This window comes from Phascolarctos cinereus, unplaced genomic scaffold, assembly GCF_003287225.1.
Source record: "Phascolarctos cinereus isolate Bilbo 61053 unplaced genomic scaffold, phaCin_HiC Scaffold_1;HRSCAF=81, whole genome shotgun sequence".
In the NCBI taxonomy this organism is placed as follows: Eukaryota; Metazoa; Chordata; class Mammalia; order Diprotodontia; family Phascolarctidae; genus Phascolarctos; species Phascolarctos cinereus.
Window position 1 is genome coordinate 251,530,280 of NW_027555514.1, and position 72,089 is coordinate 251,602,368.

A 72,089-nucleotide genomic window follows, 5' to 3' on the forward strand; every position below is an offset into this window, starting at 1 on the left:
AAAGAAGATCTGAGGAAGATTTCTTGTTTTCTGCTTATTTTTCTTCAGGTAATATAAGCATTTGAAATATTGTCAAATCATGGTTTTACAAATAGAGAGTCAGGCTTAGTGTCCTGGGTACTGTTGACATTCATTTTCAAAGAAAACCAATGACATCCTGGGTGATATCTTGACTTGTGTGTGAATTGGATTAAAGTGAGGCAGAGTTACACAAAGTCATCAGCCTCACTCTCTCTTTCTGACTCATCAAAGTCCAGTAGGACAAAAGATAAGAAAATGTCAACGAGCCTGGTTGCACTGGATGACCTTAGTGATTTCAATGCCTGACCAAGTTCTAAGCACTCCACAGAACCCACTTCAGCTGCCTTCATGGCCATTGGAATACATTGTTTTCATCCATCCATTCTGCTGAGGAAAGTCTTCACATTCTGGGAGTAGACATCCCCCTAACTTACCGACAGGTGTGAGGTTGTTCTCAACCTGGCTTAGCCTATCTGTTGAGAAGATTTACTGGGGTGTGGTTGCTGCACATACTGCAGATTCTTGGAGCTGCAGGTTAGAGTTAGGTGAATCAAGTGGTCACCAAAGATGGATCACCAGCCCTGAAAAGGTCTCAGAAAGCCTTCCTAACAGAAGTGCTAGTATTCCTGAACACCTCATACACTCATGTGTTGGGTATACCATGTAGATAGTTTCCCAGATTGATGGAATATGGACATAAGAGCCAATAAGAATGAGATGAACAGGTAAAGCCTATCTCTCATCTCCCCTAAATATACCTAGAAACTTTGTGCTATGAACATAACTGATGAAAGAGTTAAATGAAGAAAAAATGAAGTTTGTTTTTCCTCTCAAGGAATTTTCTATTTATCCCAGGGTTGAACCACTGATCCTTTGAAAAAGTCAAAAGTATAATACTATTTAGAGTATGATAAAGTAAATAGAAAGGTCAAACTGAAATATGACTTTGAAGGAGGGGAATCATTTTAGTTGTAGGAAAGGCTTCATGTCAATCAACAAACAATTGTTAAGAACCAGCTATGTGTGAGGTACTGTGCTAAGCAGTGAGGATACAAAGAATGTCTTTAAAAAAACAGTCCCCGATCTAAGGATCTTGTAATACAATGGGTGATGGAACATGCAAACAACCATGGACACGTAAATGATATACTTACAGTTCTATGGGCAGACATCTATAGATTTTTATATAGCTCTATGTAAACATCTATCCACCATCTCTGTCTCTTTCTACAGATATGCATACAGCTATACATCAATCTTTATGTATGTATATTGTACACAAGTGTACACACACTCAGATTGTGAAAGGTGCATGCATTGTATATATATGCAAATATACACATTTCTATGTACATATTCATGTATATGTATGTATGTGTGCATATGTGTGCATATGTGTAATATATATGTGTGTATATATATGTGCGTGTGTGTGTGTGTATATGTGAAAAATGGAGATAACAATGGGGATATACTAGTATTAAGGTGAACTGGGAAAAGATTCCTGTAGAAAGTACGATTTTGGTTGGAACAAAAAGCAATCCAGGGACTACAGATGAAGATAATAAAGGAGAGAATTCTATGTATGGGGGCAGGGAACACCAAGTGGAAATGAAAAGATTTGGGAAATAAATAGAATTCTGTTCCTTGTACAAAGAACATTAGAGTCTGGAAGGAGTGGAGGGGAGTGTGCAATGTAAGAAGACTGAAAAGGAAGGAGAGGGCCATGTGATGAAGATCCTCGAAAGCCAACATTCTTTTTTTTTAATATTTGGAGATTAGGCTGGAAACAGGAGGCAGAAGTTGCCTTGTGCTGGCACAGACAGAAGTTACTTCCCCAGTCTCTTAACAGTCTTCTCTTAAGGCACAGGTATAGCAGGACACGGGGGTCAGAGAAAGGTCTCCCTCTTATTTTTACCTAAGGCTTCAGATCAGGTAGTCAACGTAGACTTTTTTTAAATGGCGTACATTTTTGTTTGTTTGTTTTATTATTTGAAAAATGCAACTGGATTGAAATATCATTTACAAGGTATTTTCCCGAAATACCCCTCATGTTCTTTGCAGATGCAAGCACACTATTTTAAGCCAATACTAAAGGGTGGGGATGTTTGATTTGGAGGAAAAAAGCACCACATAATAGGGCAGGAAAATTTGTCTTTGAATGTTCAGTCCCGATCTGTTTCCATTAAACTAGTAAGCAGAACTTCTAAACCAGATCCTCAAATGCAAATTGCAGGAAGTCTTGGCAGCCTAGAGGGCCTATTTCAGGGGCACGAGCTACCCCTGTACACACACGCTACTGAGGAAATCCTGGTCCTTCTTTTGTGAAAGTACAATGAGCTAGTAATACTCGGCATCTCTTTGGAAATTTTCAACAAGAAGTCAACACAATATTTACAGCAGTGGGTGAGCTCTTGATTGGCACATGAAGGCAGAAGGAAAGGGCTTACTTAGTCTATGAAAGGCTGGAGCAGAGAGAATATGAAAATAAATCCCATTATTGATGTCATCTTTTTTGGTCTGATTTGTAGAAAATGAAATACACCCACCTTTAGAAGCAGATTATTTACAAAATGTTACTGAAGACTATGTAAACAAGACAGCTAGACTAGGCTGTTGTTGATGCCAATAGATTGGACCTTTTTAAGTGCTGTGATTTATTAAAATCGAGTTTTACTTATAAATTCTGAAATAAGCAATCTAATAGAGAAGAATCGCTTTGGAAAATGTTTGAACTTCTGTCTCAGGATTGTTCTGTTAAAACAAACAAACATACAAACAAAAACCAAAGAAACCCATAAAACATGCTCTGTCTTCAAAAAGATGGGCAAGTTTAAGCATCTCTGTCAAATGCTTATGCACACACACATTTGTGTGCATGCGCATGAGTGTGCACTTGCTGGTGCCTGAGTGTAGGCTGGTTTGCTTGCCCTCCTGCAGGATTACCAAAGGGAAAGATGATTCAGGTGTTCGAAGTTCTACCAGTGGCTCCTTGTGAGAGGAAAAATGTTTATAGGATGAGAGATTTTTGAAAAAAACATAACAATCACATACAAACTGTCAAAACATTTCCAATAACAGTATGCTTAAAAAAAAGAAAGAAATGTCAAGGCTTGAGAAGAGTAGTATAGACACAATAGATGCCCTGTGTAATTTTTTTTAAATATCTGAAAGTTTTCATTCAAAAAAGCCAACTAACCATCTCACCAAGGGAGAAAAATGGCCACACTTAAGATTGGAGCCAGACTGTCTAGCAGAAGGTGCTGTTCTATTACAATCCACACTTGTTACAATAGATTCCATAAGAGGAGCTACAACGCTAATGTAATTTCTATGTGACAACCACAAAAATAACCAAAACAAAACAATCCAAAACAAGACTTAGATAACACCTCCCCTCCCCCCACCCTCCTCCAGGATCTTAGTTAGTAAAAAGGAAGAAGATTAAGTCATCCTGAGACCATCAAAGCCACAGAATTTCTATATTTTCTCCAGTCTAGCTCCAACTCCCATCAGCTCCTACTTAAATGTGCATTGCAGGTGGCTCATGAGAGTTTCCACTTTGCTTGTGTAAATCTTGGGAGCAAGCCCTTGTGAATAACAGCAAACATATTCAATATTTGCTCCAAATGGCTGCACATGAAGAAATGTGGATATTATTACCACTAAGAGTCTCTCTCTCTCTCTCTCTCTCTCTCTCTCTCTCTCTCTCTCTCTCTCTCTTTCTCTCTCTCTTCTCTCTCTCTCTCTCTTTCTCTCTCTCTCTCTCTCTCGCTCTCTCTTATTTGACACGGGTGCCAGTTAAAGTCCTTTCCAGTGGGTCATTCTCTTGGTTGGACATGTAGATCCTGTAAACTCTACACTCGTTTGCTTCATGATGAAGCTCTTCCCCTGTCCTCTTCATATGTCATTTCTTGTTTCTGTAGATTGGCTCCCTATAAAATTCTGGATCATTTTTTAAAAGTGTACATTGGGATGGCTAGTGACATGGTCAGATTGCTCCTTGGGAAGATCAATTTAAAGATGAGAGACAAATGGACTAGATAAGGTTGAGACTTCAGACAGGAGACCAAGAGGCTATTACAAGATTCAAGTTATCAGGCAGTGTGGCCCTACACCAGGCCCTAAATCATCCCAAGTGAGAAGGGCAGGGTGGGTTAGAAATGTTATGAAGGAAGAGTTGAGAAGACAAGGAACAAATTGGATGTGGAGAGTGAAAGAAAGTTATTTTTGCCCAGGGCTTGGCGAGAGAGATGGAGAAAGTAGGAGCACCCCAGGCTCCCCTGTCATTCTCTGCCTTGAGAAGACACAAGAGAATAGGGTACTAGGGGTGATTCCACCACTTTTCCAACCTCAGGGACAATCCTTTCTCCAATGTCGCTCCTGGTCATATCTTGGGCACGGGCCCAGAGGTATCTGTCTCAGGGGCTCCCTTTGGGGAGGTGCCCTGGAAGGGTATCCCTTAGACCAGTGGGCCTCCTTGTGGCCCTCACTGCCCGAGTTGATGGGCTTCCTCCAAGGGGGCACTCTGGAAGACCACTCCTTGGACCAGTGACCCTTCTGGTGGTGTTGAAAGCAGGTTTCCCCACTGCAGGAGTTGCTAGGAGCACCCTTGGGTCTTTTCCTGGCCACAACAGCAGCCAAGAATTGAGCATGTTCTCTGCTTCTAGTCCTTTGCCTTCTTTTTCTTTCCTCTGCTGCTATTAAGTGTCTGTTGTTAAAAACTCCAAAGGCTGTCTCCATTAATTGGGCCTGAGGTGTTTGGAGTCCCACTGCCAATTTTTGCGGTTTCCTCTTAGTATCTGGAGCAGACTGATTCATGAAATACATGCTAAGTATTGTTGCCCCTTCTATTAAATTCATACACTTTTTAATAGCTTCTATTAGCCTGTCTTGGAACAGGGCAGTGTTTTCCTTTTCTCACTGAGTCATTTCCTTATTTTTTTGAAAAAAAAATTACTTGCTTTTGAAATGCAGTGCTTAGTAGCTCTTTTTGTGGTGGCAAAGAATTGGAAATTAAAAGGATGCCCATCAATTGGGGAATGGCTGAACAAGTTGTGATATGTGAAAGTAATGGAATACTATTGTGCTATAAGAACTGATGATCAGGCTGACTTCAGAAAAACCTGGACAGACTTGTATGGTCTGATGCTGAGTGAAATGAGCAGAACCAAGAGAGCATAGTACACAATAACAGCCACGTTGTGTGATGACTAATATTGATAAACTTAACACTTCCCAGCAATATAAGGATCTAAGACATCTCCAAAGGCCTTGTAATGGAAAATGCTATCCACATGTAAAGAAAGAATATGGAGTTTGAATGCAGATCGAAGCATAGTATTTGCTATTTTTTTTCTTCTATTGAGTTTTGTTTCCACTTTTTGGTGGTTCCTCCTATTGGTTCTAATTCTTACTTGCAACATCACTAATGTGAAAATATATTTAATAGGAATGTATACGTATAGCCTATATCAGATTGTGCACCATCTTGGGGAGGGTGGTGTGGAGGAAGGGGGAGAAAAATTTTAAACTCAAAAGCATATAGAAGTGATTGCTGATAAATCAAAATAAATTAATGAAAAAAAAAAGAATAAATGCAGTGCCTAAGCCTTCTAACAGGGAAATTGCCATATAGTCTCTCTTTTCCCTATTCCTCACTCTTCTGATAATCTCATCCTGGGTCAGTAGTGGGAACAGCACCTGTTCCCGGGGATATTTTGTGAGGTCATTGCTAGCCAAATGGTCCTCAAAGTTTTGGGCTTGTTCTCAGATTCTCCTCTTCTTCTCAGTGGTATAACAGGCGGAGAAGAGGATATACAAATAACCCCAAGAGGTGGTGTTAATGAAGGATGGGAAGAAAGGGGTGCTTTTGCACTGGGGGCCATAAGAGGGTCATCCAAAAAGCCTAATTCATCCGCATTCTCCATTTGTGGGGCAGCTCAAGTTATGAACATCCTACAATCATTTCTGAGAATGGAGTCACAAGAAAGTTTGACAAAGGTCATTATGTAGAGAATCTCTACACATTTTCCTTCTCTGGGACAATATTATTCTAACTCTGAGATAGTGTGTTGCTGTAATGTCCCAAAAACCAGACCATGCCTCATAATTTTCCAGGTGATACTGAGACCAAAGAGTGTTGCAAAAGAACATCAGCCTTTTCTTTTTAAGTTCTTTACAGACACTAATTTTTCCCCGATTTTGTAAAAGACAGCTCAAAAGTGAATCTTTGGGAAATGAAGAAGATTGACCTTTTGCATGCATGGGAGCTGGAAGTCCCTCCCTCCTTAAACAAGGATTTGGAAATAAGCCTCTGGAAATTAAAAAAAAAAAACCAGTACCTGAAGTTTTCCCAATTCCCTAGTGCTGAGAGAAGTGAGAGGATTAAGCTTACATAGAAGGCAATGGGAGAGAAAAGATTGAGTAACTGAAAGTAAAAGAAATACTTTGGCCAAGGACAATGAAAAATGAGGGAAAGCTACTGGATTTAACAATTAGAAAAGCATCTGTTGATTTTTGTTAAAAAAAAAAAAAACCTCGAGTGGGCCCAAAAGCCATATTTTGGAAATCTGAGGAATGAGAATGGTGAAAGTAAATTATGTCACCTATTCTTTCACTAAGGGAAATAGACAACATTTTCTGGTATAGCAAGGTCAAGGGATAGGTTGATTTTATTTAAAATTGTGAGGATTTTATCAACCTTATAGAAAGAGATTGATAGCTAGAACAATAGAGATAGGGATGAATGGGATGTTGGGGATAGATAGAATACCACTCCATTCTCTTGGACTAGAGAGAATAGGAAAGACTTAGAAAGTCAGAAGTTTCTTAAGTGTGGAGTAGCAGCTTCAACAATATCATTAAAGTAGGAGGTGAGGTCATCTACCATGTAAGAAAGAGGATGAGTGAAGAGTTGTAGCCTTGAGGACAATGAAGATTTGTAACTGCTGTTCTGCAGTACATTACAAGGAGTTAATCAGAGAGGAATTGACATATTTTCTGTGCATTGTAATTAATCCAATCAGTACAATTTCTTTATTTGTTCCAGAATTACAAATGGCTTTAACTAGTGATAGAAAGAGGAGATAAGGTGAAGTAGTAATCCAGGGTTGGGGTTTGCTAGTATCAGCTGGATGTCAAGGGGATGAGTGAGATATTCAAAATTAGAAGAGAGTGTATTGTGGAATGGGTGATCATAGGATCGAGTCTCTGAAGAGACTAGAAAAAACATGACTGACTGGGAAAAGAAAATGAAATCTGAATGAAGAAAAATAAATTCAAAGAGGCGAATAATTAAAAAAAAAATGGCAGGAGAGTTGTTCTGCACCAGACCTGATTCAGACCAATTTGGTAGCTTAAGTTAGCAACTGGAATAGAATGGTTACTTGTGGACCTTTTAACATTTACAGAGTGGTGGTTTTCTTCAAATTAGTCTGGAAAATATGTTCAGCAAGGAAATAGCTTTGACTCAAATAGACAAAGTTGTCTTGCCTCTACATTTGCTATAGTGTTCAATAGCCAGAAGCTTATGTCAAATCTGTGGAGCTTCCAACTCCTGCTGGACTGACATGGGCTTAGGCAATCATCACGCTATGTCAATAATTTGAGCCTTGGCATCCAGAACCAGGAAAGTCTCAAAAATGGTGTCTTTGTCATTTAAGGAAAAACCGGACAAAATGATGTGATAAGGACCTTACCAAAAGTTGCTCTTACATCAATGGGGATTACAGTCAAAGAAATAAAGCCAAGAAGGAGGAGTGATTCAAATAATCATCAATTATTATCTATAACAGTAAAGCAAGCAATTCAAAATGTTTTTATTCAGTGTACGATCTTTTTGCCTACTGCCAAAACTTGCTTTTAAACCTGTGATTTAGGTTTCCTACAATGGGGGTAACTTGTTTTCAAGAGGTATCCAGTAGTGCATTCCTTCTGGGTTACTTCCTTAATTTAAATTCTTAGACTAGATCTTAGGGGATAGAGGTGAGTGTTATTATCTCAGCTGGTAGAGTGTAGTATACGGGTCTATACTCTTATTTCTCTAGTTCACAATCTCCTAGTGATGTATTTCCCATTAACACAGCCATTGTAAACAATTAGCTCAAAACAATGACATTTATTGAGATGACATAGTAAAATAAGCACCTAGAAAACATCCCTCCCCCACCAAAAATAAAGATTATTGGGTGTGCTTTCTAAAACTATATACACGACATTAGTTGGAAGAAATCAAATAAATTTAGAGGATGATTTTAGTTAAATACACATATAAGTAACACATATGTCCCAGTAAAATCATGTTCCTCGTTACTGCAGGTCCTGTCCATAGGTCAAATAATGATTGGTATGGCTAGATGTTCCTGGAATCCATGCTTAACTACCCTCTGTGCTTCTTTGTAACTGCTTCCTTCCCTCTAGTTACTGCCACTCTGTGTCTCTGCGTGACTGAAGATCATGCGTCTGTTCTCTCAATTTCATCTTGTACTTTCTCAGTCTGAAGAATTGCTGAACTCCTAAAATCTTGAATGGGGTGTCTTCTATTAAGTGGGCAAGGAACTCTCATTCAAAGTGGCTATAGCTTATTCATCAAGGACTTGTGTTCTATTGACAAACCAGCTGTCTCTATATAGTGAAAAATTACCAGAAATAAAAAATTTATTCATTTCTTCAGTTGATAGGACTTTCATGTGGTAATGGATTGACCTTAGTAAATTATGAAACCTACCCAGTTTAGTATAAGACAATCTTTAAATGTCAACAAAACATGAATTCCCTTTGATATGCATCTAAAGTTAGGTATTATAAAGTAGAAAAATAGATCTACCTCACTATGAAAAAAAAGAACCTCTCTCAAATAACATATCAAAATTGAGTTTATCTTTAAGATAAACCAGAAAATTAAAGTTCTGGAAAGATTAAGTTAAGAAAATATGCTCAAATCATATTTGGCAAATTAAAGAGGTGGCTATAGAAGAAAGAGAGGGCATTTTTCAACCAGTATTATACGTGCCAAAGATTTTGTGCCTAAATTTCTTTCCTATCATATGATATCTATTCATTTCAAAAATTAAAGTGGATTTTGTTTGGCTAATGATGTATCCATTTGCTATATCATTAGAGAAAATTGAACCCACATTTTCTGTCTTATAATATTGGAGTTTAGGATGAGTGTTCTAGGTACTTGGTGAGATAGAGTATTTTCACCGACTCCTGTGGGAAATATTATTTTAAAAAATTAAAACAAAGAATAATACACTCCACAGACTTTACTAGAGGTTAACTAAAGGAGATGTGTGTGGGGGGAGGGGGGATTGGTAGACCAGTTATTTGATTTCAAATGGGCTGTTTGTGAACCACGTAAAACTCTTAGAATGTGAACTATTTTGTTTCTCTATTTCTTGTCTCTTTAGGAAGAGAAGCAATAAATTAGGAGAGGAGGAACCAAAATTATTTCCTCTACCTTCTATGCTTTTCTCAATATTTGTATATTCCAGTAATTCTATAAAGAAATCTATTAAATCTAATCACTGAGTGATTTTATCTAAAAAGATCTTAGTACAGATGACCTCAAATTAAAAAAAAAACCTGAAAATAAGGAATTACAAAGAAAAGTATACCCCCTTCTGAAACAAAAATTGCTTCAATTCACAGAATCACAAATATCTAGATATGAAATGGATGTCAAAGTTTTACAATATCCCTTATCTGAAGAAAATAATTTCTCTGAAATAAATCTGAGACATGGTCATCAAACCCTCATCTCGAGATCTACTGTCTCCCCAAACTGTCTATTCCATTTTGGTGTTATCATACCTCTGTATTATCTAATGGTTAGACCATATATGGGGTCCTGTGGCCAATTTTTGATGCTGCATTTTAGAATGGATTGCAATAAGTTTGAGAGCATTAACAAGAATTATGAGGGATCTTTTCCAGGACTTCATAAACTTTTTTCCACTCTAAGCACCTTCAATACTCTTAATCCATATGGGGTTAAGACCCACAGTTTAAAAAGTTAGACTATATCATATGAGTATCAGCTAAAGGAACTGGGGATATTTTAGGTGGAGGAAGAGGAGGCAGAAGGAAGGATAAGAAATGCACTAACTTCAAATACTTGAAGAATTCGATATGAATTCTACTCTTCATGCCAGATTCTAAAATTAGAAGCAAACTTGGAAGGAGCAAATAGAAAAAAAAAATAGAATTGAAGTCAGGAAACCTTCTGATAATTGGGTTATCCAGAATTGGAATGGGCTACTTTAGAAAATGGTGGGTTCTCCCATCTTAGAAAGTCTTCATATAAGTTTTCATGATTGCTTGACGCATTATGATTGATAATCTTCAGTTTTTCCAGTCATATCAGTTTTTTTGTGACCCCATTTGGGATTTTCATTTCAAAGATACTGGAGTGGTTTACCTTTCCTTCTCCAGCTCATTTTGGAGATGAAGAAACTAAGGGAAACAGGGTTAACTGACTTCCCAAGGGTCACACAGCTAGTGTCTAAGGCTGAATTTGAACTCAGGTCTTCCTTACTTTTGGTCTGACCCTCTATCCACTTTACCCTCTAGCTGCCCCTTCCCACAGACTACTTGGCTAGCTTGCTTAAATGGGATTCTTATTTAAATATTGATAGAACTAGATGATGGCTGAGATCCCTAGCAACTCAGAATATCACTAATTATCTAAATTTCCTTCTATTATTACTAGGATATTTAAGATGAAAAATGGCCATCGGGAGATGACTTAAATAGATATTTTCTTCAAACACTCAGACATTTTTGATTTCAAACATTCAGATACTTTGTGCATATAGAGTCATCATTAAATAGCTATATTGGAAAACATGCTAGAGAGATGATTTCTCATAGGAAATAAATACACTTTATGTAATTATAATATCATCTAGGATTTTAGAATGAGTATCTTCCATAAAGATGGTTAGGTCAGCTATTTTCTCCCAAAATTTATTGTTTAATAATTTTTAGTATTCATTAAAATAATAGGATGCAAAATTCTCTCCCTACCTCTTATCCTCTCCTATTTGCATTTCTCTAATAAATAGTGATTTAGAGCATTTTTTCATATGACTATAGATCTGCTTGTCATTTCTTATAGCACAATAGTGTTCCACCACAATCATATACCACAACTTGTTAAGCCATTACCATTTGACTGGCATTTCCTCAGTTTCCAATTTGTTGCCATTACAAAAAAAAAGCTGCTTCAAATGTCTTTGTTCAAATTGATCCTCCCCCCCCCACACTTCTTGATCTCTTTAGGATCCAGACCAAGTCATAGCATTGCTTAGTTAAAGGTTTGTGCAATTTTGTAACCCCTTGGATATAGTTCCAAATCGTTCTCTTGAATGGTTGGATCAGTTCACAACTTCACCAACAATGCATTAGTGACCCAAGTTCTCTATATCCCCTCCAGCATTTACTTTTGTTGTTTTCTGTCATGTAAGTCAACCTGATAGATATGAAGTGGCACCTCAGAGTTGTTTTAATTTGTATTTCTGTAATTAGTACTGATTTGGAACTTTTTTTTCATATACCCATTGATAGCTCTGATTTCTTCTTTTGAAAAAATACCTGTTCATATCCTTTGCTCATTTAGCAATTGAGGAATGACTCTTGTTTGTTTTTATTTTTAATAAATTTGGCTGCCTATCTAGTTAAGAAGTGAGGACATTATTGGAGAAACTTTCCATAAAATTTACCCCCAATTTCCTACTTTCCTACTAATTTTGTCTTCATTGGTTATGTTAATGAGAAAAAAAGCTTAATTTCATGCTATCAAAACTATCTATTTTACCTCCCATGATGCTCTTTATCTCTTGTTTGGTCATAAAGTCTTCCCTTGTCCATAGATTTGACAGGTAAATGTTTGTATGCTCTCTAATTTGCTTATTATATCAAGCTTTATGTACATACCATGTACCAATTTTAATTTTTATCTTGGTATATGGTGTAAGAGGTTGGGGATTTCCAGCAGTTTTTTTTCCCCAGATACTGAATTTTGCCCATGAAGCTTGGATTTTGAGGTTTATCAAACACTGTATTATTATCGTCATTTATGGACAAAGATTTTGATCTTAGTCCCTCCTCTAAAGTTTGGATAGATCAGTTATGCTGCACCAACAGGGTCTAACATACAAAATGACCTTTAAGAGTTTTGGCTCCATTGTCTTAATTGGATGTTTATCAACAAATAAACATTAGTAATATGATATTAAGAATATTACCTCAAACTTGTGTGCTTCTTCAGAACCCATTTGGAACAGACTTGTATCTCCCAATTCAATTGAATTCAATATAATTCAAAAAGTAATTTTTAAGTCCATGCTACATTTTATACACAGTCCTCTTTGCTGGGCTTAACAAATATAAAAATTCAATATTACCTTCACTCGGAGAACTTATATTTTAACCTCAAAACTTTGTCACATATATACTAGTGCTAAAGATTAATCCTTATTGAAAAAATGTCAAAATATCAGATTCTCCTAGCCAGTAATTACCAATAAACTTTTTAAAAATTATACTATTTATTTTAGAATTCTTTTCATTTAAAATTTTGAGTTCCAAATTCTTTCCTTTCCTCCCTTTCTTACCACACCCACTGAGAAGGTAAGCAATATGATAGCAATATATATGTGAAATCATGTAAAATATATTTCCATATTAGCCATATTGCAAAATACAAAGTGAGAAAATTATACTTCAATTTTTATTGAATTAATCAGTTCTCGTTCTGGAAGTAGACAGCATTTCTCTCATCATAAGTCCTTTGGCATTTTCTTAGATCACAGTAGCCAAGTCTTTCAACAGTTGATTGTCATTACAATATAGCTGTTACCGTGCACAATGATTTCCTGGTTCTTCTCATTTCACTTTGCATCAGTTCATATGGATGTTGCTATTTTTTCCCCCTGAAACTGCTCTCCTTGTTATTTCTTATAACATAGTTGTACTCCATCACAATCATATACCACAACATGCACAGACATTCTGCAACTGATGAACATTCCTTTAATTTCCAATTCTTTCCTTTCCCTTCTATTTTCCTATTGAGCAAGATAGATTTCTATAACAAAATGAGTATGTACATATTCCAGTGAGAGTGAAATTCAAGAATTACCCAAATATATTCTCCTTCACTATAGTCTTCCTTGCATGTCTTTTTTATGGGAGAAAAAATTTCCCCTTCTACCTCTTCTTTCCTTCTTATCCCAGTGAATCCCTTTTTTCACCTCTTCAGTTTTTTTAAATTTTTTTTGAAGATCATCCCAACATAATTGACTCACACTCATGCCCTTTTTCTATGTATACTCCTTCTAACTTTATGATGATAAAATTCTTGGGAATTATGTTATCATCTTCCCTTAAAGGAATGTAAATGGTGTAAGTTTATTGAGTCCCTTTTGATTACTCTTTCATGATTACATTATGTTTCTCTTGAGTATTGTGTTTGAAATTAAAATTTCCTATTCAGTTCTGGTATTTTCATCAAGAATACATGGCAGTCCTCTATTTCATTAAACATCCATTTTCCAATGAAAGATTATACTCAGTTTTGCTGGTGATTCTTGGTTGTAATCTAGCTCCTTTGCCTTCTAGCATGTCATATTCTAAATGATCTATACTTTTATGTGGAAGCTGCTAAAACTTGTCTGATCCTGACTGTGGCTCCATGATATTAGAATTGTCTCTTTACAGCTGCTAAAAATATTTTCCCCTTCATCTGGGAGCCCTGGAATTTGGCTGTAATATTCCTGGGAAGTTTTATTTGGGGATCTCCTCCAGGAAGATCCTCTCCTGATCATTGGGTCCTTTCAGTTTCTATTTTATCTTTTTATCTAAGATATTGAAGCAATTTTCCTTTATAATTTCTTGAAATATAATGTATAGACTCATTTCTTTTTATCATGGTTTTGGGTAGTCCAATAATTTTAAATTATCTCTCCTCAATTTATTTTCTAGGTTACTTGTTTTCATGTTTTCTTTTCTTTTCTTTTCTTTTCTTTTCTTTTCTTTTCTTTTCTTTTCTTTTCTTTTCTTTTCTTTTCTTTTCTTTTCTTTTCTTTTCTTTTCTTTTCTTTTCTTTTCTTTTCTTTTCTTTTCTATCATAAAGGAAAACTGCCTGGAAGTCCTAGACCCAGAAGGTCAAATAACTATAGAAAGAATACACTGCTCACCACCTGAAAGAGACCCCAAATTGACAATGCCAAGGAATATAATAGCAAAATTCCAAAATTACCAGATTAAAGAGAAGATGCTGCAAGCAGACAGAAAGAAACAATTTAAATATCATGGAACCACAGTCAGGATTACACAGGACCTTGCAGCTTCTACATGAAAAGACTGCAGGGTGGGAACATGATATTCCTTAAGGCAAGGGAGCTTCGATTGCAGCCAAGGATCAAGTACCATGCAAAAATGACTGCGATTTTTCAAGGGAGGAGATGGATACTCAATGAAATAGAGGACTTCCAAAGCTTTCTCATAAAAAGACCGGAGTTCAACAAAAAAATTTGATCTTCAAGTACAAGATTTAAGAACGACATAAAAAGGTAAATGGGACAGAAAGATACAAAATGTTGTTAATAAGGGCAGACTGTTTACATCCCTACAAGGGAAGATGACACTTGCAACTCTTGAGAACTGTATTGTTATTACACCATGTTAAAGGGGGTGGATATTAGTTGACTTTGATGTATTCATAAAAAAAAATCTAATCAAGTGGGTTAAATGGATCCAAGTAATGGATTAGTCTGATCTTAGAAAATGTACTGAGAAAGGAGGAGGCAGAAGGGTAAATTACATTACAGGAAAAGACAGAAAATCCTATTGCAGCAGAGGGAAAGAAGGGAGGGGGTGAGCATTGTTTGAACCTTACTCTCATCAGATTTGGCTCAAGAAGGGAATAACAGCTAGGTATAGAAATCTAACTTGCCCTAGTGGGAGGGAAGGGGGGAAGGAAAAGGGAACAAGGATAGAAGAGAAGGAAAAAGCAGTAAAGGCAAAGGGGAAGAAAAGGGAAAAGGATAATAGAAGGGTGGAGAGACTGAAGGAGGTGGTGGTCAAGAGAAAAACACTAGTGAGGAGGGAAAAGGAGAAAGGAGAAAGAAAAGCATAAACAGGGGGAGAAAAGGATGGAGAAAAAGACACAGATAGTAATCATAACTGTGGAAGTTGAATCGTATCTTTTTTTTCTCTTCTGTTGAGTTTTGTTTCCTCTTTCTGATGGCTCCTCCTATTGGTTTTAATTTTTTCTTACAACTTCATTAATGTGAAAATATGTTTAATAGGAATGTAAATGTATAGCCTATATCAGATTGTGCGCCATCTTGGGGAGGGTGGTGGGGAGGAAGGGGGAGAAAAATTTTAAACTCAAAAGCATATGGAAGTGATTGTTGATAAACCAAAATAAATTAATAAAAAGAAAAAAGAAAACAATGGACACACAAAACTATTATTATAAATTTAATTTTAAAGGTATCTAGTTAACTATTCATTCTTTACACTTTCACTATTGGCTGTAGAATGTGACATGGCATTGGGCAAACTGCAATACCCCACTGAAAAAAGCTTCAACTGGAATTGGACAAAATCTAATAAATAAATACTAAATAAGTATTTAGCATTATAATGGTCTTTATGCTATAACTTGAACTAAAATGAGCACAGCATACCATTTCAAATTTATTTAAGTCTAGCACATGACCCAAGACAATTATTTACAGAAAGACATCACTTCAATCTCTATTTTTCTCCTTTGTCCTCTTTAGTTTGTTTTTAGTAAGCACTCAATTATTAGACCATTCTGAAAATATGTTTCAAGGTATAAGCTGAAAACAAGCCCATTTCTTTGAGATTCCAATAACATTGTCAACAAATCCTAAATATATGATTACCACAGTAGCCAAAGGAAACAGATAGCAAAACAAAATTGTTATTAAGAGTTGTTTTTGAAATAATAAAACTCTTATTTTGGTTTAAATCATAGTTAATTTTTCCATATACATTAACCCCAAGAAACATTTAATATGCCGTTTTACATAAGACATTTAATTGAAAATTGATAACTTATATTGCAAATTCATCAGGTTATAAATAAATATGTAGGTGCTTCATGTATGTATATATACACATATGTATATGTATGTATATATACATGTACACATTGTGTTTCTATACATATATAAAATGTATATGTGTATATCATACACATATATGTATATATGTATTTGTGCATACACACATATATATTCTTTTTTGCATATGTGTCATCTAGAATCTTAGGCTATTATTTCCCTGAGGGCAATCAATCCTCTTTATATTTGTATCTCCACAACGCTTTCCACTCAGTAATCATTTAATGAATATTTGTTAAATAAATGTATTTGATCTCTTTTTTAGGATTTTTAAGTGGTGAATATTTTTTATCCTTAGGCAAGTCATACCTTTAGTCAGGAACAGAAGGTAGCTGTTTTATTTATGCTATGTATATAAGAAGAAATTTGATATAGTTATAATGTAGCTCATAAACTGTTTAAATAATATTTTCACTTATTTATGACTTTAAAATTAATAAGTGCCACTTTATTCTTGCATTTCCTTCCACAAATTTTATCTAGTTATTGGTACTCTGATAAAAGGTAGGGAGAATAAGAAAAACTTTTTACAAATGCCCTCATCCATGCATTCAGGAGCTAATTTTGTTTACCTCTTTTACCTATCTTTGGAATTATAACAGAATTTAAGTGAAATGTAATAAAGCTTCTACTTTTTAAAATATATTAATTACTTGCAACTCTTGAGAACTGTATTGTTATTACACCATGTTAAAGGGGGTGGATATTAGTTGACTTTGATGTATTCATAAAAAAAAATCGAATCAAGTGGGTTAAATGGATCCAAGTAAATGGATTAGTCTGATCTTAGAAAATGTACTGATAAAGGAGGAGGCAGAGGAGGGTAAATTGCATTACAGGAAAAGACAGAAAATCCTGTTGCAGCAGAGGGAAAGAAGGGAATGGGGTGAGCCCTGTTTGAACCTTACTCTCATCAGATTTGGCTCAAGAAGGGAATAACATAGTCAGCTGGGTATAGAAATCTAACTTGCCCTAGTGGGAGGGAAGGGGGAAGGAAAAGGGAACAAGGATAGAAGAGAAGGAAAAAGCAGTAATTACTTAGTAATTGCTTAAGAGTCAGTCAGGAAATAAACACTACTAGCCAAAGAATAAAAATTTTAGGGAGAATATTAGTTGATTTCATACATATGCATTGATATAATTTTACTCAATTTGGTTAAGAAAGCAATTATTGATTTTACTCTGATGTGTATATATATACATACATATGCATATACATATAAATATACAAATATACACACACAGATATACATAAATATCTTTTGACCATTAGGTTTATGTTAAATTCATTACATAGATGTTTAATATCAATACTATTTTACAAACAGTTCCTTTTGTAAATACTTTAAAAAATGAATAGAGAAATGGACTTAGAATCAAGAAGATTGAGTTTCTTCATCTGTCAAATGACTGATTTTGACTTCCAAGTTGACTTTCTAGGTACCATTCAGCTAAAAACAAAACAAAACAAAACAAAACAAAAAAATACCAAAACCAAAACAAACAAACAAAAAAAACCTATGATCCTCAAGTAAGTCTCCCAGTTGGAAAGGCATTCAATATCATCCGAGTGAAAGACTGGACATTGGTTATCAAAGAAGTATCCTTTACCCTTATCAAGCTTGGTGATTCTTATCACCACTTGAACAGAAATGATTAGCATTTTAGGAACAGAAATTCTTAAAGATAATCTACTATCTTGTACAATGATTACAATTTGTGCTTATTGATAGAGCATTGAGAGCAATACAAATATAAAATCTGTAAGTACTCAGTATATATAATAAACTTTCTGTTAGAGCATTCATTCAGTGTCATCCTCTTGATCATAGTCTAGCAGAAGACTGCAAATGTATTTTGAATGTTTTTTAAAATGTACATATACTGAAGAAATCAAATGAGGTTGATTGTCTCAAACACCAGCATAATCATATTTTATATTTAGTAAACATGCATAATATAGCCAATAACTCAGAAAAAAATAAAGACAAGCTTTGTATGCAAAGTTTTATTTCTTACACCTGTGTGCTTTTCTTTGTGGTTTTCAATACTGCAGACAATAGGGAATAACGGTAATTAAAGTCAAAGATGCACTTCAGCTATGGATGTTACCCACAGCCATAACTAGGGTGAGGTGAGAAATCCTTTGTCCCAAGGGCATTGAAATTTAGTAGATGCAAAGTATAGTTGCTATAGTAACTAATTCCAATCCACTCAACTGAGTCTGGTTAATTGCTTCTTTTAGTATGTTCATATCATGAATTATGATGTTGAGTTGAGGATACCTTATTACTATTTGCCTCAGGCATCCAAAATTACTAGTTATAGCTCTGCTATTATCCAGTACATTAAAACTACATAAGCCGTCTGATCCAGATAATTTAAGAATTCCAGTCGAAGAAGTTGGAGTAACTCCTTTTAATTCATTTCCTCCTTAAGAAACAACAACAAAATGGAGTTGATAGTGTTGTTTTATAATACAGCCTAGATACAAATAGTGACATCAATATGCTGATAAAAAAAAATGCACTTTTTCTAAGGGAAGGATTTCTTCTACCTCAGAAGAAAATAGGACAATAGAGACTTTGTTTGCATGTAGCATTCTGAGAACCCCATGAATTCTCTGGCTACTTTTGTTTGGTTTGGCATTAAACCTAAGAGTTCAGATGTTATCTGAACCTTGTCTGAACTAAGTTATGTAAAATCTTATGGCTACAATTCACACAGATCCTGTTCAACTGTGCTTTTGGATTTGGTCTGCACCCCATGCGAATTTCTTAAAATTTTGGGTTTGTCCTAAACCTGAGATTCAAAAGGAACCTCACGAAGCTTGACAGCTTCATGCAAAGTTGGTGACTTTGGAGACAGCAAAAACAAGCACATGAGGAAAGCATTTCTAAATTACAGGAGGTATAAACAACGCAAGGACTGCATACATGTAACCTGGTACAGGAGAAAAAAAATCTAATTTTGAAAAGGTAGAGTGGCATTTTGCAATAATATTTAAAGATAAAATATTTTGATGCTCAAGTAAAAATGCATTTTAAAGTTTTATTTTTAAATAATTAAATTAGTGACTCAAAAACATAATTTTATGCTGCATTTGCTCAAGGTGTTTTGAATTGATATATCTTTGGAGCTTTGGTAAAACTGTAGCATCATTCAACAAATAATTATTGATTTCTTTTTTGGGGGGTGCAATTATTTGGCACAGTGGATAGAGCACTGGCCCTGGATTCAGGAGGACCTGAGTTCAAATCCAGTCTCAGACACTTAACACTTACTAGCTGTGTTACCCTGGGCATGTCGCTTAACCCTGAATGCCTCAGCCCTCCCCCAAAAAAATAATTATTGATTTTTTGGTAACTTCAAGTCCAGGGTAAGAAAAAAAATAGTATTGAAATAATTCCCAAGAGATTAAGTGATAAAATGTGACTTTTCCAAATATTAAAGGCTTGTCCTCATGAGGTTTTACAACAGGGATTCTCTCCCATGCTGCTTGGAACCTTTAGCTTTGAACTCTGTCCAATGTGTCTTTATAATTTGATTGGCTGGAAAAACTGTGTGATTTGACTACTGGTTGTGCTAGGAGAAAATACACAAACATATGCAAATGTACATATGTATACATGTATGTATGTACGTCCTCCTAGTCTTCCTTCTTCAGTACTAGTATCTTTTTTCTCTTTCCTTTCATCCCTCTCTTTTTTATTCTTCCTTGCTTTCTCCCTCTCTTCTGTCCTTTCCAATCTGTCTTTCCTTCTTTCTGGACTGGACCTGTGACTTCACTGGCAATGAGAATTCCCACTGAGGAAATTCTCTCTAATTATGTGCATCTGTATAACCTTTTCAACTTATAGTTGGGGATTTTCCTTTGAGTAATGGGAGTTTAAGGGACTTGTCTGGGATAACATAGCCATTATGTCTCATAGGTGGGAATTTAAAAGCACTAGACAATAGCAAAACCAAAGCCAACAATTTTGGAAGCCCGACGCAAGCAACAATAAGGTGCCAAATAATATAAGAAGCAATTAATACCAACTCAGTTGAATAGAAGAGGGATTAGTTACTATAGTAACCATACTTTGCACCCTCTAAATTTCAATGCATTGGAGAAAAGCCCTGCTCACTCCATCCTAGGCAGACATTAGGCACTCGACAATATTTATGACTTTGGCATATATTTGGCTTTAGTTATCATTATTAGCCAATGGAAACTTTTCTTCATACAAGGAAAAATGCATGCCCTTGTTAACCTGTTTCTGCCTTAACTAAAAAGAGACTGATTTTGTCTACCTCTTAGAAAAGATGATTTACATGGGAATCAGAACTGCAGCCTGAAGCAACCTACTTGTGTGCCAGATAGCTTAGGGGACAGAGTGCTGGGACTCAGAATACCTGCAGAATAGAGCGGGATAAAAGCAAAGGAAAAGAAAAGAAAGGAAAGGAAAAGAAAAAGAAAGGAAGGAAGGAAGGAAGAAAGAAAGGAAGGAAGGAAGGAAGAAAGGAAGGAAGGAAGGAAGGGTCGTCTATTTTCATTGATGATTAGACTTAGTTTAGCTTTGGATGGGTATCCTGACTAGACCTTTTGTCATTTTTATTTTCTCTAAAATAGGGACAACCCTAGGAAAGCAAAGCACATCTTTCTGCTACCTCCCCACACATATGTATGTATGTATATGTATATATATGTGTGTATACACACAGATACATATATCTCATATGTACACACATTTTGTATATATGTATATATACATACATTTTATCAGTATCTTTTCTTTTCATATTACCATACTTCTCTACATATATTTATTCTGCCCTACACAGTGACTTATCTCTTCATAGACATGATGTCTTTACACATACCCCAATATGAAAATTTTAGTGCATATTCAATTAAATTTAATTTAAAAAATGCTGAGTGACAATTATGTGCCAGGTACTGTGCTAAGTGCTGGGAATATCAAAAAGAAGCAAAAGAGAGACCCTGCCCTAAAGGAGTTCACAATCTAAGGTGGGAGGAACCATGTATACAAATATTTACAATACAAGCTATATAAAAGATAAATAATGAATAATAACAAGAGGGGGGCAGCTAGGTGATGCAGTGGATAGAGCACCAGCCCTACAGTCAGGAGGACCTGAGTTCAAATCCAGCCTGAGATACATAATACTTCCTAGCTGTGTGACTGTGGGCAAGTCACTTAATCCAAATTGCCTCACTAAATAATAATCATAATAATAATAGGAAAATACTGTAATTAAGAGGGGTTGTTGAAAGCCTCCTATAGAAGGTAGGATTTTACTTGGTACTTAAAGGAAGTCAGGGAGGCCAGCATTCAAAGGAAGAGCATTCCAGGCTTGGGAACAGCCAGAGAAAATACCTGGAGCTGACAGATGGAGTGTTTTGTTCCTGGAATAGCCAAGGCCATTGTTACTGAATTGAAGGGTACCTGCTGGGGAGAAAGGTGTAAGAAGATTGTAAAGGCTGGGGGTTGGGGGGGGGCTACTTGTGAAGAGCTTTGAATGACAAACAATGTTGTGTTTTCTCTTGGAGGCAATAGAAATCCACTGTAGTTTACTGAGTAGGGAGGCTGGTGGTATGATTAGACCTGGTATTTTAGGAAAATCACTTTAGTGGCTGAATGGAGGATAGATTGGAGTGGGGAGAGACTTAAGGCAGGCAGACTTGCCAGCACCTTAGTACAGTAATCAATATGTGAGACGATGAGGGCCTGGACCAGAGTGGTGGTAGTGTCACACGATAGAAGGGGCCAAATGTGATAAATGTTGTAATGGCAAAATAAACAGGTCTTAGCAACAGCTTGGATTTTTTTTTTTAACAGGTTGAGAGATAGTGAGAAATCCAGGATAATTCCCTAAGTTGTGAGCCTGAATCACTGGGAGGATGGTGTGGCACTCTGCAGCAATAGGGAAGGTAGGAGGGGGGCCAGGATTTAAGGCAAAAGTGAGTTCTGTTTTGGCTGTATTGAGTTTAAGCTATCTACTGGACACGCTGTCTGAGATTTCTGAAAAGGAGTGGGAATGATACTGGAGGTCATCAGAGAGACTGAAGCAGGAAAGATAGATTTGAGAACCATCTATTCAGGGTCACATTCATTTGTTGCTTATATTGCTATATAGTATAAGTTTTCAGTGAAACCTAATTCTGCCAAACTGTTTTTCCAACATGTTTATCAAATAAGGAGTTCTTTTCCTATTAATATATGTTCTCAGATTTACCAAACCTTGAGTTAATTAATTCAATTTTCTCTGGAAATTACATATTTGAGACATATTTATGGAATACAGCATGTTGGAGGAAAACATTTGAAACTTTTTACTTTATTGAATGAAATGCTTTTTAACTGTCATCTATTTCATATGAATTGAAAAACAGTGGAACCCCATATTCTCTTTGTCTTTCAACCAATTATGTTCAGGAACTCACTAATCATGTATTACAAATCTACTCTGTGCCAAGCAATGAGCTAAGAACAAGGAATACAAAGTAAAAAAAAAAAAAAGTAAAACAATCCCTAGCCTCGATGACTTTGTATTTTATTGTTTCACATGCTTTAAAATAAATAGCCTACTGTGGAACCTTACTGTTATAAGATGGGGAGATATATTGGCATACCTCTGGTGTCAAGAGAAAGGAAAGGGAGTCTCTATCATGTTTAGTGGACCCTCTTTGGTGAACAAATGGGAAGACGTACATTACAACCATTTAGGATGAGATCACCTATACATTTGAGTATGTTGATTGTTTGAATGTGTTTCCCAGTTATATGCAAGAAAGGTATAGGATTTGCACATGCATAATGATAGCAAATGCCAACATCACTTTATTATACTCTGTAGTACTTGGTTTCATTTAAAAAATGATTAGTGTAAAATAAATATTATTTGATAATGAACTGTTTTAACAGTGATATAGCTAAGATTTTTATATTCTATAATTTCTAATCTGACAACTTTTGTACTAGAAATCAATATGTAGGAGGAACACAATAAATCACTTCTCTCCACGACATGAAATTACATTTTTTTTAATATAACTTCACTAAATAAACTATAAATAAAGATAATGAGAAACAGGATAAAAAAAGCTAGGGAAGACAAGATTAGGAAAGGAGTCACTGGCCAAATCCCTGAAGTTTCAAATATATTTGTCTCTCTGTCAATTAGTTAAAAGGCACCTGCAAATGTAATCCCCCAGTGACACACCCTGGGTGGTACTTGACTTCCTTAGCTGGTTAAGTATTTAACTTAAAGATTTGTGATAATAGTTTGACTTGACCCAAAGTGAACCACCATTAAAAGATTTCCTGGAGGGATAATTAAAAGGAAACAATTTGTTCTTCTGGTCTTAACCTAGAGTTTGCATTAGGTCTTAGAAGTGAGCTGAATAAAAGCAAAATTGTAGAAATCCTTTGCTAAAAACAATGTAAAGATTTTTCATCGGACATATTTGAAGTTTCTATATATACATATATAAAGATACATACATATATTCATTAACTGTGCAAAAGGTGTCAATATGTTATAATAGAAAAAAAACAGTACAAGGGTGTCAATAAAACTGAGTTTGAACATGGCTTTTATCATTTTACTCCCTGTGTGACCTGAGATAAGTCATTTAACTTCTCTTAATCATAAGTCCTTCATTTTACAAATGAGGGGGTTGAACTACATAGTGTCTTAGGTTTTTTTTTTCTCTAATTTTAAAATATATTATGATTTCTAAGTGCTAAGGGTGAACTTGCTCAAATCTCATCAGGAAACTGAGCAAGGCACAGAATGCAATTTCAAACTCTTATCACCTTTCTATTCCTTCGTTTGCCCCCTAAACTCAACAGGGGGATAATAATCATATATGAATATACTTCAACTATAAATCTGATAAACTGCCCTTTGACATTTACTTTAGTTACATAGTTTTCTGCAGTTGACTCAAATAATTTGAGGTAGGCCATAAAGAACAGTGGAAATCATTATCTACCTTCTTCCCATTTCATGCTATGTAGTGATTCTAATTACTGAAGAGGGAGGCTTTTAAGTAGACTTATTTTGTTACATTTATTACTGAATTATGCTGAGCTGAAGAGTAAAATTCATTCAGAATTTACTTTTTCCGTCTCTTTGCCAAGGAATTACATGAAATATTGACTTTAGACTAGTTACCTGATGAATGCTGTGTGAATCAGATAGTTTCATATCTTAAGGGACATTTAATTAAATTTAAACCAACCTAACCAGCATGTTTTAGATACCAACTATGAACAAAAAGAGTGGATATGTTGTATTGAATAGGTAAAGGTTGGATTTGGTATCAGGAAAACCCTCTGCCACAGCATATGTGGGTGACAACAGTCAAGTACAAGAACTTAATTTCCAGAACAACTGCTGATCTGTATCATTTTTCCAAAAGAAGTGTTTTGTTTTGGTTTGTTTTGGTTTGTTTTTACATTGATGAAATTAGAGAGTTGAGCAACAAATAAATGAATGAATGAATGATGAAATAAATGAAATAAGTAAAATATATAATAAAACTCAAAACAATAAAACTACATGTAAGACATTATCATCTATAGACTTCTGCCTTCATATAGGCATTGAACTTTTCTCCCAGTGCTTTTTTGATATGAACTTCATAAAGTTAATATTAATAGCCAATCAATCAGCAAACATTTAAGTGCCTGCTATATGCCAGATACAGCATATAAAAAAAGATGAAAACAATACTATCCCTTCCCTTGAGGAGCTTGCATTCTATAAGAAAGAAATGCATCATAAAAAATAAATAAAATCATATTCCAAGTGCTTTGAGGAGTGAACTCTACTTCTTATATGAGTTGGTAATTGAGTAAGGAATTTTTAGATGTCTAAGTGAAGAGTAAGTGCATTGCACTCAAGGGGAATAGTTTGTGCAAAATCAAAAACACATGAGATGGGATATTGTGTGATAAGGACAAAAAGTAGGACTGTTTTGTTGTTATGTAAAGTACATGGAGATGATAAATATGTAATAGGCCTAAATATTTAGACTGAAGCCAGGATGTGAATGGCTTTGAATGCAAAATAGGGCTTTTCCTTGGTTTTTGGTGGTATGGGGTTTTATTTTAATCCTAAAAGCAAGAGAAAGTCAACAGAGAATATTGAGCAGGTGAATGCCATTGTTAGAGCTTTCTTTTGAAAGTATAGATCATGGAATGGGACAACTAATTAGTATAGTGGATAGAGTGTTGGGGCTGGAATCAGGGAGACTTATTTTCTTGAGTTCAAATTTGGCCTTAGACACATACTAGCTGTGTGACCTTGGGCAAGTTACTTGAACCTATTTCCCTCAGCTTTTTTATCTGTAAAATGTTCTGGAGAAGAAAATGACAATCTACTCTATCTACTACTCCACCTAGCTGCACTGGTAATGTATCTTCATTGTGGACATTTGCACTTATGACATGATATTGATGCATTTGACAGTGCTAAGGATTTTGATGGCAAGAAATTGTTAAACATTTTTGGTAAAGGAGTTTCCTCTTTTAAGAGTGGACTATAATAATTACATCATCATTTTTTCTCTTTATGTATATATCCATATTAGTCAAAGGCATATTCATATGTGCATATGTATTCATTTGCAAGCATATCTATGTACATATACCTGGCACAAATATAGAGGGACATATGTGCATAAATACACACAGTTACATTATGTGTGTGTGTGTGTGTGTGTATGTGTGTGTGTGTATGTTGGTAAAAATCAATCTCACCACTTGAGTGATCTGTGATTTTTTTCTCCCTTCAACAACCCCTCTCAGCTTAGGTATGTGTGGCAGTCATGATTTGAAATGATGGAAAAAGTCATCATTCCATTACCAACTTGTTGATGATCCTGTTTGAACTCAGGCCAAATTTTTCTCAAACAAGCATTCAGTCCATCATTGTGATCACACTTAACAATTCTCTAGCTTGTTTTCTAGAGCTTCTGCTACATTGGAATGTTTCAAGAGCTTAATGTTGTCTCCATACTGTGGTAAAGCATAGGGGGACACTTTGGGAGAAGATAGATATGTATATAAGACTAAAATACAAAGATAAACTCATAGATGAGCATCTAATGCTTAATGCCACAATGCACTTTTTCTCCTGTTGCCTTTTTTCTTCCTTTCTGAACAGTAGCTTTGAGTAAGGAGGGGGTGAGGGGAGGAAAGATGGTAGCCCAACTGAATCAGAGTCACATCTGCTCATCATGAAAATATAGCTTCCGATTTTATCATCATGCTCCATTTTGGATCAGCAGCCACAATGTGATTGGTTTTCACGGGGGGAAATAAAATGCACGTGTCATATGGGCTGTTATACACAGAACTCTGAGCATCTATCCCCAACAACATTAGTGATAAGTTCATGTGGTATCTCAATGTATTTTATGTATGAAATAACTATAAGCAACAAAGTCACTTGATACAGTAAAGGACCAATATATATTATATAAAAGTGCATGTAGTATTTGTATTTCCGAACATATGAGATCGCCTTCTTTCAGTCTATGAATGCTGACTTCATTCTATACTCCAGGGAGAAACTGTAGAAGCCATATCCTTGTTCAGGAAGCAGGAATTGGCTTTTGATAAAAGGTTTCCTTTTCTTCTCCACAATACATCTGGGGCTTTCACAGTTGATTACTGTAATATTCATATAATATAATCCTGACGTACAATTGAGAACTCTAAACATTTAATTCTTAAAAAAAAAAAAAGTTGGCTAGCAATGAAAATTTTAATAGACTGGAACATAGTTTATTTTGGTTCATCTAAAATTAAAAAATAGAAAAAGATTGCCAGGTTGGTCATGATACTCTGTTAAGTTTTTACAAAAAGTGGATTTAGGGGTTCTTTTTTTTTTTGGAAATCAGTCTAAAAACCGTCATCATTACACAGTAAAGCTGACATGAAAGGTTCAGTGCTAAAAGAGCTGTTAGCTAAGACATCAGATTGATGGTCTTACTGTCATGAATATGAATTAAATTTCAGTCTAAATTTTTGGAGGGATTACTAATTTTCTTTGTGTGGGATTTGGTAGATTTAAACAGGAGAGTCACATTTAAAGGGCCTCTTTCTGTTCATCTCAATATATCAATTTATTTGATAGATGCCTTTTTCTTCTGCAAAATTATGAAGGTTGGTTTGCAGATAAGACCTCAGAAAATCATTAAATTCAGAATTTGGTGTTGTCCAATCCTTTCAGTCACTCTTTTTGACCCCCTTTGGAGTTTTCTTGACAAAGATACAAAGTTTGTTTACCATTGTCTTCTCCAGTCCATTTTAGAGGTGAAACTCAAGGCAAACAAAGTTAAGTGACTTGCCCAGGATCGTGTGATCAGACGCTCACAGTTAGTGAGTGTCTGAGGCCAGATTTGAATTCAGGAATGAGTCTTCCTGACTTCAGTCCCAGCACTATATCTACAACACCACCTACCTTCCCCTCCACCATAGCTGCTCTCTCCAAAATTACTAATAATCTCTTAGTTACCAAAATGAATGGTCTTTTCTCAATCCTGATTTTCCTTGATCTTTCTTTGACAGTGTTTGTTGACTCCTCCTCTGTACTCTTCTCTGTAAGTTTTCAGGACACCACTGTCTGCCAGGTTTCTTCCTACCTACCTGGCCATTCCTTCCCCATCTCCTTTGCTAGATCTTCCTCCAGATCATATCATCTAAATGTAGGCATCCATACCCTTTGATCTAGCAGTAGCACTAATAGGTCTGTATCTTAAAGAGATCATAAAAAAAAGGGAAAAGGACTCACATGTACAAAAATATTTACAGCAACTCTTTTTTGTTGTGGCAAAAAATTGGAAATTGAGGGTATGCCCATCAATTAGGGAAAGGTTGAACAAATTGTGGCATATGAATGTAATGAAATTCTACTGTTCTATGGGAAATGATGAGCAGGCAGATTTCAGAAAATTCTGGAAAGACTTACATGGAATGATGCTGAGTAAAGTGAGCAGAACCAGAACACTGAACACAGTAGCAACAACATTGTGTGATGACCAACTTTGATAGACTTAACTCCCCTCATCAATACAGTGATCTAAGACAATTCCAAAGGACTCATAATAGAAAATACTATCCACATCCAGAGAAAGAACAATGGAATCTGAATGCAGATCACATAGTATTTGCTCTTTTTTTCCTTTCTCATGATTTTCCCCTTTTGTTCTGATTCTTCTTTCACAATATGACTAATATGAAATACATTTATTTTAATTGTACATGTATAGCCTATATCAGATTGCATCCTGTCTTGGGGAGGAGTAAGGAAGGGAGGAGAAAAAATTGGAACTCAAAATCATATAAAAGTTGAAAACCAAAAATAAATAAATATTTTTGTAAAAAGAAAAAGAAATGTATGTGTCCCTCAGCATTCTGTCCTAGACCCTCTTCTTTCTCCCTCTAAACTGCTTCACTTGGTTTCATCAGCTTCCAAGAATTCAATCATCTTTGTGCCAGTAATTCTCAAATCTACCTTTCCTGCCCCAATCTCTCTGCTGACCTAAAGTTTCACATCTCCAGCTTTCAGATATCTCACACTGAATGGTCAGTAGATAGATTTTTTTTCCACATTAATTACATTCAATTTTATTAATGTTGTCTGTTACATTTGAAATACACACCTATGCATGAAGACCCAAAATTATCAGGAATATGAAGTGCAAACTTAAGGGGAAAAAATTCTGCATCTGAGACTTGGGCATTTACATTTCATTCAAATTTACATTAAAGTATGGGGTGGGGGAGGTAAACACATATAAACTAAGCAGAAATAAGGTATTTGCCATTCAAATTACAACGCTTTCCATTGTAGAGAAGAAATTTGCCTAACATATAATACTGAGAATAAAATTACCAAGTAAAACAAAAATTCTAAACTAGTTCCTCTAATTAGCAAAAAATTCATGTTCACAGAAAATTATCATAACATTCATAAAGATATTGTTAGATGTAATATATGATATATTCTAATATTTTTAAAATATTTAAAGATAAATATATTAGGAGTTATAACTCTGGATCATTTCAAAAAAAGTAAGTTATATAATTTCAATCATTTGGCAAAAATCAATACAGTTAAGACTAAAAACAATTAAATATTTTCTAATCCTCATAGAAAATCTAGGATATTTTAAAAATAAGTTGAAGAATTTTTTCATTCCTTTTCTAAGTACAGTTAAAAAATTCCCTGGTGATTTATGAAATATCCCCTGAGAAATAAAATCCTATTCAGGTACCTCTTCACTGTATGCAGGTGAACATGGGTTCTCAAATGCTATGAAAGTCTAGTATAAACCCTGGTAGAGCTTTTCAAGATTAGAAGGCTTTTAGTATGGATGTGATGGACTGAATGTCAAAAAAAGGACAATTAAATTCAGAGAGGCTTAGCAGCAGTAGCACCAGCAGCAGGTTGGCTACTACATAATGATTTTTTTTTAAAAATCACAATAATTCTTGAAGAATGTCCACTTAGATTTGGAGTCTTCAATTTTTTTGGGGGGAGTCTTCAATTTTCATCAGAGAAAGGTATACCTATATGAAGTCATGAATCTTTGAGATATTAGACTAGTAGGAATGTAAAGTTCTTGACTGAAGAGACTGTTCTTCATTTTTTGTTATGCCTTGAACATAATAATAGATACTTAAAAATGCTTATTGAGTTGTTTTCCACAAAACCCTAAATTATATTTTTGGTACTTTCAAACCAAAGTATGATCTAATTTAGAATTAAAGGTGAACATCATTTTATTCCTTGAAAGTGTTTATGTTATCAGAATGTGAAATAGACATCTATTGGTAGTACTGGGACAGAGAAAAAATAGATCAAAGCTTACAAAAAATGGATAGTCATAACTTTATTCTCAATTGCTTTCCATTTCTAGAAAAAAGTACACACACAATGCATGTATAAACATATATTTACATGGCCCAACACATTAACTTAGTTTTCAAACTATGCAACATAGTCATGCTATAGCATTAATCAAAACAGTATGGACAAAAAATATGTAACAACATCTCATTGAGGGAAAAAAACAAAGGCACTTCCTATAACTAATGGCAGGGCCAAAATAAACATTTAAAGAAGTTTCCCAAAGATGATCCATAGTATTCTAAGACTTCTGAAATAGTTAAATGTTGAAGGCACTACGTAATCTTTTTTTTCCTAACTCCTCTCTAATGAAGTCAACAACCAAACTTGGCCCAAAGGAGTTTTAATTATTGTAAAGTGCATCACTTGGCTAAATGAAAAAAAAAAAAACAACAACTATATTGCACTGAAACATCTCAGCTACACTAAAATAAAAATGCACTGCAATCAGTAACAACCTAGTTATTAACATGGCAGAAAGTATGGCTTTCTCTTTTGATTATAAATCAGTTATCTTTAAGATAATCTAGAATACATTTTCAAAAGAGCATACCTTAATTAGCAAGAAGAGGTAGAATTTGGGGAAAAGGGCAAACTCATATCTACAGTTCAAGAATAAGAGCTAAAGTGTTGAGTGAAAAATAAACATGTAATAAAAGAATTATAATAATAAGGGGTATAAATAATACAATATCTGGATATCAATGAATTAGTTATTTTATCAAATACTATTTCACTACTTCCCTTCTAAGAATCCTAAAGGTAAAGTCAATCATAACTATTTCAGGTATTTTTCATTTGGTATTGAAAAGATTTTCTTTTTTGATACACTAATATGAATTTTTTTTTAAAAATTAAGGTACTTAAAAATCAATGTTTTAATTTAAATTGTTTTTTATATTTTTACAATAAATTCCATAAACTTATTTTAACCAGTTAAAAAGTATGTATAAGACAGAAATAAGTATGCTTCACACATGTAATAAATTTCCATTTGACTAATATTACTGGTGATTTTATATACGTGTAATGTTATACATATATGAATATATATATATATATATATTTATACATACATGTATGTATATATATAGCTTAAAGCATATTGGCAAAATATCATAATCATTTATGTACAATATTTAAGAATATGGGTCTAGGTTAATATAATCCTAACTAGACCTTTTAAATATATTAAATATAAAAGCTAGCTAAAAACAAATCAAAAGCAGCACTGAATATATTTTCTATACCAATAAGTTATGGTTTTGTCTATGTAAACTTTTCACATGTACATCTTTTTTTAATAAATGCTTTACAGCTACTGTTCTATTAAAAAAAAAACCCAACAGCTTTTGCTAAAACATAATCTAGTCCAAATTGCTAAATCTCCAAAGATTATCTGATCTCCTACTCTTCTTCAGCAGCATAGGCCACTTCAGCTACCTCCATTTCAGTAATTGAATTTTCAGGTTCACAATCGCTCCAGCCAACCTTGGGAATCTTATCTGACCTGTTCTTTTTTTTTTTTTATCTGCTTCAATTGCAGAGGACTATCTTTCTGATATATTCATCTTCTCCTGAAATTATAAGTGTTTCTTCAGGTTCTAAAGACAATAACCTAATTGTGCTCTGTATAGTGTCTATGTGAAGTTGTTTCTCATTCAACAATTTCTTCAGTGATTCCACCTCTTTTTGTCGTTCAAGTAGTTCTTTTTATAATCGGTAGTTTGTTTATTCTAGAGTTTCACAGAAAGCCCTGCTTTCTTCTAGGCTATCAAATGGACTTGGTGAATCACCCAGACAAAGAAATTCTCTCATTGCAAGGCAGTTAGCAATATCTTTGTGAGCTACAAAATTCGGTAGGAATGCCTCAAGTCCCAACTGTCTATCTTCTAAGAAATCGGCATTGTAATTATTCTTGAACCAGTGTATTGTTGGAAGAGCCCGTCGAAAGCCTGGAAACATTTCTTTTAATTTATCATTCAGCCTAGAGAAATCGGTATACCTTCTGAAGATTACCCAGCTTTCTTCTGGGCTTTTTTCTTATTAGCACGTTATACACCTGTAAATTTAGTCCTAATAAGGGGGCTGCTACAGATAAATGAATTGCTGTCCATTTGATCCATTGCATTGTTGTCTTTTTGTAACTATCCACATTAGAGTCTTCTGGTAGGACTTTGGAAGAATTTGAACTTGTTGAAATACTCCCAAAAGAAGAACTTCTTTGGCTTCTGTTTGTGGTAGAATTTGAAGAAGAATTTCCTACAGGCATAGGCACGGGGACATAAGGAGTTGCTATTCTCTTCAGCAATACTGCAGCAAATCTATCAGCTTTTGCATCCAGTTAAAAGAAAGTAATACAGATGCCATTGCTTTCTTCTCAAGAATTCAATGTCTCAAAGGGCCCAGGACCATTAAATGGCCTCCTGGGTGACTGCGGCTCCAGAGCTCCGGCCTCAAGTGACCCTCAGCCGGGCCCCTGCGCCCCTCTTGGTCTCCTGCTCTCTCCTCCCGCAGGCTGGGCTAAGATGCCAGAGAGAGCCCCCAGGAGGTAGGGGCCTTCACTCATTGCAGTCTGTTCAGTAGACATATTAAACAATATTTCCAAAATAGTATTTATTATCTTTTCTCCTAAACCTTCCCACCTTCCTACCTTCCCTATTGATGTAGGGCAAAACCATTCTCCCAGTCTCAGAGACCTGTAACCTATGACTCATCCCCTATTCCTCAATATCTCTCACAAACCATACAAATCTGTTGTGAGTGTTGGCTGATTTTACCTTTGCAATCTCCCCTGAATGTATTGGCTTCTTGCCACTGAAACTACAACCACTCTGGAGCAGGTGCTCATCATCTCACATCTTGATTACTGCAGTAACACGCTGATGGTTCTGCATGCTTCAAGTCTCTTTCCACTCCATTCATCCACTAAAATGATTTCCCTAATCATGTTACACACACACCCTACTCAATAAATTCCAGTGGCTTCTTATTGTCTCCAAGAGCAAATACAAAATGCTCTCTCTGACATTCAAAGCTCTTCATAACCTAACCCCCTCCTAACTTTCACGTCTTTGCACACTTTACTCCCCAACTTCTTCTATCCAGGACTCTTCTATCCAGTTACTCTGGCCTCCTCACTATTCTACGGACTCAGCTCTAGGCATTTGCTCTGGTTGTCCCTCATGCCTGGAATGTTCTCTGTTTTCCACTCCAACTAGTGACCTCCCTGGCTTCCTTTAAGTCTCAACTAAAATCCCACCTCTTACAAGAAGCCATTGTCAACTGCTATTAAATCCACTACCTTGACTCTTTATTTCCTAATTATTTAATCTTTATACTGTGTAGAGCTTGCTTTGTATATATTTTTAACATGTCTCCCCAGTTAGATTGTAAGCTCCATGAGGTCAGAGACTACTTTTTGCCTCTTTTTGTATCCCTAGCACTTAGCACAGTGCCTAACACATGCTCAATATTTATTTAATACATATATATGCACATATGTAATTAAATAAATAAAAATAATTTGAGAACATTTACAATAATTGTTTTATTTATGCAAATAAGAGGCAAAAGTGTCATACTGAAAGACTATAAATATCTTTAATAAACTATCTTTCTTATGATAACATAACTACGTTTATGATGTTAACATTGCTCAAAAAATGTTAACTATCTTATTAAGAGGGGGAAGTTAGTTTAGGAAGCAAGTACACTAATACTTCAGGAGATCAGGAAAGGCATTCTATAGGTGTTCTCTGACTATAGTAAAAAAAATTAGGGATGCTTTAAGATAGAGGTGAAGAAGTTCATGCAAGCATTGGATTACAGACTCTCCATTTTCTCCCTCCCTTGTTAATTCTTCTTGCCATCAAAAAGAGTTGGTAATTTCTCCTAAAGGGTAACCTTACCTACATACTGTTATCACTTTGATTTATAACCCTCCTCTCCTTCTCTTCACCTTTTTAATTTCTCTAAAAGGATTTAGTCTCTATTCACCAATCTTTAACCGTCTGCTCTCCTCACTTTGCTAAAATTAGCCTCTCAAAGGCCACCAATGAACCCAAGAGATGAACAGGATGTAAAGATATCAAAGCACACAGAGAGAACCTTGAAGCAAGAAAGGCAGTGTTGAAGCATTTAAGTGGTGGTTTTTCTTCATAGGTCAAACGAGATTTTGTATTAATTCTGATAATCTCTACATTCAGGTAGCTAGATGGTATGGTAGATATAGCGACTGGAATGTGGCAGACCTGGTTTTAATCCTGTCTTACACATTTAGTCATGTGACCTTGGACAAGTATCTTAACCTTTTTCAGTTTTGTTCCTTTCTAAAATGAGAATAATAATAGCATCTGAACTTCAGAATTACTGGGACAATCAAATAAGGTAAGTATAAAAACTGCTTTGTAAACCTTAAAGTAGTATATAAATTCTATCATTGTTGTTTTATTTCTGCAAATAGAAGGGAATACTAATATTGAAATGCTATAAAAATCTTTAAGACATTATCTTCCTTATGGGAACAGAACCCCAGATTTACTACTGTTAACATTGTTTGAAAATGTTAACTATCTTAACCCCTATTGAGGAAAAAAAATAATAACCATTGTCAATTACCCAACATACAGAACTCTATTAGTACTGTGTGTTTGGTACTAGGTGTCTTGTGTGGGGGCAGCTGGTTGGTGCAGTGGATAAATCATTGGGCTTAGAATCAGGAAGACTCGTGTTGTTTCAAGACTTTCAGAGCAGAGGCAGGACCAGGGGCTGGCAAAGTAGGCAAATCTAGCCTTAGACACTATGACCCTGGGCAAGTCACTTAACTCTGTTTGCTTTAGTTCTTCATCTGTAAAAACACAAATGAAGGAAATGGCAAATACCTCCAGTGTCTTTGCCAAAAACAAACAAAAAACAAATTATGTCAGAGAGAGTTGGATACAACTGAAACAATTGAACAAACAACAAGCTATGGTGGAATGATATGTGTAGATAGATGTGTATCTATATAGATATATATGTCTACATGTATACATGCATGTATATATATGTATGTGTGCATGCATGCATGTATATATGTATTTCCCAATATAATATGAGCTCTTTCAGGGAAAGGACTTTTTTTTCTTTTTATCTTGGGTACCTTGGGTACCGGCAGCTTAACAAGTATCTTTTATTGATGGATGAATACTATATGGAGTGAAGTCAAGGAAAATGAATCAAGTGATAGAATCAACACTATATTTAGAGGATTTACTCATGGAAAAGAAGAGAGCTTTCTTTTAAGAGATAAGCAAAGAAGGTTAGGTTGAGTAAAGATACAAAGCAAATTTGATGTAGGAAATAACAAAGGAGAGTAAGTCCTTTAATGTAAATCCCATCTCTCTTCAATAATATAGAGAATTGGATGATTTGTTAAGACCAAGGAATTTGTTGAGGTCTCAAGAATATATATATATATATATATATATATATGGATATATATAGATAGATAGATAGATAGATAGATAGATAGATAGATAAACATATATATAGATAAACATATACATGTTTATATATACATAAACATATATATGTTTTTATATATATACATATATATGTAGATAGATACTTATAAAAGTTTGCATATTTAATAGAGATTTCACAAAGAATCAAATAAAGTTGAATACAATTATTGCCAGACAGTATCATAGATTGATATTGACAAGTCCTGATAAATTAGAGTGACATTACAATAAGGACAGGAAGAGTGGTGAATTGAACGAGGAAACTTATTCATGTCTCATAGGTCATCGATAAAGTAGAAGACCATGTTAGGACCCAAGTTAAAAGCATCTAACAGAAGAGAGACAATTTTTCTAGCATATGGGAAAAAAAGGGGAAATCCTTTGAGAAGGAGTCCATTAACTGGGGAAGAAAAACTCTTTTCCCTGGCCTTGTCCCTTCCCCTCCTCCTTCTCTACCCTACCACCATTGACAGGAGAAGAAATCTGTGAACCTCAGAAGTCCAATGGACTTTCAATTTTCCCATCAGCATCCTAGCAGCATCCCTGTAACACTTAGTGGCCTTCTCTAAATCAGAAGCAAATGACAGATGAGATAAGGATTTACCACTCTAAAAATAGCTGAGAAAAGAATCTAGCACATGACAAAGGAGAACTTTTTGAGTGCCCCTATGATGTGGGGAAAGTAACTTCCAGGAAACAGGATCTGTGATAATGCTGTGCCACCTGGAATTAACAAACTTGAGCCTATATTCCACTGGATTCTGTGTGAACTTGTATACAAGTGTAACACAGACTTTTGGGGATAGCTTTGTACCAATTATTTTTACAATACCAACATAGTAAATATCCCTTTCTCAAAGGTACTTAATTATGGCTGACCAGATGTTTTTCAACTGATAATTGTGCCGAGAGATAAGCCATTAATGTCTTGTAAGTTATCATAAGATAATTTTTTATTATTAGAAAAAAATAATTCTGAACCCCTTAGGGCTGCCTCTGGAGGACAGATTGCATGTATTCCCTTTGCAGTGGACAGCTAAATATGCAGTGAAATTGGAAGTTGAGATAAGGACTCAAAGACTCTGCATTTGCTACAAGTTCAATAGAAGATAATGCTTCCTAAAAGTTATTGCTGTCCAAAACTGTAATAGGCCAATCTGAGAGGTCATATGTTCTCCATTCCATCAATTCTGAGATTAGAGACTGATTTTTTTTAATAGCCCCAGTTATTTAGCACAGGGTCTGTTACACAGCAAGCACTTAGTCAATGTGTGTTCAGCTGATTGGAGGTACTTAAGAAGACGCTGGATGACCACAGATCACTTTTCACAGATATTGCAAAGGTACTTCCTGTTCAGGTATAAGTTGAAGGAAATAATTTCTGAGCAGAGCAGTTAGGTGGTACACTGGATAGAATTTTGGGCCTGCAATCAGGAAAAGGTGAATTCAAATCAAGCCTCAGATGCTTACTAGTTGTGTGGCCATGGACAAATCACTTAATCCTTCAGAACTGAGTAAACTGAACCAGACAGAAATTATCCTGACTTTCACAGTTGTTGTGGGGAGCAAATGAGATACTTGTAAAGAACCAAGCACAGTGCCTGTCATGTTGTAAGTGCTATATAATTGCTAACTAAGGTAAGTGTTGTAAACGCTACATATATATATACATATATACACATATATATATATATATATATATATATATATATGTATATATATATATGTATATATATATGTATATATATAGATGCAAGTTAAGGTAAAGATGATAATAGTGATGATGATGATGATGATGATGATCACAATGATGAAGTCTCATAATTTTAAGATCGTGTGTTTTTATGATATATTTTGGTAGGAAAGGAACAATGGTTGTGCAAGATGGATGAGTTGGTGTGGATGAGTTATAATTAAAATTGTGACAATATACTAATCCAGAGAGCCCCTTATTATATTATATTATATTCAGAAAGAAAGAAGTTACTATGCGGAGAGGTAAATTTAGACTTCAATATCAAAAAGCGAGTAACTTGCAGAACTGAGATTCAAGAGAGCCAGTTAAGTCTTGAGTTATATTACTTCATCTTGGCATGCACTGAAATGTTTCCAGAAACGAATTTATTCTCAAAGTGGGGACTAACTTTATTCCTATGTGGGCATGAATTATGAAATGGAATCTCTATAATAATATATTTTTCTTAGCTTATTTCCACATAATTTTTAGGATATTTACAGTCCCACATTGAGCATATATGATACAGAAAGGTGTCATGAAAGTGAGTTGTTCTTAGACTTCTAGGTATTTTAATCATCTTAGAAACAGAATTGTTTCTCAAGACTTGTTCTTGGCTACCAAAGTAATGTAAGTTTTCCTTTTGGATTGATGAAGTATTATTGCTTTGCTGAGTGGTGAGAGATTCTTTGGAAAGTTTCAAGTAGCATTTTAAGTTCAAATTCTTTCCTCATTCCTGGTTTCTACTTCTTTCCCACCCCTCTCTCTGGGATCCTTCTGTTAGTAAGTCAGACTATACATAATATCAGTGTTCATATCACATTACTCATGCTATTCTGGAGCAATCTCTTATGGGGTCCAGAGAATAATTTAAGTTTCTTCTTTATCCAAACTTTTATTTTTGCTAACATTCAATAATAATACAATATCAAAATGGTAATAAGGACAAGGAACAGGATATTTAATTTCACTGGTAAGATGTGGACATTCTTTCTACTAGCACAAATCAACACTTTCTTTGCAACTTGTCATCTCAGAGAGTTGGCTAGAAAAATTAGACATTAAGTGACTTATCCAGGATGACATTCCTAGAATGTGACTGACAGAGGACTAACTTGAACCTAAGTCTTAATGGCTCTGAAGCCTTCTCTCTCTCCATTATGTCCCAGGGCCTGTCTTACAAAATTAAAATAAATAAGGTAGATTAAATTCAATAGCTTCCCCTCCCCTCCTTCAGACAAGAGAAAGAATCATATAATGAAAATCATTCATTGTGAATCATAGAACATTAAAATTGGAAGGAACTTCCTATAAAAACAAAAACAAAACAAAAACCAAAACAAAACAGAAGAGCTAGTCTGAAGTGTAATGGGGCAGCCTTCAGGGACAAGTGGCAGTAAATTACACACCATTAGAGGTGCTCAAGCATGGCCTAGATGACGACGTGTCAGATGTGTCAAAAATGTCCCAGGGTTTTTATCCTGTGAAAAATGAACATAAGACCCTAACCTTCAAATATTTAATTTCAGAAAGAAAGAAGTTACTATGCAGAGAGGTAAATTTAGACTTCAATATCAAAAAGCGAGTAACTTGCAGAACAGAGATTCAAACACGTATCTTCCAACTCCAAGCTAAGGGCTATTTCTACTAAATGGAACTAATGGAATTTGAAATGCAATTTAATTTACTGATGACTACTCTGCTATTTCTACATAAGGTACCTAGGCTTTAAACTCCAGCAGAAAGAATCCTTTCAAAAGATATCTGGAAAGATTTTATAAAAAAAAAATTCAAAATTTAAAAAAGAGCACACATGAATTACAGTCATCTGAAAGAAAAAGTGTGTATGTACATAAGTATATATATATATATATATATATATATATATATATATATATATATATATATATATATATATATAGCTTTAAAATTGAATTGTGTTGCTTAATATTTTTGGAATTTTTTTAACAAAAATGAATTTAGTATTTTGTCAGAAGCTCATTTGATTATACTTTAAATATAATTAATCATATTTTTTGTCTTATGCTGAACCATTTCTGCACTCAGGTACAAATATAATTTGGTCAGAGTATATTATTTTCTGGATAGGTTGTGCCAGTATTTTTTTTAAGATTTTATTTATATCCATACAAATATTTATATATGCCTAAATGTGCACATGTATTTACATAAAAAAAAAACATTCGTATGTACTGTGACTATTCATTTTTTATTTTTATTTTGGTGTGACTTTTTTCTGTGCATCAGAATACCAGCTCAGGAAGGAAACAGTATCTGAGATGGATATCATTCTGTATTTTGAAACATGAGGCCCATATAAGTCATGCCTCCTCTTTTTATTATAATCACTCTTTTTTTTTTCAGAAGACCAGATTATTCAAATTCTGTTCATGCGTCCTCCAAGATCTTGATTATTGGTTGTTCTCAGGTACCCATACATCCCATCTCCTGTGATAGAATGCAGTTGTGGCTAATGTAACACTTGCTCAAAGAAGGTGGTCTCCTTCTGTGACCATTCCCATTGCTGGAATCTTTATAAGCTCTTATCTCTTAATAAAGATAGATGCCCTTTCCCATCCCATAAAATATTATTTAGTGATATCTTTTCCTGTCACCTTCTAGTTTGGCTTCTAACCTCCCCCCATCCTCCCTCTGACATCCATTGATTTTATTCTATTATCCTATACCCATAACACCAAATTTTGTTGAGATATTAAATAAAATAAGCTTCTCTTCCTTACTCATCTCTGGGTTTTATGAAAGTCTACTTCTAGCTTCGATCTATCTTGCCTTCCTTCTCCCCACTTAAGCAACTTCCCACTGTCACCCCTTACATGAAAAAAAAAATATTGATTCACTTACAGTGCAGTCTGGGATTTAGTCCAAATAATTATTAATGCAGTTCCTTCTCTCTTCCTTCTCCCAATTCTGTGTAAGCCACCTTTGTCTTTAGTTGTTTAGATATTTTTTCTATTCTTTGATGATCTTTTTACTTCAGTTTATTATCCTTTTTCCTTCTTTATTTCTGAAATTACTTATAAAAATGAGATATTTGCTTTCATTATTTAGTCTTTTTCTGGATAATTCTATTTATTTACATTTTTATGTTATTTTTGTTTTACTCATTCACATTTGTTTTTACTGTTGTTGATTTTTCCAAGAATGCCTCAGATTGTCATTTTAGTTGAAGTTTTACCTATTTATTGATTATTAGTGTTAGTTTTGCAATATATTATTCTAAATTTTAACTTCATCACTTTAACTTTGAGAAAATGCTATTACATTTGTTTCTATAATTTCTCTTGGTTGTGTAATAATCCCAAATTTTATGAATTAATGTTACTTCTCCTTGGCTGTTTATAAAATATAGGGTTTGGTGCTGAAATTGTTGAGTTTTATTATTAAATGCCCTGGCACTTTAGAAATGAGTTTTCTCTGTCAGCAATCTCTTGATTTGATAAGTCAATATATTATTTTAAAATTGTGGACAGTTTTATTGTCTATTGCATTCTTTCTTTTATTGTAAATATAATTTAAAAAAAGCTTTAGAATGTAAAACATCACACCAATTCATGGTCAAGTCAATGAAGAAAGCAATATTAGATAGCACAACTTAAGTAAAAGGATTGGAGTGGCACAATAAATAAGTGACTTATTTTTTTCTTTTACTTTTTCAAAATGTTGAGAGGTTATCTAGAGAGCAGTTAGCAGGGAATTTATTTTATTTCTCCCTAGGGAAACAAGGGCCATGTCTAGGATCATATTTTTCTTCCCTCTTGGTTTTACCATACTTTTTCTTTCCATCTTGTCTTTGTGGACTTTTCCACCTCTCCCGTAAGCAGGCTTGTACCCATTTGGGAACTATTCTTCCCCAGCCCTTTTTTAAAAATGTTGTCTCCTCTATTATGATGTAAATTGCTTATGAGGAGAGGCTGTCTTTTTATTTAATTTTTGTCCACAAGGCTTAGTTCAGTGACTGACACATGATAAGGACTCAATAAATAACATATCGTTATCAATGTCTATCTATGTGTATCTATAGCAATATGTATCTTTACCTCTACATATATATCTATAATCTATATTTACTTACATCTATATAAATATCTACATCTCTACTCTATTATCTACCATCTATTTATCTATCTATATCTGTTTGTCTATAATCACATACTTCCTGATAAGCTCAGGATGAGAAAACTGAAGTATGTAGCACACTCAAGCCTTCCTCTCAAAGAGTTCCCCATGCAAAGGATACATGGAGGAGACATAGGGAGAAGGAGAAGAATATAAAATGGTAAAAAAAAAAACAACTGAATTGCCTTTCAGATAGCTTTTAAAAAATCCTCTATATAGGCAAATACATGCCTTTTTTCCACAGTACTGTGGTAGGAATAAACAAATATCCATGAATCAAATAAAATAATTAGCTAAAGTTATGCATCACTGGATAAGATAATTGTTTAATTATCATGTCCAAATTATTGTATATGTATTTATGTAAGAATTTTGTATTCCTTAATCATGTTTTCCATAAATTTCTTTGAATGGAAAATGTGAATATTGTCTGTGACTCATGTATTCGTTAGTGCACACTCTCAGATTATAGGGCAGCTTAAATAGCATATGTACTGAAGTCATCAACATTGCTTTCTGGAGAGTAGTTGTTGGGGGTGAGGGCAAAAGAGTTGGGGTAATAATGTTCATTAGGTATGTTTCCAAATACCTATGTCATCAAAAGCCTTCTAGACTTCATTTCACCATCCGTTGGCAATCACTAGAATACGTTTGCTGTTATGACACACATTTGTTTTCCATTCATGCAATAAATTGGGAATTTCCTAAATTTATAAGTAGGAAACTGCCTGGGTTACAGAAAATTCTGGAAACGTAACTATCTTAGGTCAATTTCAAATAAGACAATTTGATTTAGCATATGAGATCTGGACTATGCTTTCTGGGAAGCATAGCTTTATATTCTGCAATTGTGTTTTAACATGAAAGGTTTCATTCTTCCAATTGACAGTTATACCTGACAATTTCATGCCTTTGAGAGAAATATAGTTGACAAGTTAAAGAAGAAAGCAAGTATAGAGAATGGGATTTTGATAGCCTTTTGCTGTTACTCAAAGGCTTCCATACATAACTACTTGTCTACTTGTTATTGAGTTTGTTTTGATTTTGATAGTTTATAGATGACTTGAATCAGTTTCATGTTTAAAATAAACAACATTTTATTTTGAATCAAAATCTTATAAGAAAACAAAACAAGTAGTATGCCACTTAATAGGAATAGGTATTATATTTTTAAGTTTACCGAATAATAGTAGCAAAGATTTGTAATCATTTTAAATTCATTATATCATTTTATACACACCAGAACCCTATGAAGTAAGTTGAGGTCACCTGACTCGGGGTCACTTTCTTTAGCTGAAGAAACTGAGACTGAGAATGGTTAGGTGAGTTACTCAGGTTTCTAAATCTAGTAGTCTGAAGCATAATTTTAAGTAATAACTTCCCATCTCCAAATCTATCACTTGATTCTTGTACATTCACTGACACCTGGCCTTATGCTGAAGAGACACAATCCCTTGCCATACTTACTAGCATTGGTTACACTTTCACTCAAACCCACAAACTCACCATTCTCTTGGTAGAAGAATAAGGGAATTCTATGCTCCTCCATGCTACTTCCTCTACCACCATCACTGAGCAACCTCTTCTAAGTTGAGATTCATTCAATTTAACTTTATTTTAATTTTAAATTATTATTGTATTTTTAGAAATTATATATAAGCAATTAAATTTTGAGTTCCAAATACCCTACCTCCTCCTTGAAAAGGCAAGCAATTTTATATAGATTACATATGAGCAGTCATGCAAAATATATTTTCATATTAGCCACATTGCAAAAGAAAACACAGACAAAAATTTGAAAAATAAAGTAAAAATATACCTTGATCTGCTTTCAGATGCCATCAGCTCTTTGAAAGTAGATGGCATTTTTCATAATAAGTCCTTTGGGAATTATTTTTGATAATTGTATTGCTAAAAATAGTTAAGTCATTCAGAGATGATGATTGTATAATGTTGCTATTACTGTGTATGTGTTCTGTCGGCTCTGTTCACTTCACTTTACATCAGTTCATATACATCTTCACAGATTTTTCTGAAAATATCCTGCTCATCATTTCATATAGCATAATAATATTCCATCACAATATACCATATATACCAAAACTTGCTCAGCCATTCCCCAATTGAAGGGCATACCTCCAATTTCTAATTCTTTGCCAACATTTAAAAGAGCCTAGTTCCAAATCGTTCTCCATAATGGTTGGATCAATTCACAACTCCACCAACAGTGAATTAATGTCCCATTTTTTCCACATCCCCTCTAACATTTGTCATTTTCTGTTTCTGTCATATGAGTCAATGTGATAGGTGTAAGATGGTACCTTAGATTTATTTTAATTTACATTTCTCTAATTAATAGAGATTAGATCCTTTTTTTATGAGCAGAGCAGACTTTGATTTATTCTGAAAACTGACTGTTCATATTGTTTGATCATTTGTCAGATGGGGAATTACTCATATTCTTATCAATTTGCCTCATTTATCTATATATATGAGAAACTAAGTTTTGTCAGAGAAACTTGCTGTAATTCCCCCTCCCCAGTTTTCTGCTTTCATTCTAATCATGGATGTATTAGTTTTATTTATTCTAAACCTTTTTAATTTGATGTAAACAAAATTCTCTAATTTTGAAGATCATAGAATGGATCAACTTTGGCTTCTTTGGCATCAGTTGTTGAAGCATAGGCTTCTATTATTGTGATGTTGAATGGTTTTTCTTGTTTTCAAATAGATATCATTTGGTCATCTTTGATTTTGTACCCCAGTACTGCTTTTCTAATTTTTTTTAATTGACTGTAAGGGAAGGCTCTGGACTTATCTCCATTGCATATAATGCTTGCTAATGATTTTGAGACAGATACTTATCATTTTAAGGAAAAATCGATTTATTCCTATGTTTTTTAGTGTGCTTGATAGGCATGGGTGCTGTATTTTGTCAAAAGCTTTTTCTGCATCTATTAAGATAGCCATATGATTTTTGTTGTTTTTATTATTGATATGGTTAATTATGCTGACAGTTTTTCTAATATTGAACCAACCCTGTATGACTGGTTTAACTCCCACATGATCATATTTTTTGATCTTTCTGATATATTGATGTAATCTCCTTGCTAGTATTTTATTTACCTTTTTGCATCATTTGTTAGGGAAATTAGTATAATTTTATTTCTCTCTTTCACCTCTTCCTTCTTTAGGTATAAGCATGATATTTGTTTTATAACAGGAATTTGAAAGGATTCCTCTTTTACCTATTTTTTCCCAAATATTTTATGTGGTATTGGAATTTCTTTAATGAAATTATTCACTGTTTCTTTGATTTATACTTCACATGATTTAGATTAGTTTCCAATTAATTTTTAACCTTTGTTTCTATGGCCCTTTATTGAATGTATTTTTTCATTGTTCTTTTCCCTTTCCATTTCTCCCAGTATATCCTTCTTTCTCATCCTTTTATTCAATCTATTTTTTTAAATCATCCCATCATAGTCAATTCTCTACTGTGCTCTCAGTCTGTGTATACTCCTTCTAATTACCTCCATATAGGAAAGTAAATAGTTTAACCTTATTGAATCCCTTTTGATTTCTCTTTCATATTTACCTTCTTATTCTTCATTTGAGTCTTGTATTTACAATTCAAATTTTCTACTCAACTCTGTTTTTTTTTCAAATCAGGAATGCTTGGAAATCCTATATTTAATAAATATTTCTCTGAAACATTATATTCACTTTTGCTGGGTAGGGTAATCTTGGTGATAATCCTATCTCCTTTGCCTTATGGAATATCATATTCCAAGTTCTATGATTCTTTACTGTGGCTCCACAAAATTTGAATTGTTTCTTTTTAGCTGCTTGCAATAATTTCTCCTTGATCTGTCAGCTCTGGAACTTGTCTTTAATATTCCCTGGAGTTTTCATTTTCACATCTCTTTCAATGATCAGTGGATTCTTTCAATTTCTATTTTACTCCTTTGTTGCAGGCTATCAGGGCAGTTTTCCTCAATCATTTCTTTTTTTTCTTCTTCCAGTTTTTGAAAGGAAGATTTTACTTAGTGCAATATATCTAAAATGAAATCAAAATACAAGGAAAGATTTGAATCAAGGTCTCAGAATGCAATAGAAGCAACAAGACCAAAATTCTAAACTATCCCTATTTCATCTTGAAATTGTCCCCCCAAAAAGCTTAAACATACATCCCTTACAGGATAGTAAATGAAATAAACTAGAAAAAACATGTCAAATATTTCACTTTTGAATAGCAGACATAGCTGCTATATTTGTTTTACAAAAAAAGCATCTCTCCCAACATGCATCTCAAAGTATTCCATGTAATGTGGTATAAGAGCAACATTTAACATAATTGAAACTGCAGTAACCTAAATATGCTTACTGCTTAAGTACCCTCCCACAACATAACTACCTTGAGAAAAGGTAAAATTGTTTAAAGCAGTCTGTATTCAACTTGGTTATTACATCTTAGATGAATGTTTTTTCTGTGCCCAAAAATACTGAACCTGACGTTTTAAAAACAATTCTGATTTCACTTATGGTAAGAATAAAACAGAAGCTCTTATTGCAAAACTATTAAGCTTCATTTTTTTTTAAAGTTGATCAGGACTCATTGATCAGGATTACATTCCCCATCCACCACTCATACTGGACATGAGAGGCATCCCTCCCTTTCCATTAACTCCCATAGAAACATAGATCCTCCTACTGTAATAGTTCATTGCTCTTTGGCTCCTTATGCAATGTTTGATCCAAAATCACTGGAGTTTTCATGCAAAACTTGGTCATAAATACTTACGCTGCTTTGATCAGCACCCCTTCATCCATAAGTGCCACTTGCTTGCTGGCTAGCTGGACTACCATTACTAGACTGGTTTGACGAACCCATGCCTCCTAGCATTTGGCTACCATAAGCACCACTGCTTGCTCCTGCTGTAGAACTCAAGAAGAGGTCTATATATCTGTGCTTCCTATTTACTTTTTTTTTTTTTGCAAAGCTGCCACAACATTTTCATGAATAATGACTTCAACATTTGCTTCTCTGGTCATTCTGCCATCAGGTCCAAATAGGCCCTGGAAATGTAGTTTGTGCCTGTGCACTTCTGCAGCCACAAGCATTAGTGCTTCTTTGTGCCTTGGACCTGAGACCAGGACCCCTGCTGCATTGTGAGTGATCACAAACACTCTTCTCTACACTGTAATTTTGACTGTGTAACTGTTCCCCTACAGCTACAAGGGCTGATATGCTAGTGGTCTTCTTCACCCTAGGCCTCCCACTCAGAAGTATGTGTGAGCAATGTAACAGAGTCCTTCACCCAGTAACAGCAAAGGATACTTGCAATCTCCTACTGACCAGTTGTCCAACCCCCTTACCATCTGTGGGCCAAGAGCTCCAGAAGCTGCTCTTTTCTCTGATGAACCTCCAAGGTCTTCTGTGACTTGCTGGGTACCACCTGAGCTGCATTGCATTCCAAGCTTGACTACCACCCCAGTGAGACAGACTTTTCCTGTGAATCTCCTAATTTGTCTTGGGCTGGAAAATTGTTTCATCCCTACCATTTGTTGGTTCTGCTGCTACAGAATTCCATTTGAGGAATTTTGAAGTTGTTCGGAGGGGAATTTGGAAGAGTTCAGTTGGGTTCATACCTTCACTCCATTATCTTGGCTCCGCCTCCTTCAGTCTAACTTTATGAACCAATCAAGAATCTGATTTCTTCAGGACAACTCTTTCCCTCAGAGAAGAAGCTCCCGCTTTCACACTAAGAATTTTCAACAACCACCCACACATTATCTATTTGTCTATCTATCTAGATCTAGATATGGATATGCCCTAAAATATCCTAACTTCCCAATTCATATGTTTACTAATTTCCTTTTATGTTCATGATTTCTGAAATTCATATATAGGAACATAATGTTTGACCGTTCCACATTTTTCTTTTTCGTTACAACTCCTAAACTTTTTCTCCAACCTCACTGTGACTTTAAATGTCTCCAAACCTTAGTACTATCCCACATTATTCTCCTTTATCCATATTGACCCATTGGTCAACTGTTACACTATCTTCTTAATTATCAGTCTTACCCTGCCAAATCCCAGCTTTGGATTACTCCTAATAGCCTGCTGGCTGATATCTCTGCCTCAAATCTCAGCCCATTTCAGTCAATCACTTACTTGGCTGTCAAATCGATCTTAAAGCATGTATGATCATATCAACCCAAAATAATAATAATAAATATTACAATAAACTCAATAAATAATCATTTAAATAATTTAACAAACTCCACAACCTCCCCATCACTTCTGGGATCAATTATAAAAGTCTGTGTTTGACTTTCAAAGCCCTTAATAACCAATCCTCCTATCTCTCCAATCTTTTTATATCATATTTACCTCTGTATTCTCTGCAACCCCGGGAAGCTAATTTTCTTGCTATTTCTCCAAGAAAACACGCCATCTTTCACCATCGTGCATTTTTCCTAGCATGCCTAGAATTCTTTTCCTTTCATCTCTGGCTCTGGACACCTGGCTTAACCTCAAGTCTCAGCTAAAATTCCATCATCTGAAAGCAGCCTTTCCAAAACTCCTTTAAAACTAGTGACCTCCCTCTGAGGCTATCTCCAATTAACCCTATAAGTATCTTGTTTGCATATTATCTCCCCCTCTGAAAGGTGATTGTCTTAAGAGACAGGAGAGTTCTTGCCTTTTTTTCTTTCCCACTCCTGTACTTACCATAATTCCTGGTTGCTTGTAAGAACTGAATAAATGTTTTTTAGGATTTCAGTCACTTTTCAGTGAAGTCTTATTCTTCCTGACACCATTTGGGGTTTTCTTGGCAAAGATACTGCAGTGATTTGCCATTTCCTTTTCCAGCTTATTTTATAGGTGAGGAGCTGAGACAAATAGAGTTAAGTGACCTGCCCAGGGTCATGCAGTTGGTAAGTTTCTGGGGCCAGGTTTGAATTCACAAAGATGAGTCTTCCTGATTCCTGGGCCTGGGACTGTAGGTACTGTGACTCCTAGCTATCCTAAAAGTTTGTTGAATAATTGGATAAACAAGTTGTTGTTCGTGAATATATAATGGAATATTACCTACTATAATAAATGAAAAATGTGAAGAGTATAGAAAAACATGGGAAGACTTATATGAACTGATGCATATTGAGGTAATTAGAATCATTAAAGCATGTAAATAGAAGGAATGAAAGCAAAATTAATTCTACAGATGTATATTGACCAAGTTTGAGCCCCCCAAAACAGGTAGAAGAAACCATTTCCTTTTGGATCTTTTAAGAGATAGGGAGATTATAGGTGTGGATCACTACATACAAAAGGGAGAGGTTTTGCAATTCATTGGCTAGTCACTTTTTAAATTGTGTCATCCACTACTTTTTTGTTTTTTTTCTGTTTTATAAAGGATGGCTTCCTAGAATATGATAGAGAAGGGTGGTAGGATACACAAAGAACTGTATTTGATGTAAAAACAAGAGATAACATAAATTTATTTTGAAGATAATGTTTGTTGATTCTACTGTTTGTTTTGTTTTGTTTTTAATAAAACTAAATTAACATGTGGACTGAGGTATTTTGAAGGTTCCAGTTCATCCCATACGATATTTAGGACATCTCATTTAGTTCCTGGTTCTTTTTCAAGGCATTAATTCAGTCCTTAGGTAGTCACTTGGGCACATTTCCATTTTTTGTATCAAGAAACTTTATTTAAATAAATATAATAGAACAAGATGAATCAGAGAATCACTGAATCAGAATTGAGAATTGGCAGCATTCTTTTTTTTTAATTAAATTTTTACAGATCACTGCATTTAGAGTTGCAAGTATAATTTATGATTAATTATAGAAACAACCTCATTGGATTTATGCCTATTTTGAGCAATATGTTGCCAAATTATTGAATGTGAAACCAGAGCAAGCCAAATCTATGAATACTAACAATTTGTGAGATGAAGAATGACAATCGTCTTAAACCAAATTGACATGCATCACTTTGTCTAAATTAGCAACCACCCTTTCCTTTCCTTTATTTTTTTTTGACAAATGACAATGTAGTTAATGTTTTAGGAATTCAAATGTTATCTTTTTTTAACATTAGCTTTCTGGAAAATTAATGAGTAGGAAAGAAAGAGAATGAAAACAATGTTCAGGCAAACTATCACCGTCCAGTTGCTTCTCCCTCTTGTATAAGTGAAATAAGAAATGTCTTCTTCATGTTAACTCTTTGATGCTAAAGTAGGTCACAGAACCACTAAATCTACTTAAAAAAACAGTTCTATGCCTACTAGAGAGAGTAGGAATTGATATTAAATCCTCTTTGTCTGAACAAAAATGGTCCAGTCAAAGAAAAATCTTGTGAGAAAACAGTTACTATAAGTATAAGTGATTAGTTGGAAACCTTGACCAAGTAGAGATAGCTGGAGAAGATGGCAGCTGTGATTTGGCATCTGATATTATTATTGGTGCTAACACAATACTCTTCTAATTCCATGGTGTAGAAAGCTAGCCTTTAAAGCCAGGAAGAATTGAGTTTATGTCTGCCCACTAAGAAATATTAAATGTGTGACACATGACCAGTCATTTAAACTCTTGGTCCTTAAGGTAAATCTCTAGGACTGAAATTTCCAGAGGAAGTCAGTAACACACATGTGTTAAGCTTCTACCATATGTCAGACACTGTTCTGGGCACTGGGCCTACAAAGAAACTAAAAAAAAAAGTACTTGCTTTTAAAGAGTTCAAGATCTAAAGGGGAAGTTAACATATTAACAAGTCTGTTAAGTTAAATAATAAATGGAATAAATTGGAGATAATGAACAGAGGTAAGGTATTATTATTATTAAGTAGAATCAGGAAAGGGTTCTTGGAGAAAGTGGGATTTTGCTGAATCTTGAAGGAAGCGAGATATCTAAGAGGGAGGTGAACATAAGGAGAAAGAGAATTAAAGGTGTGGGGAAAAGTGAGGGAAAATGCAGAAGGCAGGAATGGAGTGTCTTGTTCAAAGAAGGTAAAATCAAGAGTGCTTGGCAACAAATTGGATATAGGGAAGTGAAGATTGAGAGAGATTGAAAATGACAACTTCATTTCAGCCTGGGTGGTTATGAGTAGCCTGGACACCTCCAAAGTAGTAGGGAGCATAAGAAAATTGTACAATTTGGGGGACAAGATAATGAGTTCAGATATTTTCAGTTTAAAATATCTAAGTGACATCTAATAAGATATATCCAATAGGCAATAGGATATATGAGTCAGGAGGTTAAAAGAGAGGTTAGAGCTTGATAAATATATCAGTATAGGGATGATAATTGAATGCATTGGATTTAATGAGATCACCAAAGGAATTCCATAGAGAAAGAAGGAAAAATGGCCCAGAAACCTGGAGATAGCCTCCATTATTGGGCATGACCTGAATGAAGTTGCTGCAAAGGAAACTTAAAAGGAATAGTCAGATACATTGGAGGAGAACCAGGAGAGAGTAGTGTCATGGAAGCCTGGAGAGATTATCTAAAAGAGGTGCTGAAGAGTATTCCAAGGCTTCAGAGAGGACAAAAAATATGAGTGATAAAAGGTCATTAGATTTGATAATAAAGAGATATTGCAACTTTGGAAAGAGTAGTTTCAATTGGATATGAAATCAAAATATAAGCCTGAGAGAATTAAGGCAAGAATGAGAAGAAAGGAAGTGGAAAGGAAGTAATGCATAGATAGCCTTCTAAAGGTGTTTAGCCACAAAGGAAAGAGTGATAGCTAACAGGTGTAAATGAATCAAGTGAGTCTTTTATTTTTTTAAGGATGGGGGTGTTATAGGAATGTTTTTAGGCAGTAGGGAATCAGCTAATAGGAAGAAGTTGAAAGTGAGACAGTGAGGAACAACAAGATGGGAATCTCCTGAGAAGATGCGATAGAATAGGGTAATTTGTGTATGTAGAAGAATTTGCCTTGGGAAATCAAAGTATTACTTCTTCATGTGAGATGTTTGAAAGAGGACATAGTGGCAGAATATATCTGTGTGATTTCAGATGAATTGGGGAGAAGTTCTCAATGAATGGCATCATTTTTAAAATGCAATATGAATCAAGCTTCTCTGTTGACAAGGGAGGTAATTATGGGAGGTTAGAGGAATAGCTAAGTCATTCACTGCATTTTGTAGTACCCCATTACTATTACTGAGCACAGTGTTTTTCTGGTTCTACTCATTTCATCAGTTCATGTTAAGTCTTCTGAGTTTTTTTTTTCTGAGAGCAGACTGCTCATCATTTTTTAAAATCATTTTTATTTAAAGTTTTGAGTTCCAAATACTATCCCTTCTTCCTTCCCTCCCCCTCCCCGAAATGGTAAGCAGTCAGATATGTTATGCATGTACAATTATGTATAAATATTTCTATAATAGCCATTTTGTATAAGAAGACTCAAATAAAAGAAAAAATAAAGTGAAAAATAGCATGATTCATTCTATATTCAAACAATATTAGTTGTTTCTCTGGAGGTACAAAGTATGCTTCATCATTATTTATTTTGGATTGTCTTGGATCACTGTATTGCTGAGAATAGCTAAGTCATTCACAGTTTATCAAACAATATTGCTGTTACTATGTGCATTGTTCTTCTGGTTCTGTTCACTTCACTATGTATCAGTTCATGTAAGTTCAGGTTTATTTTTTTTAATCATCCTGCTTGTCAATTCTTATAACACAATAATATTCAATTACAATCATATACCACATCTTGTTTAGCCATTGACTTATTGATATGCATCCATTTGATTTTTCTCAGCCACCACAAAAGAGGTGATGTAAATATTTTTTGTACAAACAGGTCCTTTATCCTTTTTTTGGGATGTCTTTGGGATATAGGCCTAGCAGTGGTACTGATGGATAAAAATGTATGTACAGTTTTATAACGCTTCGTGCATAGTTCCAAATTGTGTTCCAGAATGGTTAGATGAATTCACAACTCCACTAATAGTGCATTAGTGTCCCAGGTTTGCCACATCCCTTCCAACATCCAATATTTTCCTTTTAATTTCTCATATTAGCCAAACTGATAGGTGTGAGGTGTTACCTCAGAGTTGTTTTCATTTGAATTTTTCTAATCAATAGTGATTTAGAACATTTTTTCATATGAATACAGAAAGTTGGATTTCTTTTTTTCTGAAAACAGCCTGTTCATATCCTTTGACCATTTATCAATTGGGAATAACTTATATTTTTATAATTTTGACTTAGTTCTCTCTGCATTTGAGAAATAAGGCCTTTATCAGAGATACTAAAGTTGCAAAATTTTCCCCAGATTTATGTTTTCCTTATAATTTTGTTGCATTGGTTTTGTTTGTTCAAAAACTTTATAATTTTGTATAATCAAAATTACCTGTTTTACATTATGTAATGCTTTCTATCTTTGTTGGTCTTAAATTCTTCCTTTCTCTATAAATCTGACAGATAAGCTACTCTATGCTCTCTTAATTCACTTATATCGCACTTTATGTATAAATCATGTACCCATTTTGACCTTATCTTGGTATACAGTGTGGGATGTCAGTCTTTATCTACAGGCCAAGTATATATCTTTTCTCCCATTTTCCCGATCAGTTTTTGTCATATAAAGTGTTTGTGATCCAAAGGCTTGGGTCTTTGGGTTTATCACATAGTAGATTACTATGGTTATTTACTATAATGTAATTTGTACCTAATCTGTTCCACTGATCCAGCACTCTATATCTTAGCCAGTACCAGATTGTTTTGATAATTACCACTTTAAAATACAGTTTGAGATCTGGTATAGCTAGGTCACCTTCTTTCACATTCCCCCCCCCACATATCTGTGAGCTTTTATTCTTCCAGATGAATTTTACTATTATTTTTTCTAGCTCTATAAAATAATTTTTGATGGTTTGATTGGTATGGCACTGAATAAATAGATTAATTTAGGTTGAATTGTCATTTTTATTATATTGGCTCAGTCTACTCATGAGCAATTAATATTTTTCTGATGTTTTAGATATGACTTTATGTGAAAAGCGTTTTTATAGTTGTATCCATATAGTTCCTGGGTTTATCTTGGCAGGTAGACTCCCAAGCATTTTAAATTGTTCACAGTGATGTTAAATGAAATTTTTCTTTCTTTCTCTTGCTGTTGGACTCTGTTGGTAATATATAGAAATGCTGATGATTTATGTGGATTCATTTTGGATTCTGCAACTTAGCTAAAGTTGTTAATTTCAAGGAGTTTTTTAGTTAATATTCTTGGATTTTCTAAGTACAACATCGTATCATCCGAAGTGATAGTTTTCTTTCCTCATTGCCTGTTCTAATTCCTTTAATTTCTTTTTCTTGTCATTGTTATAGTTAACATTTCTAGTACAACAGTAAATAGTAGAAGTGATAATGTGCATATTCATTATAATACCTCTTTCATGACTCTTTTGTGTGGGATAATTTACCCCATTCAATTTCCCCCCTCTTCCAGTGCAATTTTCTTTCTCACCCCTTTATATTTTGTGTGTGTATAGTCATCCTATCAAAGGCACCCTATGTGCACACCCTCTGTCTTTATACACTCCTTCTAATTGTTCTTATTGTAATAAAATTCTTAAGACTTACAAATATCTTGCCATAAAGAAATATAAACAGTTTAACCTCATCAAATTTCTTGTTTCACTTTCCTGTTTCTTTTTTACCTTTTAATGTTTATGTTTCTTTACCCTCTTGGGTGATACATTCTTATTATTTAAAATATTATTGAATCAAGGAAGGAATTTTGCAGACCTTTACCTGTTTAACTGTTTAAAATAATATCAATAACAATTATTATTTGAGTGACTGACAGACATATTTGTAAATCGATTTCATACTATTTTCTCATTCCTTTATGAGCTCATTTACATTGTGTTCTAATACTTTTTTCTCATATTGAGTCATTTATGTTATCTATTTCTTGTTCTAGCAATATCAGCTTCTTACAATTATATATTTTAATCTATTTCACTTAAATTATTGAAGTTATCATATCCTTGAGAACTATTTTCTAATAATTTCCATTATTTTCATTTTTATTGTGCATGGATTTGCCTTTCTCATTTTTGGTACTGATCATTTGGTTTCCTCTTTTTTACATAATACCTATTTTTATTTATTAAGCTTTGCTTTCAATTGAAACTATTCTCTTTGATTTTAGAATTTCTAGTTTAATGTTCATTTTTAATGTATTTTTTCTAAGTTTATTTTAAGTTGCATGAATAATTAATTGATTTGCTCTTTGTTGATAAAAAGTGGTTAGAGATATATATTTCACCCTAAGGACCATGCTGAACATATCCCCCCAAATTTTGTGGTAAATTTTCTTATTATTATCATTAACTTTAATGAAATTGCCTTATTTCTATGATTTTTCTTTGACTCATCCCTTCTTGAGATTAAGTTATTTAATCTACAATTAATTCTTGATCTTTTTTACAACGTTTCCTTGCTGAGTAAGTTTTTATACCATTGCAATTAATATAAAAGTCCTCTATGATATTTCTACCTTTTTCCATTTGTTTTTGAGGTGTTTTATAGACTTTTTCATTCATATTGCCATTCAATAATCAACAGAAACTTATCATGTCTACATTTTCTGCAATTTTCTTCATTTTCCCCATTATTATTTAATTATTTTTTAGCATCATCATGATTTATACAGTTGTCTAACTATGAAAGGAACACATTTCGATCTCCCACTGTTTTAATTTTACTATGTATTTTTCCTTTTAGTATATTATATTATAATTCATGCATGCATGTTAACTATTGATATTAATTCTTTATGATATATTTCAACATGTTCTTGCTTACCTATCTCTTTTAACTAAGTCTAATTTTGTTGTTCCTTTATCTGAGGTCATGATTACTACTTGTTTCTTTGTTTACTTATTTGTTTATCTAACTGTGTATTTGGCTGTTTATTTTTACTTCAGGTGAATATAATAGATTTTTGGTTCTTCCCTTTATTTTAACTCTTATCCATCATTATAATCAATACATTCTCATAAACAGCATATCGCTGAATGCTGTTTTCCAGTTCATTCTGCTTTGCCCTTTTTTTTTTTGGTTGGCAAGCTCATTCATATTTAGCCATTATGAGAGTGTATATATACATATACATATATGTATGTAAATTTTTTCCTGTTTTTCATTTTCCCTTATACTTCATTCTCTTTTTGTTCTCATTCCCCTCTTTACAAAGAAGAAAAGGTGGTCAAAAATGTGTCTCAAATGCTATTTTAAAATTCAATTTTGTTTTATTTTTAGCTCCTAATTCTCTCTTATCATTCCCCTCCCCCACGTGTTGTGAGGAAAAGAAAAATAAAAACAAATATGTGTAGACATGTAACACAAATTTCCACATTAGTTCTATTACAAGAAGAAGAAAAAAAGAGAAAGAAAAAGAAGAAAATATTCTTTAATCTGTTCTTTCTTATTTCTTTTCAAGTTCTCTCACTAAGCACACAAATTCCATAAATACTATCATTTTTAAAGTTTTGTTTTATTTCTTTCATGAATTTTAGTAGTCTTTGCATCAAAGGTGTGCTTTATCCTTGAAATTTTGCTTTTAGATGTTTTGTAGAATTCCTCTCCTGGATTTGTATCTGAAGTGGCCTTGTCTCTATAATATTTCTTTCTCATCAGATTCTTGTTGTTTTTTTTTAATTACTCATTCTTCCAGCCTTACTGTTGAAACTGATACTTTGTGTTATGGTCAATGACTGTACACTTAACCAAGGAACATTTGTGCCTTTGGTATTTTGTGTGGTCAGGCTTTTACTTTCTCCAGGAATTAAGTGGTATGTTCTTTAGTTATTTCAAGGAAGGTTTAGATTGTAGATCTGCAAATTGTTAGTGAGCTCAGAGTGTTCCTACCAATCAATAAATATGACTGCTACTATCCCATTATAAGCTCTGCAAGCTTCTCATGCTGATTTGGGTCTGGAGGACACAACTATAGACTTGGCCTTAGTTCAAGCTGCAGGATACTGCTTCTGTCCTCAGGCCCCATCAACTACCTGCAGATCAGAGTGACAGAATTGAAAGGTCCTCCTTGGTCTGAGCTCTTGATTTATTCCTTGGCTTCAGGCCTCACATGGGTTTGAGGCTTGAATTCAAGACATTGGTACTCCAGGATAAATGCTACCTGTTCCTATTCCTTCTCTTTGTCTAGTATACAACCTCTGATCAGTGACTACTCTTGCAAGATGCCTACTCATGTCCACACTGTATTTTAGATCCAGCTCTGTGGCATGAGTAACAGAAGATGAGCTGTGTCCTCTTTTTGTTCCCTGCACAAAGTCATGACCATCCCTACTAGATCTTTACTTTTTCTTCTCTTAGTAAGCAAAAGCCGCAGGCCTCAGGTAGGTTCGATTCTGGAAGGGTCTAACGCAGGACCCTCCTGCCTACAGCCTGTCTACAGGCCTCTGTCTTTGCTTCTCTACAGATCTGGAACAGACAAATAACTCACTGTTTTTTTCTTTCTTTCTTTCATCCCCCACTCACAAATGGGTCTGAAAATCCTTCTAGGTCTATATTGAAGTTGTGGAGTGCAGTGTGAAGAGCGATAGACAATTGGAATAGACTGCTTTCTTCAATTCTGCCATACCTTGTATCAAACTCCAATATTCGTTTAAACAATTGGATACTGTATCTATGTAAAGTTCAGGCCGGTTATAGCTGCCATTTCTCTTAGAGTTCAAGATTATTTTACTACTTCCTTTTAGCTAAAAAAAACAAATGAACTGAACATACAAGGTTTTTTGGAGCATAGGTCAGGGAGGCTAATGGCAACAGTATTCTTCTTTGAATTTATTGAAGTGTCTGGAGGACAGATACTTAGTTTTTGTAAAGAATCATGCAGATTTGTGTTAGACCCTACAGTTGTTTAAAAGAAAATATGAAGGGTAGTATACTTTTGTAGAGACAGCTAAGGTTGGTTTCAGATGGCCATGGTTCAAATCTGGCATTGTTATTAACTGTATGACTTGGGACATTTAAATTAAACTTTCTGTGCCTCACTTTCTTTATCTCTAAAAGGGGAGGCAGGTGTTTTTTCAAAGGCCTAGAACATAATTTCTAGTTCTAAATTTATGATCTTACAGTTACAAACTAATAAGTAAAGATTCTGATGAGATAGACCAGCCAGGACATTCTCAGATTCTTTACTCATCAGGCCAGAAAGCAACAGAGAAGTCTGGTGACCAGGAGACCAATGAACATCACAGGAGTGGTATGCATGGGTGTGGTTGTGTGTGGGTGTGTATTGGTGTATGTGATAAAAATAGGTCACCAGGTTTCTGAATTCTCTCTGTGGTTCCTGTGACCTCTATCACTGAAATACACTGGAAATAAGTAAAAGACTCTCAGAAGGCACTCTCAGGGATATAGCTGCTGCTGTTGACCTTGTGATGCCCCATAAGGCATCAAAACCCTTACTGTTCTTTATTTGTAAGACCACAGAGGAAGCTGTCTGCATGCCCTAGCTAGTCTTTTCCTAGGAAAATATACACAGCAAGGCAAGAGTGCATCCACACAGATAAAGGAGAATATATGCAGGAACTCCTGACCTCGAAGCAATACTGCTTCACTGATAAAAGGAGGACCAATCTTATTAGGGGAGCGTGATGCTGAGAAAAGAGGGCAAAGGGTACAGTTTTTGAAGTGAGAGGATCTAGTGCCTAATCCTAATATTACAACCCTCTCGCTGTGCAGTTCATCTCTATAGACATCATAGTATCATACTATCTCATATATAAACCTGAGAGGGTCTTCAGAAACCCTTCTAGTGCAACCTCCTCATTTTACAGGTAAGGGAATTAAGAGCCAGGGGATAAGTGAATTGTTCAGTCATACAGCTAGTGAGCATCAGAACTACCAATGCCCTGACTCCAGAGCCCAAGCTCTTCCACTGAACTGTGCTTGTGATCTAGAAAATGAGTTTGACCCAAAGTTCTAATCATGTCCATTCTTTTTCTATGATCCAATGATCTATAATCTCCTTTTCTCCAAAACTGCATAGTTCTACAGAATTGATATCACAAAGACTACGTCCTAGAGGCATGGCAAGCCCAAAACATTCAAAGTAGAATTGATGGAAGGTAAGTGACACAGTAGAAAATGTGTTGTGTTTGGACTGAGGAAGATCTGATTTTAAATCCTACCTCAGGCACTCAGTCAGTCGACAAGCATTTATTAGGCACTAGTATGCCATGCTGTCTGCTCAGCCCTGTGGAAACAAAGGTAAAAGAAAATCCCTGCTGTCTAGGAGTTTACAATCTAGCATTGCTACTCTGGACAAATATATGACCTCTCTCTGCCTCAGTTTGCTCATCTGTACAATAACAGGGGTGATTTGGTTATATTTAAACTACTTCAAGGTCTAATCTATGACCCTATGATCTTTCCACCTAAATCAACCCATTTCAGAATTTACCTATTACTACCAAGGTTATATTTGTGTCATGGACCCCTTTGGCATTCTGGGGAAGCCTACAAAGCCTTTTATTTGGAATCATGTTTCTAAATGGATAAAATAAAATACGAAGGATTGCAGAGGAAATGAATTGTAAGGTAGCTAGGTGGCTCAGTGGATAGAGCACTGGCCATGAAGTCAGGAGGACTTGAGTCAAATTCGGCCTCAGACACATAATGCTGTGTGACTCTGGGCAAGTCACTTAACCCCAGTTGCCTCACAAAAAAAAAAAAAGGATTTTCTAGATATCAATGGATTAAACTAAATCTAGATATCTATATTTATATGGACTTGTAGAAATATCTATAATGGAGATACAGGGAATGATAGGAATGTCTATGAATAAATAGATGTGTCTATATACATATACATATACATATAGAGATAGAATTATCTATCTATACACAATATATAAAGATATGGATCTGTACATCTATGTCTATAGATAAGTCTATAGACATAGATGTACAGATCCATATCTTTATCCAGATATCTACATGTATGTATATATGTATGTAGGTGTATGTGTAGGTACAGATATCAGTGTTTATAGAGACATAATAAGTTCACAGATCCCAAGCTGGGAAGTTGTTATTTAACAGGAAAATCTTTAGTTGTCTGGAAAATTCAAGTGTGTGGACCGACCCCTTTCCCAAAGGGTTTAGATAAATGAGGTGTTACTGGAACACAAAAACCTCATTTGTCTGGATGCAAATTCAACCATTGTGAGCACTGACATAGATGGAGTGTAGTTTATTCCATTGCCGATCTATAAAAAGTAAAATATGCTAAGCAAATATGAAGTATTGCAAGATTTCTATTTAGCTTATTTAAAGGAAAAAAAAACTTTTTAAAGAACTTTTAAATCTTCTTTCAGCAGCACCTATTTGAGCCATATAGTGAGTTCCAAGTCACACTTGTCATCAAAAATATCTTGTTTATATATCAAAACCAGTTAGCATGTCCTCTGTTTGACAGTCCACAGCCCTTAATTTGCACTATTGATTTTATGGTGAGGATTGTGGTTGGTAGGCAGAGGCTGAAATTTGGATTTGTAATATTATCAGTATGGGTAATTTTCCATGGGGAAATTTCTTATATGTATGCAGATTCACATCTCATCTGCAGTTTATAATTTTAAGGATTTGGCTGGGTGAGCTGAGATGTTAGGTGACTTAACATAGACAGTGGATGAAGGAAGGTGATCATTCAAAGGACAGCTTTCTACCCACTAAACAACAGTCTTTAATTAATTGATATACTTGATAGAAATTAAACTGCAACTTTTAAAAGGTTGTTTCTAATACATTTTCCCTAATAAATTCAGCCTTTTAATGAATTTAAATCTTCTAAACCTACCCAACAATTTGTCTTAACTCTGACATCATTTGCTCTGAAATCCATAATTCTCCTAAGTCCTTGTACTTATATATCATATTGAAATAATATACATTTACTTGAACTATACTACTACTGCCACTACTACTACCATCACCACCACCAATAATAGCATTTATCTAATACCTTAAAGTTTGCAAAGTTTTTTGCCATATTATCTCATTTTACACCCATAACAGCACTGGGATGTAGGTGTTATTTCCCCCCCTCATTTTATAAATGTGGATACTGAAGTTCGGTGTCGTGAGGCGATATGACTAAGGTCACACATTTAGGAAATATTTGAGGCTGTATTTAAGCTCAGATTTTCCAGACTGTTGGTTCAGTTTTCTACACAACTTTGTTGGCTAGATTCTTCATAGTTGATAGACACTTGATGAAATCTTAGCTACCACTTAATTCTAACTATACTCAGATGGGGACAATGGTAGAAATTGAAATGATCTACTTGATAAATGCAAAATATATTATAGTTGAGCAATTTATCTAGATAATTGCCCAACAATCACTTATTTATACCACTGGAAGGAGATAAAATGAGAGTAGGGGAAAAAAGTGGCCCATTTCACTAACTTTCCATTGACATACAATTATTCTTTCTTTGCCTGAAAATTCACACCGTTTAAGCAACTCGCTGGTAGGAGTACATAATCCATTTTCCAATGATCTCCAAATCCAAGACATATTTCTTAAGCACCTACTATGTGCCAGGCACTTTACCAAGTGCTGGGGATACAATTAATATAAAAGTCATAGTCCCTGTCTTCCAGGAGCTTACAATCTTATAGGCAGAGCGGGGGGAAGACAACACACAAGAGGAAGCAGAAAAGGGAGAGGACAACAGGGGCTACTTTAGAGGAGCATTTTGTTTCATAAAATTAAAACCAGGCTGAACAGCAGATGCAAAGTTGGTTGGTTGTTATCCTTCTTTCACAAAGATGACATCACTGTTAGAGTCAATTTGCAGTGTATCTGACTGTGGCTGATCTGATCGATATGAGCTCTGAATGCTCTTCCACAAGTTGGGCACATATAACCCATATGAGTATCTGGGGTGGATTCTCTAAATTTGTGCATTTCACATCTATTTTAAGCTGCTTCAATTCTGCTTTGCTCATAGAGCATAGCACCTTCTCTGATGAGAGCATGCTATGCTGGGTGGTCCTGTGCCAGTGTGTCCCATGTTATGCAATCAGTTCCAAAGTTCTTAAGAGAGACTTTGAGGGTGTCCTTGTATTGCTTTTTCTGACCTTCATGTGAATGCTTGCACTGTGTGAGTTCTTCATAGAAAAGTCTTTAAACAAGTGTATGTTTGTCATTCAAACAATGTGGCCAGCCCATCAGAGTTGTGCTCTCCAGTAGAGTTTGAATTCTTGACATCCTAATTAAAGAAAGAACCTCAGTGTCTGGTACCTTATCCTTCCATGTGATCTTTGAAATTAACAGAAGAAGAAATAAGATACTTTTAAAACTGCATCTTAGAAAAAGAAATTTAACAAGCCATCAAAAAAAAATGCATAAAAGTCCTCTAATGGATGGAGACTCATTCACCTCTCCCAGTGAGATCAAAGTTGAAATAGAAACAGGGGCTATTAAACCATATATAAGGATCCCAAAGGGCAGCATATTGGCATATAATTCTACACATTAATATTATCTACTTTTATTTTATTTTAATTTATTTTGTTAAGTATTTCCCAATACATTTTAATCTGGCTAAGTTTCCACTTGGGAGTGTTGTGAACAACATGGTGTCCATAGGTTATTCATATTTAACACCTCTGCCCTCCGCCATCATACTGCAATCCTGCTGGTTCTTCTCCCTAGCTACCAGAGGGGGAATGCTTAAAGAAATAACTTCTTGGTCTGTAACTGAATCCTTATAGAACTTACATTATTAGTTATATTGATTAGTTTCTAAGGCATGCCAATTGTTTAAATAAACATCTCCCAAGTTTCTTTCTGTTTCTTTTCTTTTTTTTGAAATGTATTTTAATTTATAAATTATATCTTTAAATAAGGATATTCTGCCAGAACCTATCTAAATAAAAACTCATTTCTGTTTCAAATTTGGATGGCTTTCTAGGGCACATTAACTTAAATATTGAACTGATTAATCAGTATGTGCTACTAGAGATGGTAACTACTTTATAAAGTTACATTAAAAAAGATTAAATTTGAATTTTTGTTACTGTTTTTCAAAAGAAAAGGTGGAAAAGGACAGCATAATAATGTAATGAGATGTATAATAGAATTAAATGACAATCACCATAGGAGGTAAAGCTGGAAAGGACTTTGCAAAAAATAATGTAGTTAATCTTTTATCACTTGGAGATTTACGGTGTGTTTTACATACATCACCTCAGGTGGCCTTCACACCAACACTCTAAGTTGTATACCGTAGGTATCATTATCTCCGTTATACACATTATCAACGTGAAGCACGGGAGGTGACACAGAGCTCTTAAAATGCTAGAAGTGGGATTTGAATACTGATTTTTCTTTGCAATAAGTTCATCACTTTTTCCATTACAGTATGCCACATCATCCTTTTTAGTCTCCTTATTTTCCAGAAGTATCAGAGCAGTTGACAGATTAAAATCAGTAAGTGGAAAAGCTGGATTTTGAGCTCAAGTCTTTGAGTTGAACTCAAGGGAAATATACTTTTTCCCTACTACTCCCAGATAGGTTAGTGGCACAAGGGATAGAATAGGTGGCACTGGGTCTGGAGTCAAAGAAAATCTGAATTCACATCCAACTTCAGGCACTTACCAACTTCACAGCTTTGGGCAAGCCACTTAACTTCTATTGCCTCAATTTCCTCAATTGGAAAAATGAGGATAATAATAGCACCTGCCTTCAAAAGTTGTTGCTAGGATAAAATGACACAACATTGTTCAAGTACTTAGCAAACTCCTGGCATAATGTTGCTCTTAACTCATTTGTGTCAGATTCTTCATGACCCCATTTGGAGTTATCTAGGCAAAGACATTGGAGTAGTTTGCCATTTTCTTCTCCATCCTGCTGTCTAATACACATACAAATATATGCTCTTTTTCTTCTTATTCTTGTTATTATTATTGTACTACTATCACTATCATTGTTATCATATTTATGTAAGAGTTCTATGAATATATTTCACAAATTAAATTATTTTATGAGGCAAGGGATAATGTCCTTGTCTGAACACCATTTTAAAAATCTCTCTGGGCTCCAAGTATAGTGTCTTTCACACAGTAAAAAGTCATTAAACTAATTAATTAAGAAATTTTAATTGCTTATTTTGTAACAGGGACTTGGTTCAACTCTGAGGATACCAAAAACAAACAAACAAAACAAAACAAAACAATGCTTCCAGCTCTCAAGAAGTTTACATTCTAAACGGGAAGATCAAATGTACCTTGATATAGGTCCTCATTACTTCATGTTTGGACTGCTACCAAACCCTGCTGGATGGTCTTTCTGCCTCATGTCTCTTTTCATTTGAAACTTTTATTCACTGAGCTCTCAAACTTATCTTCTTAAAGAACTAGTCTGAATACATAATCCCTTCATTCAACATACTCCAATGCCTGACTCCTTATTGTCTCCAGCATCAAATATAAAATTGTCACTTTGGCTTTAAAGCTCCTCATAACTTGACCTTTCCCTACTTTTTCAGTCTTCTTTTATTTTATCCACCCCCCCCACTCACCCCTCTCCCCACTTCTTCTGTGATCCAATGATCCTGGCCAACTTGTTGTTCCTTGGACAGGATACTCCATCTGCCATCTTGGTTGCATTTTCACTGGCTATCTCCCATACCTGAAATACTCTGACTTTCCATCTTTCCTTTCCAGATTTCATGGCTTCCTTCCATTCACAGCTAAAGCCCACCTTTTCAAAATAGTCTTTTCCAGTCTACTATAATTAGTGTGTTCCCTATGAGACAATCCTCAATTTAGACTGTGAATTCCTTGAGAGTAGAGGCCTTTTTTTGCCCCTTTCATTCTATTCCCAGGGCTTTGCACGACTGCCACATAGCAGGTGCTCAATAAAAGCTTATTGACTGACTGACTGAACATACACATAAATTGGTACATATAAGATAAATGGAAAGCGGATGGAATGAAGTTTTAGAGGGGAAAGCACTGATATCTGGAAGGACTGGAATAGGCCTATGGTTGATGTAAGTCTTAATGGAAGCCAGAGATCTGAAGAGATGGAGGTAAAGAGAGTGGTACAAGAATGGAAGACAGCCAAGGCAAGAACAAAGAGATGGGAGGTAGAATGTTATATAGGAAAGCGGAAAGGATGGTAATAAACAGTAATTAAGTGCCTTATCACATGCCAGGCACTTGCAAAATACTTCCCAAATGTCATCTCATTCAATTCTCACAACAACCCATTTTAAAGGTGGGGAAACTGGAGGAGTCAGAGATTAAGTGAATTGCCAAGACTTTTACAGCTAGTTAGTATCTAAGGCTGAATTTTGACTCAGGTCTTCCTGATTTCATGCCCAGAAGTCTATCCACTGCACCACCTGGCGGCCACTGTGTGAAACATTGAATATTCCACTATTCCTGGGCCATAGAGTACGTGGCATGGAATGTTGTATTGGGAGACCAAAAAGATAGGAAGGAGCCAGCTTATAAAGAGCTGTTTGGTAAATGTTTATTGTTTAATTTAGAACAAGCTATATGGAGGTCAGCTTTTATAGAGTAATAGGATAGTGAGTTTATACAAGTAATTCTAAAAGAGGTAAAATATACACTATCTTCTTCTAAGAGCTTAAAATCAAATGAAAGAGATAGGACAAATAGAAAATTCAATGGCCACTCACAGATGATTCATTTTTCATTGAATGCTTCACTTAATGAAAATCAGACATAATCATAAATTTGGTAGAGAGAATTGAGAATCTATTTTTATCTAATAACCAGATGACACCATATTCCTCATACCCTTCACACAATCTATTTTCCTGCTAGATTGACCTGTTTCCAGGACATGACATTCCTTTTCCTTCCTCCATATTTTTGCACAGGAGGCAGGTAACCTGTTCCTAGAGTGCCTTTCACTCCATTGCTTCTGGGAATTCTTGGCTGCCTTTGAGATTCAGATGAAGGATCACCCCCTCAAAGGACTTTTCATGATCCTGGTTCTTATTATTCCATATTTACCTACCTCCATAGTTGTTGTCATTTTTCTTTCTGTTTTTTTATATTCCTGTTGCACCTTTTTTGCATTTCCTTATCTGTGTGCATTTTGTTCCCTTGAAGCAGAACGTGAGCTCCTTGAGGACAAGATTTTGGTTTTGGCTTTGTATCTCTCATACCTAAAACAAGGCCTTATATGTAATAAATCCTCATTAATTAATAAATATTAATTGGATTGAAGTAAAATTACAGGATTTTAGGAATAAAAGAGACTTTACAAAACTTCTTATTTAGCCCTACTCCTCAATTTCCAGATGAGGAAAAGAACACATTGTGTGGTCAATTGATTTGCTTATTACTAACTAGTTTGTTAGCGGAAAACACATAATAAGACAGTATAGATTATATATCATTGCAACCAATAAAAACAGACCCATCCTTGACAAATGACAGCAACCCAGAGTTACCTACAAATGGTAAATCATTAGAAGGGAGGAAAAGGTATAGAATGGAGAGAGCAACTAAACAGATTTAGAAGACAAAAAATATTGATTAAAATTTTTTTCCAAAGCACAGAAGGAATTATTTTCTATACATCTGTTAGTCTGTGATTTTAATAGATGATTGATTATTGTGCCTTAATCTCAAATATATATTGAGAAATTAAAATTTGGCTTAAGTATGTAAGTATCTTCCTTCATAAAGTGAATCTTACTTATTTCAGAAAAAAAAATTATTTTCTTGATTAGTTGAACTCTAGGCTTAATATTATTCTTTTGTCTAGTAATGCACATTAAAATACATCATAAGGATGATGTCTATAAAATAATGCATATGGTTGGCCAAGAAGAATCCTTATATCTACCTCCCACCGATCCTGGCTTGTGCTGTTGTTTTTAGTCCAAAGCAAATGATTGGTCTCTCTAGTTCCTAATAAAAGTTATCCCCCTGACTGGAATGTTAATATCCTCCCCAGTTTTCCCTAGAATGAGAGCATCTCTCCAGCATGAACCATGTTCTACCACATTGAGAGTCCTGGATTCCTTAGTTTCTATGTTCTAGTTGACTTCTTGACCAGGAAAATTTGAATACTTGATGATAAAATCATGGAGAGCCTTAGGGAGAGAACAAAAGTTAAAGTCTCCAGGTCAATGTCATATTGCCAAATTGCAAAGACAGAAAAATGTTTTTGGTATTATCATTATAAGAAACATTGAAAGTATCACATATTTTTGTGATTCCATAAGCATCTATTTTGCATTAAAAAGTTGGTTACAGTTTTTGTTCATTTCTAATGTCAACTACCTGCTAAATAAATCAGTGACTCTTTTGGATATTTCCAATTGTTTTGAATTTTCTTCTTCTTATGTCAAACCCAAATTGCTTATTTGAAAATTCCACTTGCATTTTTAATGACATTGTGTATGTAAGTGTAGGGGATGATTGAGTCAATTAATCAACCTCACCATACTTAACGTAGCTAACAAGATATTATGCTCTGATGTCTTTGTCAGGTGAAAACATTTCAATTGAGTCAATCAATCATACATATAAATTGGTATATGAAGACCTAGACACCTCTTTTTCATCATTAAATCAACCAAAGGCTTTAGAACATGTTAGAGGTTTTTGTAAGCAGTTGGATGAAATGGAGCTCCATAGGAGTTATGTTAGAATTACTCTCATTCCTAATGTTACCCTGTATGCTTTTTCCCCCAGTATTTTAAATTAACACTTATTATCAATTCAATCCCAAATTTCAAAATAGAGCAAGCAAAACAAGACTCTTATATCAAATATGCATAATCAAGCAAAGCAAATTCTCACATTTGCTATGTTCAAAAATGTATAGTTCAGTCTATATCTTATATCCATTATGTCTAAGTAAGGAAGTAGGTAGCGTCATGCTTGATAATTGTATTACTCAGAGTTCTCAAGTCTTTCAAAGTTATTTGTATTTATAATGTTGTTGTTTGTATACAAATTATTGTCCTGCTTTTGTTCAATTCTTCATCTGATTCAAACTGGTTTTCTTAGATTTCTCTGAAATTATCCCTTCCATAGTCTTTTACAAAACATTGTTTAATTTCATTTATGTATCACAATTTGTTCAATCATTTCCCAATTGATCAGCTCCCCTTTAGTTGCTATTTTTGCTACTACAAAGAGGATATAGAAATATATGTATATGTAGATTAACATGTGTACGTGTATGTACCTACATAGTTTTTTTTTTAAATCTCTTCATAGCCTAGGCCTACTATGTATTGATGAGTCGAAGAGTCAATATGGTTTAGTGATTTGACACAATTTCAAATTACTTTCCAGAATGGATGTAACAATTAAGAATTCTACCAGTTAGCCAATTTTCACTCAACCTTTAAGATGATTTTATTATTCTTGTTTTGGGGGGGGGGTTTGGTCACATTTGACAGTCTACTGGGGTTGAGATAGAACATCAAAAATTTTTTTCTAATTATTGGTTTTCTGGAGTGTTTTTCATATGAAAGTTGATAATTTAGATTTCTTTTTCACAAACTGCCTCTCTGTATGATAATTTTCATTATAGTTAATAATAGCTAGTGTTACTATGGCATTTTAAGAATTACAAAAGACTTAACAAATGTCAACTCATTTGCTCCTCCCAGCAATCCTGGGAGGCAGGTACTGTGATTGTCCCAATCTTGCAGATGAGGTAGGTATGGCAGACAGAGGTTAAATGACTTGCCAAAGGTCATTTGCTGGTAGCTGTCTGAGGATGGATCAGGTCATTATGACTCCTGGTTCAGTGTTCTAACCACTGCACCATCTAGCTATCCAAATTTTTGTTGTCTGTTGAAATGTCTCCAAAATCCCTGATAATATATTCCCATTTTTTAAATACACAGTTACAGGATCGTATTAGAACTAGAAAGGATCTGAGCAATCATTTAGTCCAAGCTTTTCATTTTACAGATGAGGCAACTGAGGTTTAATAACTTTTCTAAGTTTATCAGTGGTCGATAATAGATTTTAACACATTTACTCCAAATCCATTCTTTTTTCTATAACATCATGTTGTCATCTCTGGTTCTTTCATTAAAAAGCCTGGGATGGGAATCATTGTAACTACTAATTTTTTTGTCCTGGTTAAAAACAAAATTTAACAGATGTTATTTCATAATTCCTTGCTTAGCAGGATAACCCCTTTTAAAATCATGTTTGTTTAAGATTTCAAAGATTAGATTTTCAGAATTTTCTGAGGAGATGGATGTTAATAGATATCCAAACATTACAAATCTCCCCTCTTCCTTAATTCAGATGAAGAAGATGATGCTAGATCTGTCAGTATATGACACCCAAACTTGTCTGGAGGAAAGGGAAGGGAAGGGAACAGGTGGTGAAAAAGTACAATTCAGTTCAGTTCATAGACTCCTTAGGAGATATGAGTGTCACAATGATTTATGAAAATGTGTCAACTGGGGACACACCCAAAGGACAATGATCTATTAAATACATAGCATGATGTACTAGATTGTGTATTTCTTCCAGTTTTCCAAGAGTTAGCACTGTTTTGACTATTACACAGCAAAGAGTCACATCTGGAATTGTGGAGTTCAAAGGTCATTTGACTCATAAAACTACAACAGTATGAGTCATAACAACCTGAACTTGACCTTCAACTTAGGAAATTATGTTGATTACACTGCTTTAGAAAGCAAAGAAAAGAAACAGAAAAAGAAAAGAAAAGAAAAGAAAGAAAGGAAAGGAGGAGGGAAAGAAAGAAAATATAAGGAGAGACAAACGAAAAATGGAAATGTCAACTTGGTATTAACTGTCTAGTATGTGGCAGGTATCATATCAAGTGCTTTATACATGTTATTTTATTTATGTTAATTAGCTCATTTTATCCTACAACAATCCTGAGACACAACTACTATTATTGTCCCCATTTTAAAGTTCAGGAAATTTAAGGAGACAAAGGATAAGTGACTTATCCAAAGCCACACAGCTAGTAAGTGTGTGAGACCAGAATTTAACTTAGTTCTTCTTTACTTCAGGTCCAGATCTCTATCCCCTGAAATAACTCACTAGATGGAGGGAGCTCATGCAACACTGAGTCAGATACGAATGTCTAACTAGGATTGAACAAATGGGGCTTTGTGCCAAGGCTATGCCACCTGAGGGGACACACTTGCTTTTCAGCTCAGAGTAACCTTCATCATCGTGTCATAAAACACCCATTATTTGTTCCCTAACCCTTGCATGAGGAAGGACCAAACTTTCTGAAGACCTGACATCCCCTCTGAAAACAAAACAACTGATACCATGGTATGAACATCCTTGATCTTATCCCTTGCCATTCCCTCCCACCCTAGTGTAGTGAAATGATTGAATTTGGTTGCAGATATATTTGGATAAGTGTTAATGAGTTGGCAAAGTGGTTAGTTACTTAATAGGGTAAGCTGAGTCAGGGATGCAGGGTCAGGAGTTATACAAAAAGAATACTTCGGATGGTACCCAAAGTTAGTGTCATATACACTGATGGACTAATGAGATAGTTAATTCATGGAATGAACAGAGGAGGTTAAAGTGCTTCTGAAGAATTTCAATGTTTACTATTACAACACTGCTCTAACTTTAATTAATAACTGACAATTTTATTTCCTATCTGTGACAGTGAATTTTGAAGTGCTTCATGGATTTTCTTTGAAATAACTCATAGCTTTGATGCAATATGATTTATGAATAGCTGTATATATTGTTTAACATATACCAGGTGTCTGTCAGTTACCATTTGTCAGTTTTCTATTATTATCTGTGAACAAATGTTCCTAGTTAAATCAAATTGCAGACCTGAGGGCAATGAAAGGGTGAGTCTATACAAGGGATAGAGTTGGCTTCCCTTGTGATTCTAAAGGTGAATGTTTGTCTCATACAAGGAACCTATGAAAGTCAGGCCAAATAACAGGGTTTTGACCTTCAATAAAGTCATCATCTCCTGAATGTGAAAGACAGCTTCTGTAAGACATTTTTTAAATAACATTCTGTGCAAAATGACTGGGTTTTGTTACAGGAAAATAGAATTGTAATGTCTAATTCACAAAGGTAGCCTCTATCCTTCATAGAAATCTTTCTTTGAGCTGAAGCTAGCTTTTAAAGTATTAATGTGGGACTGTAACTTTATTTTTTTCTTATTAGAAAGAAAACCATTGAGCTAGTCATACTTGAATGTCCCTTTGATTAGAGTGTTGAAACAGAAACTTTTTTCTGGTTGTCTAAGGAAGGAGAAAGGAAAACACACACACAGTCCAAAAGTGATTATACTGGAAATTCAGGGAAAAAAAACCTAAGAAACTGTCTTCTACACATTGGCAAATCTACTTTTAACTTACATTTCTAATTTTGAGAAAATGCAAGAAAAAATATTCATCCTCCACTACTTGTTGTTTAAATTGTATTTTTCATTATGTTGATAATACCTGGAATGATTTCTGAGTGAGTATTCATTAGAACTGAGCATAGCAAATAGGAAAGTTTTCCTGATCAAAGTTTGCACTTTTCTTTATCCTTTGGATCTATCTTTAAAAAAATGATCATTTCTGTTCTTCTCTCATTTCCCTTTCATACATTTACATCTTGTTGCTTCCCTGCTCTTCACTTTGAGCTTTATTCTTTTCCTGCTTTTCTGTGATTCCGCTTTTGACCTCACAGCCCTTCCCATTCATATAAGCACAGTGATTCTCTCCAGGCTTTATAAAAGTTAACAAAGGCCAAATTCTGCAGTGATTGGAATCAGGTGGAACATGTTTGGAATGGTTTCCAAAGAAAAAGAAAAACTCAGGCTGCAGGTTATTTATTTTTATTTTTTTAATAATATTTTTCCTAATTACATGTATAGTTATTCACATACATTTTTTATAAAATTTTGAGTTTCAGATTTTTCCCTCACTCCCTCCCCTTTCCCCTTCCCAACACAGCAAACAATCTGATATAGGTTATGCGTGTGCAATCATGTTAAACATATTTCACACATGCTGCAGTTTAAAGGAAAAAGTTTTAATGAAAGGGTAGGTAACGTATCCTAGGTATTCTGAATGACATGACATTCTCAAGGTAAAATTATGTGAATGGCACAGTGAAGTCAATATTCCAGATTTCTAGAGCATCCTATGATTTATTTCTTATTACTAATTCATATTTTTTTCTAAATGCAGTGACCTGTAATGGGCCAAAATAGAGAATACAATTACAGAAGTGGGAAATAAAATAGGTAATGCCTATTTTATAGGTATGATAATGTTTGCGATACTTTCAGATAATGACATGCTGGCCCAACCATCAGCTATGGAAAATTTCAGAAAGAAGACTGAAGAGTATCTGGATTCTCTCTTTATGAAGTTGTAAGGAGACATCTGATATCATATCTACAACACTTAGAACTTTCATCCAGAAGTTTTTGAAATTTACTCTGCCTTATATATACATTTTTTAAAAAAAATGAATCATTGTTCTTGAATGTGTATGTGTATGCATACATA

The 72,089-nt window shown here is 34.7% G+C and overlaps 1 pseudogene; it reads right to left on the reverse strand.

Moving 5' to 3' along the window:
* Positions 1 to 31,655: 31,655 nt before the first annotated feature.
* Positions 31,656 to 47,983, reverse strand: LOC110213215 (sorting nexin-16 pseudogene; annotated as a pseudogene).
* Between the last annotated feature and the right edge of the window lie 24,106 nt (positions 47,984 to 72,089).